This window comes from Mya arenaria, chromosome 11, assembly GCF_026914265.1.
Source record: "Mya arenaria isolate MELC-2E11 chromosome 11, ASM2691426v1".
Lineage (NCBI taxonomy): Eukaryota > Metazoa > Mollusca > Bivalvia > Myida > Myidae > Mya > Mya arenaria.
In genome coordinates this window covers 49,397,482-49,469,570 of record NC_069132.1, presented here as the reverse complement: position 1 = coordinate 49,469,570, position 72,089 = coordinate 49,397,482, and the positions used below count along the sequence as shown (strand labels likewise).

The following is a 72,089-nucleotide window of genomic DNA, read 5'->3' as shown; positions in this document are numbered from 1 at the left end:
ACACCTACACATGTTATGAGATACATGTCATATTGCATTTAAAAATGAAACGCGAAGGCACACATCAGAGTTTTGATTTGGACACTTCAGAAGAATGGGAGGAGGAGAAAGAGTAGACAACTTTGCAAGAAAGTACAAACATAACAGCTTCTGCACATTTTTTATATCGTTATAAGTACAAAGGGAGACAACTTTGCATTAAAGTGCCACAGAGTCAGAATCCGTGCGCTGTGTGCAACTGCTCGTGACCATTTGTTGAAGTCCTAAGTTCCATTCAATTCCCTCATATAGTTAAGAAAAGGTAGCATTACAGCAATATGACCAAGAGTCATAATTCTTATAATGTGCACATCATCATCTATAAAAACGTTCAAAGATTCAAGTAATTCCTTAAACTAGTTATCAAGAATGACCTGTACAAAGTTTGTTATTCAAGACAGTGACATAATACGAAATAGAAACCCTCTCTATATCTCGCCACTCTCTCCCCTTTCATTATCACCCCACTCTCATCACTCTCTATATCTCACCACTCTCTCCCCTATCAATATTACTTCAGTAACGTCCCTCTCTATATCTCGCCACTCTCTCCCCTTTCAATATCACCTCACTCTCATCACTCTCTATATCTCGCCACTCTCTCCCCTTTCAGTATCACCGCACTCTCATCCCTCTCTATATCACGCCACTCTTTTCCCTTTCAATATCAGCTCACTCTCATCCCTCTCTATATCTCGCCTCTCTCTCTCCCTCTCCTTTCAATATTACCTCACTGTCATCCCTGTCTATATCTCGCCACTCTCTCCACTTTCAATATCACCTCACTCTCATCCCTCTCTATATCTCGCCTCTCTCCTTCTCTCTCTCTCTATCTCTCTCTCTCTCTCTCCTTTTAATATTACCTCACTCTCATCCCTCTCTATACCTCGCCACTCTCTCCCCTTTCAATATCACTTCACTCTCTCCCCTTTCAATATTACCTCACTCTCATCCCTCTCTATATCTCGCTACTCTCTCTCTCTCTCCTTTCAATATTGCCTCACTCTCATCCCTCTCTATATATCACGTCCATCTCTCTCTCCTTTCAATATTTCATCACTCCCTATATCTCGCCACTCTCTCCCCTTTCAATATTACCTCACTCTCACCCCTGTCTATATCTCCCCACTCTCTCCCCTATCAATATCACCCCATTCTCATCCCTCTCTATATTTTGCCACTCTCTCCCCTTTCAATATCACCTCAGTCTCACCCCTCTCTATATCTCGCCACTCTCCCCCTATCAATATCACCTCAGTCTCACCACTCGCGATATCTCGCCACTGTCTCCCCTTTCAATATCACCTCACTCTCATCCCTCTCTATATCTCGCCACTCTCTCCCCTTTCAAAATCACCTCAGTCTCATCCCTCTCTATATCACGCCACTCTCTCCCCTATCAATATCACCTCAGTCTGACCACTCTCGATATCTCGCCACTCTCTCCCGTTTCAATATCACCTCAGTCTCACCCCTCTCTATATCTCGCCACTCTCTCCACTATCAATATCACCTCAGTCTGACCACTCTCGATATCTCGCCACTCTCTCTCCTTTCAATATCACCTCACTCTCACCCCTCTCTATATCTCGCCATTCTCTCCCCTTTCAATATCACCTCACTATCATCCCTCTCAATATCCCCCTTCTCTTCAATTGCCCATCTCTACATCTTTTCCTCGGTTCTATATGTTTTCCTCATCTCTATATCCTTTTATTATTGTCCTTTTTTTCTGACAACATTTGAATTGATAATTAATTATGTGACCGGTTTGGTTATTTAATGTTTAAACTTAATAAAATAATAAAGGGCATTCAGTATTTAATGCAACTGAAGCACGATTAGGGATTCTTTTGCATATTCATATATCATATTTTTCATGCACATATTGTTTTTAAAAGGTTGAAGAACAGAAGATTATCTCATATCATTTTTTTTCTTTTCTCCACAATAAGTTATTTCAAAACAAATTAGAATGGTATATAAACAAGCTTTTAAAAGAGTTGTTTAAAACGACTTAGTTTATATACATTTAATCCTTGACTTGAGTTTGCAAAATTGAAAAAGTTGCACTAATGTGTATATACATATACAAAGTAAACTTTAAACGAGAAAAACGCGGAAAAAATGGAATAGATTTATTTTATTTAAAATGATGCGTGTTTTTAAGAACGAATGCGTCTACAGCTGCGACACTAAACAGTACTTATTTTTACTAAGAAGTGGCATAATTGGTTCAAGAAGAAAAAAAGATGAATAATCACGAAAACCAAAAGGAAGAAGATGAAGAAATAGTGTTACTGTTTTTTTAGCGATCATAACAAAGGGAGGCTATCTGGCAGGAGTCCCAATTTATGTTTCATTCTTGATAATCTCCCTTTGTATTTGTTTCGTCAATACTACAATGAGACCATTTTGAATACTATATTTTACGAAGCAATGTCCCTCACTTAACTAAAACTTACAACAAGCGAATATTGCTACAGCACGAGATGTTCTTGTTGGCCAGAAAACCGAAGACAACTTAGGCTCTTTTTGCTTTTAACTGATTATTAGTTATTGCGAGCATTATATTGTCGTGACGTATAATATATCAGCTGTGTGAAATTAGCTGAACATACGACATTGGACATTGGACATTCAAAATCGAATGTTGTGCTGGCACGACATTGGACATTGGACATTCAAAAGTGAAAGTCGTGCTAGCACGACAGTGGACATTGGACATTCAAAATCGAATGTTGTGCTGGCACGACATTGGACATTGGACATTCAAAAGTGAAAGTCGTGCTAGCACGACATTGGACATTGGACATTCAAAATCGAATGTTGTGCTGGCACGACATTGGACATTCAAAATCGATTGTTGTGCTGGCACGACATTGGACATTGGACATTCAAAAGTGAAAGTCATGCTAGCACGACATTGGACATTGGACATTCAAAATCAAATGTTGTGCTGGCACGACATTGGACATTGGACATTCAAAAGTGAAAGTCGTGCTAGCACGACATTGGACATTGGACATTCAAAATCGAATGTTGTGCCAGCTCGACATTGGACATTGGACATTCAAAAGTGAAAGTCGTGCTAGCACGACATTGGACATTGGACATTCAAAATCGAATGTTGTGCTGGCACGACATTGGACATTGGACATTCAAAATCGAATGTTGTGCTGGCACGACATTGGACATTGGACATTCAAAAGTGAAAGTCGTGCTAGCACGACATTGGACATTGGACATTCAAAATCGAATGTTGTGCTGGCACGACATTGGACATTGGACATTCAAAATCGAATGTTGTGCTGGCACGACATTGGACATTGGACATTCAAAAGTGAAAGTCGTGCTAGCACGACATTGGACATTGGACATTCAAAATCGAATGTTGTGCTGGCACGACATTGGACACTGGGCATTCAAAAGTGAAAGTCGTGCTAGCACGACATTGGACATTGGACATTCAAAATCGAATGTTGTGCTAGCACGACATTGGACATTCAAAAGTTCCTGGTTGTCATAGATATTCGCGCAGTGATTCAGATTATGTTAATAGTCAAATCTTTCTTTAAATAGTTCTGGATGCAGCAAAGTCAAGGCAATAAAAAAGAGTTCCATACGGGTACTTGTTTATCTTTGCCCGTTGGGAAGATAAGAATTTCACGCATGGACAAATGTTTGAATCTACTTTACTGAGGTGGCAGAAATATATATATCCGAAATCTTGGACAGGTGATAAGGCTGCAATTCTAATTTGTCCATTCAAATTATTTTGTTAAATAACGACATTCAACTTGGCTTTTATTTTTTAAAATATGGTTCATAATAACGTATATCTGTCTATTCATAGTGACCAAATATTATTTAGGCATCCAATGGAAGTGGTAAATATTAAGAGAAAAAATATAATGAAACGACAACCAGTATACAAATAATGATTGTTGGACATAGGTCATTTTTACTCATCAATTATCTGTCAGGAGTACCCTTTAAAATAATACCAAAATTATATGGGATCCCCATGCATCAAAATGTAGCATTATCGCCAATGGTTTATGCATTGACAAGTTTAGCTGTGTGTGTATGTTGCCTTAAGTCACATCCATGTCCGACAATATTATACAGTTGACGCATATTTAACAAAGAAACTTGTATTTGAAAGTCCGCAACATTGTTATTGAGAGTTGTATTAAAACAATCCTTTCGATTGATATACATACATATTCCCATGTAAATGCAGACACATTCATTAATGTAATATAATTATTCTAAAGCTCTGTAGATAAACACATACTGAAGTGCACATTTGTTGGGTTTATATAATTATTTGCGCTTTGTTTCCTTTCAACCCTTTCAACCATTGTCAGTTCTGCCCAAGATGCCATTTCCAATGGCGCTGGTGTCACATTTTACATGTATAAATTGTATATTCTGTAAAACCTTTAAGAACTTATGTCGTATGTGATGAAGACGTCATTTTGAATTCTTTAATGTCGATGCGATTGATTATAAAACGCTTTGTGTAATTCTGTCGACTTATCAAAAAGGTTTATCGAACACAATTATTTCATATAAACTTTACCAAATGAAGACGACGTAGCATGTTCGACTAACTGAGTCGATAAAAAAACAAGTCGACAGGCAGGAATAGGTTACTTTATCGACTCATTGACAATATTTTTTTGTGTTTACGTAAAAACAGATAAAAAAAGATGTACGGACGATTACATTTATACTTGTAGGAATCATCAATGCATGTCTATATTTTCCATATGTCATTATATACTGTGGATATAATTATCTTCACTTCCTTTATAAATGGAACTATATGTGTAGCAGTGGTGTGTAAACAATTAAGCTTATTAAAAATATGCCATTTTGAAAGCATTATCACTGTTTGTCTACATATAATCCACGACCATTCATAAGTATATTCATTTGAATCTTTCTCTGCATATGTGACATCATATATATCTGAATCATGCTTAAGTTTCAAATATTGCGATGGAATCGTCATGACAATGCTCTCTTGGTGTTAAGAAATATTTTAATGGTTCATTGCTTTGTGATCTCTGACCCTTTTCAAATAATTTCAAGACAATATCTCAAACAAACAAAAAATCCGAATAATGCATGCAATCAAAACTAATTTAAAGTCGGTAAAAAAAACAACATTCATTCATAAAACATGTCATACATTGATTTAAATGTGCTAACTGCTAGCACGACTTTCACTTTTGAATGTCCAATGTCCAATGTCGTGCTGGCACAACATTCGATTTTGAATGTCCAATGTCCAATGTCGTGCTAGCACGACTTTCACTTTTGAATGTCCAATGTCTAATGTCGTGCTAGCACGACTTTCACTTTTGAATGTCCAATGTCCAATGTCGTGCTGGCACAACATTCGATTTTGAATGTCCAATGTCCAATAACGTGCTAGCACGACTTTCACTTTTGAATGTCCAATGTCCAATGTCGTGCCAGCACGACTTTCACTTTTGAATGTCCAATGTCCAATGTGGTGATGGCACAACATTCGATTTTGAATGTCCAATGTCCAATGTGGTGCTGGCACAACATTCGATTTTGAATGTCCAATGTCCAATGTCGTGCCAGCACAACATTCGATTTTGAATGTCCAATGTCCAATGTCGTGCTAGCACGACTTTCACTTTTGAATGTCCAATGTCCAATGTCGTGCTGGCACAACATTCGATTTTGAATGTCCAATGTCCAATGTCGTGCTAGCACGACTTTCACTTTTGAATGTCCAATGTCCAATGTCGTGCCAGCACGACTTTCACTTTTGAATGTCCAATGTCCAATGTCGTGCTGGCACAACATTCGATTTTGAATGTCCAATGTCCAATGTCGTGCCAGCACAACATTCGATTTTGAATGTCCAATGTCCAATGTCGTGCTAGCACGACTTTCACTTTTGAATGTCCAATGTCCAATGTCGTGCTGGCACAACATTCGATTTTGAATGTCCAATGTCCAATGTCGTGCTAGCACGACTTTCACTTTTGAATGTCCAATGTCCAATGTCGTGCCAGCACGACTTTCACTTTTGAATGTCCAATGTCCAATGTCGTGCTGGCACAACATTCGATTTTGAATGTCCAATGTCCAATGTCGTGCCAGCACAACATTCGATTCTGAATGTCCAATGTCGTGCTAGCACGACTTTTACGTTTGAATGTCCAATGTCCAATGTCGTGCCAGCACAACATTCGATTTTGAATGTCCAATGTCCAATGTCGTGCTAGCACGACTTTCACTTTTGAATGTCCAATGTCTAATGTCGTGCTAGCACGACTTTCACTTTTGAATGTCCAATGTCCAATGTCGTGCTGGCACAACATTCGATTTTGAATGTCCAATGTCCAATAACGTGCTAGCACGACTTTCACTTTTGAATGTCCAATGTCCAATGTGGTGCTGGCACAACATTCGATTTTGAAAGTCCAATGTCCAATGTCGTGCCAGCACAACATTCGATTTTGAATGTCCAATGTCGTGCTAGCACGACTTTCACTTTTGAATGTCCGATGTCCAATGTCGTGCTGGCACAACATTCGATTTTGAATGTCAAATGTCCAATGTCGTGCTAGCACGACTTTTACTTTTGAATGTCCAATGTCCAATGTCGTGCCAGCACGACTTTCACTTTTGAATGTCCAATGTCCAATGTGGTGCTGGCACAACATTCGATTTTGAATGTCCAATGTCCAATGTCGTGCCAGCACAACATTCGATTTTGAATGTCCAATATCCAATGTCGTGCTAGCACGACTTTCACTTTTGAATGTCCAATGTCCAATGTCGTGCTGGCACAACATTCGATTTTGAATGTCCAATGTCCAATGTCGTGCTAGCACGACTTTCACTTTTGAATGTCCAATGTCTAATGTCGTGCTAGCACGACTTTCACTTTTGAATGTCCAATGTCCAATGTCGTGCTGGCACAACATTCGATTTTGAATGTCCAATGTCCAATAACGTGCTAGCACGACTTTCACTTGTGAATGTCCAATGTCCAATGTCGTGCTGGCACAACATTCGATTTTGAATGTCAAATGTCCAATGTCGTGCTAGCACGACTTTCACTTTTGAATGTCCAATGTCCAATGTCGTGCCAGCACGACTTTCACTTTTGAATGTCCAATGTCCAATGTCGTGCTGGCACAACATTCGATTTTGAATGTCCAATGTCCAATGTCGTGCCAGCACAACATTCGATTTTGAATGTCCAATGTCCAATGTCGTGCTAGCACGACTTTCACTTTTGAATGTCCAATGTCCAATGTCGTGCTGGCACAACATTCGATTTTGAATGTCCAATGTCCAATGTCGTGCTAGCACGACTTTCACTTTTGAATGTCCAATGTCCAATGTCTAGCCAGCACGACTTTCACTTTTGAATGTCCAATGTCCAATGTCGTGCTGGCACAACATTCGATTTTGAATGTCCAATGTCCAATGTCGTGCCAGCACAACATTCGATTCTGAATGTCCAATGTCGTGCTAGCACGACTTTTACGTTTGAATGTCCAATGTCCAATGTCGTGCCAGCACAACATTCGATTTTGAATGTCCAATGTCCAATGTCGTGATAGCACGACAATCGTTTTTGAATGTCCAATGTCCAATGTCGTGCCAGCACAACATTCGATTTTGAATGTTCAATGTCCAATGTCGTGCCATCACAACATTCGATTATGAATGTTCAATGTCCAATGTCGTGCCAGCACAACATTCGATTTTGAATGTCCAATGTCCAATGTCGTGCTAGCACGACTTTCACTTTTGAATGTCCAATGTCCAATGTCGTGCCAGCACAACATTCGATTTTGAATGTCCAATGTCCAATGTTGTGCTAGCACGACAATCGTTTTTGAATGTCCAATGTCCAATGTCGTGCCAGCACAACATTCGATTTTGAATGTCCAATGTCCAATGTCGTGCTAGCACGACTTTCACTTTTGAATGTCCAATGTCGTGCCAGCACAACATTCGATTATGAATGTTCAATGTCCAATGTCGTGCCGGCACGACAATCGTTTTTGAATGTCCAATGTCCAATGTCGTGCTAGCACGACTTTCACTTTTGAATGTCCAATGTCCAATGTCGTGCCAGCACAACATTCGATTTTGAATGTCCAATGTCCAATGTCGTATGTTTAGCTAACTTCACACAGCTTAATATATCACACATCAAAAGAATGTAGGTCAAATTCGTACAATCCGAGCTAAAGCAACAGCTTCCACAGGATAATGCAACATGTCACTTAGACTTGGCAGGAAATTAAAATATGTTAGTGGACTGGAAGACAAATTTCTGACAGCTTATTTTGACAACAAGCGGCGACGCTTCACCATGAAGTTGTCTACTCAAGTGACCCGCAAGGATATATCTAGTAGCCCAATGTTATATTCATATTTAATGACACCGACATGTTAATAATAATAATATCTAATTAATATAAATTAATAATATTTTAGTTTATTTTTTCCGTCTGCAGTGATACATTCCGATTAGATCTGACACCATACTAATTGTAGGCGATGGAGTTGTTGCGAGTTGTGACCCAATATAGCCGCTAATTGTTGATGTCGTTCCCGGAAGAAGCGTTCTTCCCTGGATGTTAGCGGAATTGCGGCTGTCAGCTCAAGTAATCGGCAAAACTTTACCTGCATACATACCATACAGAGTAAACATTAAAACAAATATTAATATTAATGTACTTACTGGCTCAGATACCGAGACACACAACGTACAAACTACACAGACAGACTTGACATGCACCAAGCTATCTGTATCAATACATCAGCAGATCATACTCGGACGTAAATGCTCACCTCAGTAAAAAACGTGTGTGTGTGGGATTCGGGGGGGGGGGACAACTTAAACAAATATTGAAAACATTTCATGGTCGCTATCAATATAAATGTGTTTTGTCCGATTTTGAAGTGTACGTGTTATTGAAGTTGCAGTGTAGATATTCTTTCTGGTCCTTCGGAAAAACTAATACGTCTGAAATTATTCTTTAAAATAGTACATTGCTTCAGCCAGTGTTGGGCGCGAGTTGGGACTTGATTAACAATACTGTCAATGAACAGTTTGATTCAAATCATAACTGATGCATTCTTATGTGCTTACGAAATATCTCAATTTCTCCCTTGCTAAACTCACTGACTCGAAAACTCGTCTTCAATGTTCATCAAGGCAAGCTTATACATTGTAAACTGCTTCCATGCAACTCGCCCATTGACTTACTGTGTTTAACGAAATCCAAAGTTCTGTAATGTAGATGCCGTTTTCAAACATGAAGATGTGTCGTGCAATAATTCATAATATCATTGATACTGCAATTGAAACTTCATGAGGCAACTCCGGAGAACCCTATGAGCCATTTTGTTCCTAGTTTCTCAACGGTACTACTGCACTGTTTTAAAACCTTCCTAAGTAAAGATATGCTCTGGAAGTCTGTAAGACCCTGGTGACATCCAATGTATGTCTGACCCCTTTTGTCTAAGGAACATGCTCTGAGGGGCAGACTTGGCTAGCTTGTGTCTCTTTCTTATGTCCATACCATTTCTGACTCGTACAACTAGGGAGCGGAAATTTACTTAATAATGGGTGTGTTTAGTTCACCATAAGCTACTTGGAGGGTTGCAATAAATGTTGGCATTGGACAAGAGAACATAAAAAAGCATTGATGAATGGAATGTTTACTAACACGTTTAAATCTACTTTAATGACAACTTGGCATGTAACCAAGTATTATGACATGATTTCTGTTTTATTTATTTCTATGATCATGCCTGTTTACACAGTGACTTTGATAACGAGTTTCACATGTAATAAACGGTAAGGGGATGATTTGTAATATGTAGATAATACTAAGACCGACAAACAACTGATTTGAACAATAGGTTATAAACTGACTTGAACATTTAAGTGATTTTATTTATGTTTAAATTGTGTCATTTAAACTTTATTAAGAATGCACCATAAATTACGGGGGTAAATATTGTAAAAAAGCATTTGAAGTCAACTAGATATGTCTGCGACATTCGTTTTATTTCCTGTTTAAATGATACCACAACACTTGTGCTCAAAATCTTGACAGCAAAGTTGTTTTTAAAAGACATATGGATCAAAGCCTAATGACAATCATAGAGAGACCAACATCACCGAGAAACCCACATCACCGAGAAACCAACATCACCAAGAGACCCATATCACCGAGAGACCCATATCACCAAGAGACCCATATCACCGAGAGACCCATATCACCAAGAGACCCATATCACCAAGAGACCCATATCACCGAGAAACCCACATCACCGAGAAACCAACATCACCAAGAGATCCACATCACCAAGAGACCCACATCACCAAGAGACCCATATCACCAAGAGACCCACATCACCGAGAGACCCACATCACCGAGAGACCCACATCACCGAGAGACCCATATCACCAAGAGACCCACATCACCGAGAGACCCACATCACCGAGAGACCCACATCACCAAGAGACCCACATCACCGAGAGACCCACATCACCGAGAGACCCATATCACCGAGAGACCCACATCACCAAGAGACCCACATCACCGAGAGACCCACATCACCAAGAGACCCACATCACCGAGAGACCCACATCACCAAGAGACCCACATCACCGAGAGACCCACATCACCGAGAGACCCATATCACCAAGAGACCCACATCACCAAGAGACCCACATCACCGAGAGACCCACATCACCGAGAGACCCACATCACCGAGAGACCCACATCACCAAGAGACCCACATCACCGAGAGACCCACATCACCGAGAGACCCATATCACCGGGAGACCCACATCACCGAGAGACCCACATCACCAAGAGACCCATATCACCGGGAGACCCATATCACTGAGAGACCCACATCACTGCGAGCCCAAATCACCGAGAAACACATATCACCGGGAGACCCACATCACCGAGAGACCCACATCGCCGAGAGACCCACATCACCGAGAGACCCACATCACCAAGAGACCCATATCACCGGGAGACCCACCTCGCCGAGAGACCCACATCACCAAGAGACACATATCACCGAGAGACCAACCTCGCCGAGAGACCCACATCACCGAGAGACCCACATCACCGAGAAACCCACATCACCGAGAGACCCACATCACCAAGAGACCCATATCACCGGGAGACCCACATCGCCGAGAGACCCACATCACCAAGAGACACATATCACCGAGAGACCAACCTCGCCGAGAGACCCACATCACCAAGAGACCCATATCACCAAGAGACCCATATCACCAAGAGACCCATATCACCGGGAGACCCACATCGCCGAGAGACCCATATCACCGAGAGACCCACATCACCAAGAGACCCATATCACCGAGAGACCCAAATCACTGCGAGACCCAAATCACCGAGAAACACATATCACCGAGAGACCAACCTCACCAAGAGACCCATATCACCGAGAGACCCATATCACCGAGAGACCCACATCACCGAGAGACACACATCACCGAGAGACACACATCACCCAGAGACCCATATCACCGAGAGACCCACATCACCGAAAGACCCATATCACAGAGAGACCCAAATCACTGCGAGACCCACATCACCGAGAGACCAACATCACCAAGAGAACCACATCACCGAGAGACACACATCACCCAGAGACCCATATCACCGAGAGACCCACACCACCAAGAGACCCATAACACCGAGAGACCCACATCACCGAGAGACCAACATCACCGCGAGACCCACATCACCGAGAGACCCACATCACCGAGAGACACACATCACCGAGAGACCCACATCACCGAGAGACCCACATCACCGAGAGACCCACATCACCGAGAGACCCACATCACCGAGAGACCCACATCACCAAGAGACACATATCACCGAGAGACCAACCTCGCCGAGAGACCCATAACACCGAGAGACCCACATCACCAAGAGACCCATATCACCGGGAGACCCATATCACTGAGAGACCCACATCACTGCGAGCCCAAATCACCGAGAAACACATATCACCGGGAGACCCACATCACCGAGAGACCCACATCGCCGAGAGACCCACATCACCGAGAGACCCACATCACCAAGAGACCCATATCACCGGGAGACCCACCTCGCCGAGAGACCCACATCACCAAGAGACACATATCACCGAGAGACCAACCTCGCCGAGAGACCCACATCACCGAGAGACCCACATCACCGAGAGACCCACATCACCGAGAGACCCACATCACCAAGAGACCCATATCACCGAGAGACCCACATCGCCGAGAGACCCACATCACCAAGAGACACATATCACCGAGAGACCAACCTCGCCGAGAGACCCACATCACCAAGAGACCCATATCACCAAGAGACCCATATCACCAAGAGACCCATATCACCGGGAGACCCACATCGCCGAGAGACCCATATCACCGAGAGACCCACATCACCAAGAGACCCATATCACCGAGAGACCCAAATCACTGCGAGACCCAAATCACCGAGAAACACATATCACCGAGAGACCAACCTCACCAAGAGACCCATATCACCGAGAGACCCATATCACCGAGAGACCCACATCACCGAGAGACACACATCACAGAGAGACACACATCACCCAGAGACCCATATCACCGAGAGACCCACATCACCGAAAGACCCATATCACAGAGAGACCCAAATCACTGCGAGACCCACATCACCGAGAGACCAACATCACCAAGAGAACCACATCACCGAGAGACACACATCACCCAGAGACCCATATCACCGAGAGACCCACATCACCAAGAGACCCATAACACCGAGAGACCCACATCACCGAGAGACCAACATCACCGAGAGACCCACATCACCGAGAGACCCACATCACCGAGAGACACACATCACCGAGAGACCCACATCACCGAGAGACCCACATCACCGAGAGACCCACATCACCGAGAGACCCACATCACCGAGAGACCCACATCACCAAGAGACACATATCACCGAGAGACCAACCTCGCCGAGAGACCCATAACACCGAGAGACCCACATCACCAAGAGACCCATATCACCGGCAGACCCATATCACTGAGAGACCCACATCACTGCGAGCCCAAATCACCGAGAAACACATATCACCGGGAGACCCACATCACCGAGAGACCCACATCGCCGAGAGACCCACATCACCGAGAGACCCACATCACCAAGAGACCCATATCACCGAGAGACCCACCTCGCCGAGAGACCCACATCACCAAGAGACACATATCACCGAGAGACCAACCTCGCCGAGAGACCCACATCACCGAGAGACCCACATCACCGAGAGACCCACATCACCGAGAGACCCACATCACCAAGAGACCCATATCACCGGGAGACCCACATCGCCGAGAGACCCACATCACCAAGAGACACATATCACCGAGAGACCAACCTCGCCGAGAGACCCACATCACCAAGAGACCCATATCACCAAGAGACCCATATCACCAAGAGACCCATATCACCGAGAGACCCACATCGCCGAGAGACCCATATCACCGAGAGACCCACATCACCAAGAGACCCATATTACCGAGAGACCCAAATCACTGCGAGACCCAAATCACCGAGAAACACATATCACCGAGAGACCAACCTCACCAAGAGACCCATATCACCGAGAGACCCATATCACCGAGAGACCCACATCACCGAGAGACACACATCACCGAGAGACACACATCACCCAGAGACCCATATCACCGAGAGACCCACATCACCGAAAGACCCATATCACAGAGAGACCCAAATCACTGCGAGACCCACATCACCGAGAGACCAACATCACCAAGAGAACCACATCACCGAGAGACACACATCACCCAGAGACCCATATCACCGAGAGACCCACACCACCAAGAGACCCATAACACCGAGAGACCCAAATCACTGCGAGACCCACATCACCGAGAGACCAACATCACCAAGAGAACCACATCACCGAGAGACCCACATCACCGAGAGACACACATCACCGAGAGACACACATCACCGAGAGAACCACATCACCGAGAGACCCACATCACCGAGAGACCCACATCACCGAGAGACCCATATCACCGAGAGACCAACATCACCAAGAGAACCACATCACCGAGAGACCCACATCACCGAGAGACCAACATCACCAAGAGAACCACATCACCGAGAGACACACATCACCGAGAGACCCACATCACCGAGAGACCCACATCACCGAGAGACCCACATCACCGAGAGACCCACATCACCGAGAGACCCATATCACCGAGAGACCAACATCACCAAGAGAACCACATCACCGAGAGACCCACATCACCGAGAGACACACATCACCGAGAGACCCACATCACCGAGAGACCCACATCACCGAGAGACCCACATCACCGAGAGACCCACATCACCGAGAGAACCACATCACCGAGAGACCCACATCACCGAGAGACCCACATCACCGAGAGACACACATCACCGAGAGACACACATCACCGAGAGACACACATCACCGAGAGACCCACATCACCGAGAGACACACATCACCGAGAGACCCACATCACCGAGAGACCCACATCACCGAGAGACCCACATCACCGAGAGACCCACATCACCGAGAGACCCACATCACCGAGAGACACACATCACCGAGAGACACACATCACCGAGAGACACACATCACCGAGAGACCCACATCACCGAGAGACACACATCACCGAGAGACACACATCACCAAGAGACACACATCACCGAGAGACACACATCACCGATAGACCCACATCACCGAGAGACACACATCACCGAGAGACCAAGAGACCCAAATAACCGAGACACATAACATCACCCAGAGACCCACATCACCAAGAGACCCACTTCACTGAGAGACCCACATCACCAAGAGACCCACTTCACCAAGAGACCCACTTCACCGAGAGACCAACATCACTATCATTTCTCTGTAGATCTAACCTCATTGTTTCAAGTCAAACTTGAAAGGGAATTGATTTACGTTGTACAAAAAATGAGGCTTCTTAAGTCCCCTATAACAGGATTAAGCTGAGCTCACTTTTTTTGTTTTCCAAAAATTTGCATAATTTTTACTTCTCGAAGAGTTTTTTTACTTAAGATAAGAGTTATGTTTATGATAATCACAATTAACCATTTTTCATTTATAAACATTCAATTTCAGTATGTATTTTGACTTATTGAAATAAGCTACTTTAACCTGTTAAGTTAGGCTACTAGGACATGGACGTGGTGTCATAATACTAGACCTGGGTACTGCGACGTGGACGCGCTGTCAAAATACCAGACTTGGGTACTAGGACATGTACGAGGTGTCAATTTACTATACCTGGGTACTGCGACATTGACGTGGTGTCAAAATACTAGACCTGGGCACTAGGATATGGACGCGGTGTCATAATACTAGACCTGGGCACTAGGATATGGACGCGGTGTCAAAATACTAGACCTGGGCACTAGGATATGGACGTGGTGTCAAAATACTAGACCTGGGCACTAGGATATGGACGCGGTGTCATAATACTAGACCTGGGTACTGCGACATGGACGTGGTGTCGTAATAATAAACCTGGGTACTGAGATATGGACGTGAGGTCATAATACTAGACCTCGGTACTGCGACATGTACGTGGTGTTTTAATACTGTATCTGGGTACTTGGTGTCACATAATTCTAAAATTTAGTACTGCGACAGGTACGTTGTGTCATAATACTAGACCGGGATACTGCTTCATGGACGTGATGTCATAATATTAGACCTGAGCCCTACTACATGTACGTGGTGTCATAATACTAAACCTGGGTACTGCGTCACGGGCGCGGTGTCATAATGCTAGACCAGGGCACTCGGACAAGGACGCGGTGTGATAATAATAAACCTGAGTACTGCGACATGGACGCGGTGTCATAAAACTAGACCTGGGTACTGCAACATGTATGTGGTGTCAAAATACTGTACCTGGGTACTGCGACATGTACTTTGTGTCATAATACTAGTCCGTGGTACTGATATATGTACGTTTGTCATAATACTAGACATAGGACGTGGTGTCATAATACTAGACCTTGGTACAAGAACATGGACGCGGTGTCATTATACTGTACCTGGGTACTCGGACATGGACGCGCTTTCATTATACTAAACTTGAGTACTGCGACATGGACTTGGTGTCATAATTCTAAACTTAAGTACTGCGATAAGTACGAGCTATCATAATAGACCGGGATACTGCTACATGTACGTGGTGTCATAATACTAGACCTGGGTACAAGGAAATGGACGCGGTGTCATTATATTGTACCTGGGTACTCGGACATGGACGCGGTTTTATTATACTAAACTTGAGTACTGCGACATGGACTCGGTGTCATAATTCTAAACTTAAGTACTGCGATAAGTACGAGGTATCATAATAGACCGGGATACTGCTACATATACGTGGTATCATGATACTAGACCTGGGCCTTGCTACATGTACGTGGTGTCATAATATTAGACCTGGGTACTGTGACATGGTCTCGGTGTCATGATACTAGTCCTGGATATTGCGACATGTACGTGGTGTCATAATATTAGACCTGGGTACTGTGACATAGTCTCGGTGTCATGATACTAGTCCTGGATATTGCGACATGTACGTGGTGTCATAATATTAGACCTGGGTACTGTGACATGGTCTCGGTGTCATGATACTAGTCCTGGATATTGCGACATGTACGTGGTGTCATAATACCACACCGGAGTACTGCGACATGGACGTGGTGTCATAATACTAGACTTGGGTACTGTTATATGGATGTGGTGTCATAATACTAGACCTGGGCACTATGACAAGGACACCACACCTGGGTACTGCTATATGGACGTAGTGTCATAATACTAGACCTGGGTACTGCGCCATGTACGCAGTGTTAGACTACTAGACCTGGGTACTACGAAATGTACGTTGTGTCATAATACTAGACCTGTGTACTGCGACATGAACGTGGTGTCAAAATGCTAGACCCGGGTACTATGACATGGACGTGGAGTAAATTCCTAGGCCTGGGTTCTGCAATACAGATGCAGTTTCATACAACCTAGACCTTGGTACTGCTGTATGGACTACTGTAGTGCCATACTACTAGACCTAGGGTCTACGACATGTACGTGGTGTCATAATACTAGACCCGGGTACTGCGACATGGACGTGGTGTCAAAATGCTAGACCCGGGTACTATGACATGGACGTGGAGTAAAATTCCTAGACCTGGGTTCTGCAATACAGATGCAGTTTCATACAACCTAGACCTTGGTACTGCTGTATGGACTACTGTAGTGCCATACTACTAGACCTAGGGTCTACGACATGTACGTGGGGTCATAATACTAGACCCGGGTACTGCGACATGGACGTGGTGTCAAAATGCTAGACCCGGGTACTATGACATGGACGTGGAGTAAAATTCCTAGACCTGGGTTCTGCAATACAGATGCAGTTTCATACAACCTAGACCTTGGTACTGCTGTATGGACTACTGTAGTGCCATACTACTAGACCTAGGGTCTACAACATGTACGTGGGGTCATAATACTAGACCCGGGTACTGCGACATGGACGTGGTGCCATAATACTAGACCTGGGTACTTCCGATATGTACGTGGTGTCATAAAATTGTACCTTGCAACTGCGACATGGACGTGGTGTCATAATTCTAAATTTGAGTACTGCGACAAGTACGTGTTGTCATAATACTTGACCTGGGTACTGCGATATTGACGTGGTGTCATAATACTAGACCTGGGTACTGCGTCAAGGACATAGTGTCATAATACTAGACCTGGGTACTGCGATATTGACGTGGTGTCATAATACTAGACCTGGGTACTGCGTCATGGACGTAGTGTCATAATACTAGACCTGGGTACTGCGATATTGACGTGGTGTCATAATACTAGACCTGGGTACTGCGTTATGGACGTAGTGTCATAATACTAGACCTGGGCACTGCGACAAAAACATGGTGTCATAATATTTGACCTGGGTACCGCTCGGACATGAACATGTTGTCATTATACTAGACCTGGGTACTACGACAAGTACACGGAGTCATAATACTAGAATCGGGTAATGCGACATGTACTTGGTGTCATAATACTGTAGCTAGGTACTAGGACAATGGACGTCGTGTCATGATACTAAAACTGGGTAAATCGACATGGACGTGGTTTTATACTTCTAGACCTTTGAGTACAGCTATATGGACGTGGTGTCATAATACTAGACCTGGGTTCTGCGACATGTACGTGGCGTCATAATACTAGACCTCGGTTCTACGACACGTAGGAGGTGTTACAATACTAGAACTGGGTAATGCAACATGGACGCAGTGTCATAATACTGGACCTGGGTAATACGACATGTAGCTGGTGTCATAATACAACACCTGGGTACTACGACATGGACGTGGTGTCATAATACTAGACTTGGGTACTGTTATATGGATGTGGTGTCATAATACTAAACCTGGGACCTAGGACAAGGACACCACACCTGGGTACTGCTATATGGACGTAGTGTCATAATACTAGACCTGGGTACTGCGTCATGTACGCAGTGTCATACTACTAGACCTGGGTACTACGACATGTACGTTGTGTCATAATACTAGACCTGTGTACTGCGACATGAACGTGGTGTCAAAATGCTAGACCCGGGTACTATGACATGGACGTGGAGTAAAATTCCTAGGCCTGGGTTCTGCAATACAGATGCAGTTTCATACAACCTAGACCTTGGTACTGCTGTATGGACTACTGTAGTGCCATACTACTAGACCTAGGGTCTACGACATGTACGTGGGGTCATAATACTAGACCCGGGTACTGCGACATGGACGTGGTTCCATAATACTGGTCCTGGGTACTTCGATATGTACGTGGTGTCATAAAATTGTACCTTGGAACTGCGACATGGACGTGGTGTCATAATTCTAAATTTGAGTACTGCGACAAGTACGTGGTGTCATAATACTTGACCTGGGTACTGCGATATTGACGTGGTGTCATAATACTAGACCTGGGTACTGCGTCAAGGACATAGTGTCATAATACTAGACCTGGGCACTGCGACAAAAACATGGTGTCATAATACTTGACCATGGTACCGCTCGGACATGAACATGTTGTCATTATACTAGACCTGGGTACTACGACAAGTACACGGAGTCATAATACTAGAATCGGGTAATGCGACATGTACTTGGTGTCATAATACTGTAGCTAGGTACTAGGACATGGACGTCGTGTCATGATACTAAAACTGGGTAAATCGATATGGACGTGGTTTTTTACTTCTAGACCTTTGAGTACAGCTATATGGACGTGGTGTCATAATACTAGACCTGGGTTCTGCGACATGTACGTGGCGTCATAATATTAGACCTCGGTTCTACGACACGTAGGAGGTGTTACAATACTAGAACTGGGTAATGCAACATGGACGCAGTGTCATAATACTGGACCTGGGTAATACGACATGTAGCTGGTGTCATAATACAACACCTGGGTACTACGACATGGACGTGGTGTCATAATACTAGACTTGGGTACTGTTATATGGATGTGGTGTCATAATACTAAACCTGGGACCTAGGACAAGGACACCACACCTGGGTACTGCTATATGGACGTAGTGTCATAATACTAGACCTGGGTACTGCGTCATGTACGCAGTGTCATACTACTAGACCTGGGTACTACGACATGTACGTTGTGTCATAATACTAGACCTGTGTACTGCGACATGAACGTGGTGTCAAAATGCTAGACCCGGGTACTATGACATGGACGTGGAGTAAAATTCCTAGGCCTGGGTTCTGCAATACAGATGCAGTTTCATACAACCTAGACCTTGGTACTGCTGTATGGACTACTGTAGTGCCATACTACTAGACCTAGGGTCTACGACATGTACGTGGGGTCATAATACTAGACCCGGGTACTGCGACATGGACGTGGTTCCATAATACTGGTCCTGGGTACTTCGATATGTACGTGGTGTCATAAAATTGTACCTTGCAACTGCGACATGGACGTGGTGTCATAATTCTTAATTTGAGTACTGCGACAAGTACGTGGTGTCATAATACTTGACCTGGGTACTGCGATATTGACGTGGTGTCATAATACTAGACCTGGGTACTGCGTCACGGACATAGTGTCATAATACTAGACCTGGGCACTGCGACAAAAACATGGTGTCATAATACTTGACCATGGTACCGCTCGGACATGAACATGTTGTCATTATACTAGACCTGGGTACTACGACAAGTACACGGAGTCATAATACTAGAATCGGGTAATGTGACATGTACTTGGTGTCATAATACTGTAGCTAGGTACTAGGACATAGACGCGGTGTCATGATACAAAAACTGGGTAAATCGACATGGACGTGGTTTTATACTTCTAGACCTTTGAGTACAGCTATATGGACGTGGTGTCATAATACTAGACCTGGGTTCTGCGACATGTACGGGGCGTCATAATACTAGACATATGTACTGTTATATTGAAGTTGTGTCATAATATTAAACCGGGGTACTGCGACACGGGCGCGGTTTCATAATGCTAGACCTGGGCACTCAGAAAAGGACGCGGTGTCATAATAATAAACTTGAGTACAGAAACATGGACGCGGTGTCATAATACTAGATCTGGGTATTGCAACATGTACGTGGTGTCATAATACTGTACCTGGGTACTGCGACATGTACTTTGTGTCATAATACTAGTCCTGGGTACTGCTATATGTACGTTGTGTCATAATACTACATCTGGGCACTTGGACAAGGACGTGGTGTCATATAGTAGACCTGGGTACAAGGACATGAGCGGTGTCATAATACTAAACTTGAGTACTGCGACATGGACGCAGTGTCAGGATACTAGGCCTGGATACTGAGACATGTACGTGGTTTCTTAATATTAGACCTGGGTTCTACGACATGGTCTCGGTGTCATGATACTAGTCCTGGAGACTGCGACATGGACGTAGTGTCATAATACTAAACTTGTTTCCTGTGACATGTACGTGGTGTCATAATACTAGACCTCGGTTCTACGACACGTAGGAGGTGTTACAATACTAGAACTGGGTAATGCAACATGGACGCAGTGTCATAATACTGGACCTGGGTAATACGACATGTAGCTGGTGTCATAATACAACACCTGGGTACTACGACATGGACGTGGTGTCATAATACTAGACTTGGGTACTGTTATATGGATGTGGTGTCATAATACTAAACCTGGGACCTAGGACAAGGACACCACACCTGGGTACTGCTATATGGACGTAGTGTCATAATACTAGACCTGGGTACTGCGTCATGTACGCAGTGTCATACTACTAGACCTGGGTACTACGACATGTACTTTGTGTCATAATACTAGACCTGTGTACTGCGACATGAACGTGGTGTCAAAATGCTAGACCCGGGTACTATGACATGGACGTGGAGTAAAATTCCTAGGCCTGGGTTCTGCAATACAGATGCAGTTTCATACAACCTAAACCTTGGTACTGCTGTATGGACTACTGTAGTGCCATACTACTAGACCTAGGGTCTACGACATGTACGTGGGGTCATAATACTAGACCCGGGTACTGCGACATGGACGTGGTGCCATAATACTAGACCTGGGTACTTCGATATGTACGTGGTGTCATAAAATTGTACCTTGCAACTGCGACATGGACGTGGTGTCATAATTCTAAATTTGAGTACTGCGACAAGTACGTGGTGTCATAATACTTGACCTGGGTACTGCGATATTGACGTGGTGTCATAATACTGGACCTGGGTACTGCGTCACGGACATAGTGTCATAATACTAGACCTGGGCACTGCGACAAAAACATGGTGTCATAATACTTGACCATGGTACCGCTCGGACATGAACATGCTGTCATTATACTAGACCTGGGTACTACGACAAGTACACGGAGTCATAATACTAGAATCGGGTAATGTGACATGTACTTGGTGTCATAATACTGTAGCTAGGTACTAGGACATAGACGCGGTGTCATGATACAAAAACTGGGTAAATCGACATGGACGTGGTTTTATACTTCTAGACCTTTGAGTACAGCTATATGGACGTGGTGTCATAATACTAGACCTGGGTTCTGCGACATGTACGGGGCGTCATAATACTAGACATATGTACTGTTATATTGACGTTGTGTCATAATATTAAACCGGGGTACTGCGACACGGGCGCGGTTTCATAATGCTAGACCTGGGCACTCAGAAAATGACGCGGTGTCATAATAATAAACTTGAGTACAGGAACATGGACGCGGTGTCATAATACTAGATCTGGGTACTGCAACATGTACGTGGTGTCATAATACTGTACCTGGGTACTGCGACATGTACTTTGTGTCATAATACTAGTCCTGGGTACTGCTATATGTACGTTGTGTCATAATACTACATCTGGGCACTTTGACAAGGACGTGGTGTCATATAGTAGACTTTGGTACAAGGACATAGGCGGTGTCATAATACTAAACTTGAGTACTGCGACATGGACGAAGTGTCATGATACTAGACTTGGATACTGCGACATGTACGTGGTGTCATTATACTAGACCAGGGTACTGCGACATGTAGCTGGTGTCATAATACTAGACCTGGGTACTACGACAACTACGCAGTGTCATAATACTAGAACTGGGTACTGTGACACGTAGTCGGTGCAACAATACTAGAACTGGGTAATGCAACATGGACGTGGTGTCATAATACTAGGCCTCGACACTGCGACATGTACTTTGTGTCATAATACTATACCTGGGTACTGCGACATGTACGTGGTGTCATAAGACTGGACCTGTGTAATACGACATGGACGTGATGTCATAATTCAACACCTCGGTACTACGACATGTACGTGGTGTCATAATACCACACCGGAACTGTTACATGTACATAGTGTTTTAATACTGTCCCTGGGTACTGCGACATGAACGTGGTGTCATAATACTAGATTGGGTATAACGACATGTACGTGGTATCATAATACCAGACCTGGGTACTGTGACATGAACGTAGTGTCATAATACTGTACCTGGGTACTACGACATGTACGTGGTGTCATAATACTAGATTGGGTACTATGACATGTAAGTGGTGTCATAATACTAGACCTGAGTACTTCGACATGTACGTGGTGTCATAATACTAGACCTGAGTACTTCGACATTGACGTGGTGTCATAAAATTGTACCTGGGAACTGCGACAAGTACGTGGTTTCATAATACTTGACCTGGGTACTGCGATATTGACGTGGTGTCATAATACTAGACCTGGGTACTGTGTCATGGACGTAGTGTCATAATACTAGACCTGGGCACTGCGACAAAAACATTGTGTCATAATACTTGACCTGGGTACTGCTCGGACATGAACATGTTGTTATTATACTAGACATGGGTACTACGACAAGTACAAGGAATCACAATACTAGAATCGGGTAATGCGTTATGTACTTGGTATCATAATACTGTAGCTAGGTACTAGGGCATGGACGTCGTGTCATGATCCTAAAACTGGGTAAAACGACATGGACGTGGTTTCATACTTCTAGACCTTTGAGTACAGCTATATGGACGTGGTGTCATAATACTAGACCTGGGTACTGCGACATGTACGTGGCGTCATAATACTAGACATATGTACTGTTATATTGACGTTGTGTCATAGTACTAAACCGGGGTACTGCGACACGGGTGCGGTGTCATAATGCTAGACCTGGGCACTCAGAAAAGGACGCGGTGTCATAATAATAAACTTGAGTACAGAGACATGGACGCGGTGTCATAATACCAGATCTGGGTACTGCAACATGTACGTGGTGTAATAATACTGTACCTGGTTACTGCGACATGTACTTTGTGTCATAATACTAGTCCTGGGTACTGCTATATGTACGTTGTGTCATAATACGACATCTGGGCACTTGGACAAGGACGTGGTGTCATATAGTAGACCTGGGTACAAGGACATGGGCGGTGTCATAATACTAAACTTGAGTACTGCGACATGGACGCAGTGTCGTGATACTAGACCTGGATACAGCGAAATGTACGTGGTGTCATAATACTAGACCAGGGTACTTCGACATGTAGCTCGTGTCATAATACTAGACCTGGGTACTACGACAAGTACGCAGTGTCATAATACTAGAAATTGGTACTGTGACACGTAGGCGGTGTTACAATACTATAACTGGGTACTACTAGGCCTGGACACTGCGATATGTACTTGGTGTCATAATACTATACCTGGGTACTGCGACATGTACGTGGGGTCATAATACTAGATTGGGTACAACGACATGTACGTGGTGTTATAATACCAGACCTGGGTACTGTGACATGTACGTAGTGTCATAACACTGTACCTGGGTACTGCGACATGAACGTAGTGTCATAATACTAGACCTGGGTACTGCGACATGTACGCGGTGTCATAATACTATGCATGGGTACAGCGAACTGTACGTGGTGTTTTAATACTGTACCTGGCTACTGCGACGTGAACATTGTTTTTTTGATACTGTGCCTGGGTACTGCGACATGGACGTAGTGTCATAGTGCTGTACCTGGTTACTGCGACGTGTACGTGGTGTTTCAAGACTGTACCTGGGTACTGCGACTTGGACATAGTGTCATAATACTAGACCTGGGTACTGCGACATGTACGTTGTGTTTTAATACTGTACCTTGGTACTGCGACATGGACATGGTGTCATAATACTGTAGCTTGGTACTAGGACATGCATGCAGTGTCGAGATACTAAAACTGGGTAAAACGACATGGGCGTGGTTTCATACTTCTAGACCTTTGAGTACAGCTATATGGACGTGGTGTCATAATACTAGATCTGGATACTGTAACATGTACGTGGTGTCATAATACTGTACCTGGGTACTGCGACATGTACTTTGTGTCATAATACTAGTCCTGGGTACTGCTATATGTACGTTGTGTAATAATACTACACCTGGGCACTTGGACAAGGACGTGGTGTCATATTGTAGACCTGGGTACAAGGACATGGGCTGTGTCATAATACTAAACTTGAGTACTGCGACATGGACGCAGTGTCATGATACTAGGCCTGGATACTGAGACATGTACGTGGTGTCATTAAACTAGACCAGGGTACTGCGACATGTAGCTGGTGTCATAATACTAGACCTGGGTACTACGACAAGTACGCAGTGTCATAATACTATAACTGGGTACACTGATATGTACGTGGTGTCATAATACTATACCTTGGTACATCGATATGGACGAGGTGTCATAATACTAGACCTAGGTATTGCGATATGTACGTGGTGTCATAATACTGGACCTGGGTACTGCGACATAAACATGGTTCCATAATACTGGTCCTGGGTACTGCGGCATGGACGTGGGGGTCATAATACCACACCGGAGTACTGCGACATGGACATGGTGTCATAATACTAGACCTGGGCACTGCGACATGTACGTGGTGTCATAATACTAGACCTGCGTACTGCGACATGGACGTGGTGTCATAATACTGGACCTGGGTACTGCGACATGGACATGGTGTCCTAATACTAGACTTGCGTACTGCGACATGGACGTGGTGTCATAATACTAGATCTTGGTACTGCGACATGGACGTGGTGTCATAATACTAGGTCTGGGTACTGCGACATGTACTTGATGTCAAAATATCAGACCTGGGTGCTGCATCATGGACGTGATGTCATAATACTAGACCTGGGTACTACGACATGGACGTGATGTCGTTATACTACACCTGGGTACTACGACATGGACGTGATGTCATAATACTAAACTTGGGTACTGCGACATGGACGTGATGTCAAAATATCAGACCTGGGTACTGCATCATGGACGTGATGTCATAATACTAGACCTGGGTACTACGACATGGACGTGATGTCGTTATACTACACCTGGGTACTACGACATGGACGTGATAATATAATACTAGACCTGGGTACTGCGACATGGACGTGATGTCGTTATACTACACCTGGGTACTACGACATGGACGTGATGTCATAATACTAAACCTGGGTACTGCGACATGTACGCGGTGTCATAATACTAGAACTGGCTACTGCAACATGTACTTGCTATATTGACGTGGTGTCGGCAGCATGTTCGTGCAGTAATACTATACATTGTTATAGTAGCATGGACGTGCCATTATACAAGACATGGTAAAGGCCACATGTACGTGGAGTAATACTTTACATTGTTTTGGTATCATGTACGTGGTGGAGATGGTAATGACAGCACATATGTGTCATTATACTAGCTCTGGTTGTGGCAGCATGTCCGTGTCATTATACTTTACATGGTTATGTCAGCAAGTGTGTGCCATAATACTTAACATTGTTAAGGTAAGAGGTGATTGCCATAGTTCTAGACATAGTTGTGGAGGATGAACGGGAAATAAATTTAGTCATGGTTATGGCGGCATGTACGTGGTGTCATAGAATAAGACATGGGAACTGCGACATCAATGTGCAATAATACTAGATATGGTTTTGACAGCATGAACGTGTCCTAATATTGGACCTGGTTACGGTAGCATAGACGTTGCTTAGATCTAGACCTCGGTACGTTAGCATATACGTGCACTTATTTTATACCTTTGAACGGAAGCATTAACGTGCCATAAAACCAGACCTGGGTACAGTAACACGAACGTGCCATAAGAATAGACCTCGGTACGGTAGTATAGACGTTGCTTAGATCTAGACCTCGGTACGTTAGCATATACGTGTACTTATTTTATACCTTTGAACGGAAGCATTAACGTGCCATAAAACCAGATCTGGGTACTGTAGCACGAACGTGCCATAATAATAGACCTCGGTACGGTAGCATATAGACGTTGCTTAGATCTATCCTCGGTACGTTAGCATATACGTGCACTTATTTTATACCTTTAAACGGTAGCATTAACGTGCCATAAAACCAGACCTGGGTACAGTAGCATGGACGTACCATACTACTAGACCTGGGTAAAATAGCATGGACGTGCCATAACACCATAACTCGGTACGGTAGCATGTACGTGCCATAATAATAGACCTCGGAACTGTAGCATGTACGTGTCATTATACTAGACCTTGGTCCGGTAGCATATACTTGCCATAATACCAGACCTGTGGACGGTAGCATGTACGTGCCATAATACTAGACCTGGGTACGGTAGCATTAACGTGCCATAATACTAGACCTGGGTACGGTAGCATTAACGTGCCATAATACTAGACCTGGGTACGGTAGCATTAACGTGCCATAATACTAGACCTGGGAACTGTAGCATGTGCGTGTCATAAAACTAGACCTTGATACGGTAGCATATACTTGCCATAATACCAGACCTGTGGACGGTAGCATGTACGTGCCATAATACCAGACCTGTGGACGGTAGCATGTACGTGCCATAATACTAGACCTGGGTGCGGTAGCATGTACGTGCCATAATAATAGACCTCGGTACGGCAGCATGTACGTGCCATAATACCAGATCTGTTGACGGTAGCATGTACGTGCCATAATACTAGACCTGGGTGCGGTAGCATGTACTTGCCATAATACTAGATCCGGGTACGGTAGGATATGCGTGCCATAATACTAGACCTGTGTATGGGAGCATGTTCGTGCCATAATACTAGACCTGTGTACGGCACCATGTACGTGCCATAATACTAGACCTGTGTACGGCAGCATGTACGTGCCATAATACAAGACCTGTGTACGGTAGCATGTACTTGCCATAATACTAGACCTGTGTACGGAAGCATGTACGTGCCATAATACAAGACCTGTGTACGGTAGCATGTACTTGCCATAATACTAGACCTGTGTACGGTAGCATGTACATGTCATAATACAAGACCTGTGTACGGTAGCATGTACTTGCCATAATACTAGACCTGTGTACGGTAGCATGTACATGCCATAATACAAAACCTGTGTACGGTAGCATGTACTTGCCATAATACTAGACCTGTGTACGGTAGCATGAACGTGCCATAATACAAGACCTGTGTACGGTAGCATGTACTTGCCATAATACTAGACCTGTGTACGGTAGCATGTACGTGCCATAATACAAGACCTGTGTACGGTAGCATGTACTTGCCATAATACTAGACCTGTGTACGGTAGCATGTACATGCCATAATACAAGACCTGTGTACGGTAGCATGTACTTGCCATAGATCTGGGCCTCGGTACGGTAACATGCACGTGCAATTATTCTAGACCTGTGTGGAAGGCGTACATGTATGTCTTTTTTTGCCTGTTCGTGTTACGATCGCGGTAACAAACTACCATCTTGTTAATGGTTATCTCTGTCAAGAATATCTAAGGATGTACTATATTGCAAAACGAGTGTGGGTTTCTTTAATAATGTGCTTGCAAGTGGTTGTCAGGTAGATTAATGTCTGGAAGGAAGGGAGTCTAAATATCAATATAGAATGCAAACACAGCCATATTTTTATATCCGAGATAGTTGATAGATATGTAATATCATCCTTAATTAGTGTCTACTCAATTCATAGAAGCGTATTTCTAAAGGAAAGAAAACAGTTTTCAAGGCATGCATTCTAAACGGCACATACATATTGAATTCTTGTTTTGTTCCCATATCTGCAAGCAATTGTATTGTACTTCTTTGCTGGACTCAAAGCATACAATCAAATATTGAAAATGTTATTATTCATGTTAACTGTATATGGCATTTAAATTTCACAAACTCCAGACTACATTGAAAATTGGCAATCGAAGTAATGATTTATTGTGCTGCAAACCATATAATAAAAGCATTTAAACCCTTTAAATGCTGTTAAAAACTTAATCATAAATCAAGAGCTTAAGCTCGAGACAATTCCACATAATAAAAACATTGTTCAAGTACGGTCTCTTGATAGTTGTTACATCAAAGACTGCGTCGGAACATTACAAGTACCTGCTGAAATGAAATCGTTCGTTTTGTTTTTAATAAAAAAATGAAATTAAACGTTTAAATATTGAGAAGTCCCCGCTTGAGGTTCGTGTTGATTTCTGAGATATTTTAAAAACAACTAGAGATATTGAACGACAATCTGCAGCACCATGTAAATGCACCACCATTTTTGGTACAATACGATTGTTCCACCACCTTTGGCACCATTTGATTGTACGACCATCTTTTGCATCATATGATTGTACGACCACCTTTGGCACCATTTGATTGTATGACCACCTTAGGCACCATTTGACTGTACGTTCACCTTTGGCACCATTTGATTGTACAACCATCGTTGACACCATACGATTGTACGACCACCACTGGCACCATTTGATTGTACGACCACCCTTGGGACCATTTGATTGTACGACCATCTTTTGCATCATATGATTGTGCGACCACCTTTAGTACCATTTCATTTTACGGCCACCTTTGGTACCATGTGATTGTACGACCATCTTTGGCAGCATGTGATTGTGCGACCACCTTTGGTACCATATGATTTTACGGCCACCTTTGGTACCATGTGATTGTACGACCATCTTTGGCAAAATGTGATTGTGCGACCACCTTTGGTACTTTATGATTGTACGGCCACCGTTGGTACCATGTAATGTACGACCACCATTGGCAATATGTGATTTTTATCGACCACCTTTGGTACCATATGATTTTCGTCCATCATTGGCAACATGTGGTTGTACGACCACCTTTGGTACCATATGATTGTACGTTCACCGTTGGCAACATGTGGTTGTACGACCACCTTTGGCACCAAGTGATTGTACGGCCACCGTTGGTATCATTTGGTACCATATCATTGTTCGGCCATCTTTGGTAACATTTGATTGTACAACCACATTTGACAACATGTCATAGTTCGACCACCTTTGGCACCATATGATTGTTTGGCCACCTTTGGGATAATATGATTGTACGACTACCTTTGGCACCATAAGATTGTACGACCACATTTGGCACAATATGATTGTACGACCACCTTTGTTTCCATATGATTTTACGACCACCTTTGGCACCAAGTGATTGTACGGCCACCTTTGGTAGTATATGATTTTACGACAAACTTTGGACCATAGGATTGAAGGCCACCTATGGAACCACATGCTTGTACGACCATCCTTTGCAACATTTGATTGTACGACCACCTTTGGCATCATATGATTGTACGACTACCTTTGGCACCATAAGATTGTACGACCACATTTGGCACAATATGATTGTACGACCACCTTTGTTTCCCATTCGGAACTCCTCGGCCATTTTTCAAAAACAACCTCGGATGTATGCCGGTACATCTGTTGAAGTAGTCCGTATTTTTTTGAATAAAAGCATTCATTAAATGTAGTGTTTAAGAGTTGTATTCATTGCTCTCAGTTTAAATTGATTGCCAGTGAAGTGTATTATTGCAAACATAATTACGATTCCCAAGAGTTAAGTCATAAATTTTAACTACTAAATAAGATTACTACGCGATCTATTTGCAGCGGACTTAAACGTACCACTTTTTAAGTATGTAAACCGTCCAGATACATCCGAGGTTGTTTTTGAAAAAAATGGCCGAGGAGCTCCGAATGCTTTGTTTACATATGATTGTACGACCACCTTTGACACCATTTGATTGTACGACCACCTTTGTTTCCATGATTGTACGACCAACTTTGGCACCATATGATTGAACAACCATCACTGGCACCATTTGATTGTGCGATTTCACTTTGTATCATGTGATGGTAAAAACAGGACATCATCTAACACCATACATCGGTGCAATCATTCATCGGTTTGGTGTGCTGCCTTGTTAAGGGATGGGTTAAACTTGTCTTTGGGCGTTAACCTCCTGTCCACACTGTACCACCATGTATATGAACAACTTTATGAAACAATGACACCACAAAGACAAACACAGTAGCCTAACATGTAATCAATATCCTTTTAATGCACGAGACTAAGCCTACACAAACACTAAACAATAAACACAGCGCTTCAAGACAGACAATACCCAACTACTTGTATTGATATAACGTCATTGTTGTTCTTACACCCTTTGCACGGTCAGTGAACATTGACAGATCCAATATTATTGTTTATTAATAAAAAAAAATCATTACACGTTACGGTATCTTTACCTATATAGGTGTTGAGAGTTGTAAGCCGCCCGATAGTTAGGCGGTAGAGCACTCACCTGGTCATCGAAGGATTCCGGGCTCGGTATGACACGGTATCGTTATCTATATTGGTGTTGAGAATGTGTGAAAGCGACTTAGCCCCTGCCAGCGGTCTCGGAGCCTAGTTCCTAGGCTGCACATATTTCTCACCCTGTGACATACTCAACAATCATGGCGACAAAGGCAACGATGAAAGTAGTCACTCAAACAATTCAATCAAAGCATAAAGAGTACGCCTTACGTTTGTGGTAGGTGTGTCGTATTTGTCCAGTTTACATTTCGCGAATCGGAGCTGGTCAAAGTAATCCCTTGGATTAAACAACGATGTTCTATTTTTTAGACGGAATAGTATCCATTTTTTGTGAATTTTAATTTGGCTTTTGATCCTAGACTAAACAAGACTATATATTGTTGGTTACTTGGCTTGTCCCTGTAGTTTCCATTGTAATATTCTAGTTCATAATGCTTATGTCTCAGATAGCGTAGAGTTCATGTTTAACTAAGTTTTGAGAAACCTTTTTTCAGGAATAGAACAAATATCCTTCGCAACATATCGTCGGGTTTTAAAGTGCTGAGCAAATTTATGAACGAAGTTTTTTTCACATATTGGTTCAAAAATACCTGCGATCACCACAAAGCCGCAACATTTTGTTGAGGGGGAGTTTCTGAATATTTGGACACAAAATAATTTTGAATAAAGATATTTCCATAAAAATGTAAGTGCTTTTTGATTGAAAACATTATAAAATATTATTCCTGCACATGTTGCAAAGGATATAAGTATTATTTTTGCTAGATAGTGGACCTCAAAACTAATTATAAACTGATTTATTTTATGCTTTAGACCTTCAAACTAGTTTTTGCACTGTGGAAAGACCTTAATTGTTATGCCATCCCATGGTTTTGACTATGATGTCTCTCTCTGTCCGCTTATACACTAGCACTGCTGACTGGTTGTTTGTACGTTCCGTGAGTTTGTCAATCTGTTTCCATTAGTCGTTATCCAGTTGTAAATCTAAACAAGGCGGGCAAACGAATTATCGATATCCAAATGTATATTTAAACTACGTGATAAGTAAATATGACTTATTATGGGACGCGCGCCCAGGTGGGGAACCTATGTAAAAAATATCTGACAATTCCATTGTCGTCTGCTAAAGATTTTTCATATATATTTTAATTTCGATCTATCGAATTTTTAAAGGTCGCCTCGGGTCATTCACATATTGTCTGCAGAAAAATAATCTGTCAGATAAAGGTTTATGTGAATTACACGGCGCTATTGCCCGCAAGTGACGAGTTATCCGATTTCAACGTTTGTTAAGCTCTTGATGAAAGTGGCAAAATCTGCTTGTGGTATTATCTATTAAAACAACTTCTGATCGACTATAGCGATACAGATGGCAATAGTTTTTTGGACATTGGCACATAAAACACCCTAAATCAGGTAAGAGTATCTTTGTTCCATAAATTTGAACCTTCTTCTTCTTCTGATTGTTATTATTATTATTATAATAATAATAATTATTATTATTATTATTATTATTATTATTATTATTATTATTATTATTATTATTATTATTATTATTATTATTATTAAAATCCAACAAACCATGTAAAAATGATTAATCATACCTTCAAAACTCATTATGAATGCTGTACCAAATTTACTAAACTTTAGTCTATTTCATCCACCTTAGATATTGCTTGTGTGCATCCAAATCCGAGATTATGTTTCTTATATGCCCTTTTCCAACCATTTCTTTAATGTTGTCTATGCATTTAGTGCATGTCCTGTCAAAAAATATTTCTTCATTGACATTTGGAATACTTCTTAATGCATAGTTTGACATATGGGCACGTGTTTGGCACTTTGAGTTTAGTAAGAGGTTTTGCATCGCTATTGATAATATGCATTTAAAGATAATTTTAAGAAAATTTCAAAGTCACAGGTAGGAAAACAGTCTACAGCACTTTCATCCTCCTTACCAAATTAATTCATTCCAACAATGCCACACAACCGACCTCGGATCTACCAATGTCCAGTTTTACGACGTCAGTTTTATATTCACACAAGTGAAGGACATTCACGACATTAACAGAGTACAGGATAGGGCAAACAAGACATTAACAGAGTACAGTATAGGGCAAACAAGACATTAACAGAGTACAGGATAAACAAGACATTAACAGGGTACAGGATAGGACAAACAAGACATTAACAGAGTACAGTATAGGGCAAACAAGACATTAACAGAGTACAGGATAGGGCAAACAAGACATTAACAGAGTACAGGATAAACAAGACATTAACAGGGTACAGGATAGGACAAACAAGACATTAACAGAGTACAGTATAGGGCAAACAAGACATTAACAGAGTACAGGATAGGACAAACAAGACATTAACAGGGTACAGTATAGGGCAAACAAGACATTAACAGAGTACAGGATAGGGCAAACAAGACATTAACAGAGTACAGTATAGGGCAAACAAGACATTAACAGAGTACAGGATAGGGCAAACAAGACATTAACAGAGTACAGGATAAACAAGACATTAACAGGGTACAGGATAGGACAAACAAGACATTAACAGAGTACAGGATAAACAAGACATTAACAGGGTACAGGATAGGACAAACAAGACATTAACAGGGTACAGGATAGGACAAACAAGACATTAACAGGGTACAGGATAGGGCAAACAAGACATTAACAGGGTACAGTATAGGGCAAACAAGACATTAACAGGGTACAGTATAGGGCAAACAAGACATTTACAGGGTACAGGATAGGACAAACAAGACATTAACAGGGTACAGTAGAGGGCAAACAAGACATTAACAGAGTACAGTATAGGGCAAACAAGACATTAACAGAGTACAGTATAGGGCAAACAAGACATTAACAGGGTACAGGATAGGACAAACAAGACATTAACAGAGTACAGTATAGGGCAAACAAGACATTAACAGGGTACAGTATATGGCAAACAAGACATTAACAGAGTACAGTATAGGGCAAACAAGACATTAACAGAGTACAGTATAGGGCAAACAAGACATTAACAGGGTACAGGATGGGACAAACAAGACATTAACAGAGTACAGTATAGGGCAAACAAGACATTAACAGAGTACAGTATAGGGCAAACAAGACATTAACAGAGTACAGGATAGGACAAACAAGACATTAACAGAGTACAGGATAGGACAAACAAGACATTAACAGAGTACAGTATAGGGCAAACAAGACATTAACAGAGTACAGGATAGGACAAACAAGACATTAACAGAGTACAGTATAGGGCAAACAAGACATTAACAGAGTACAGGATAGGACAAACAAGACATTAACAGAGTACAGTATAGGGCAAACAAGACATTAACAGAGTACAGGATAGGACAAACAAGACATTAACAGAGTACAGGATAGGGCAAACAAGACATTAACAGAGTACAGGATAGGACAAACAAGACATTAACAGAGTACAGGATAGGACAAACAAGACATTAACAGAGTACAGGATAGGACAAACAAGACATTAACAGAGTACAGGATAGGACAAACAAGACATTAACAGAGTACAGGATAGGACAAACAAGACATTAACAGAGTACAGGATAGGACAAACAAGACATTAACAGAGTACAGGATAGGGCAAACAAGACATTAACAGAGTACAGGATAGGGCAAACAAGACATTAACAGAGTACAGGATATGACAAACAAGACATTAACAGAGTACAGGATAGGGCAAACAAGACATTAACAGGGTACAGGACAAACAATACATTAACAGAGGTCAGGATAGGACAAACAAGACATTAACAGGGTACAGGATAGGAAAAATAAGACATTAACAGAGTACAGTATAGGGCAAACAAGACATTAACAGAGTACAGGATAGGACAAACAATACATTAACAGAGTACAGTATAGGGCAAACAAGACATTAACAGGGTACAGGATAGGACAAACAAGACATTAACAGAGTACAGGATAGGGCAAACAAGACATTAACAGAGTACAGGATAGGACAAACAAGACATTAACAGAGTACAGGATAGGACAAACAAGACATTAACAGAGTACAGGATAGGGCAAACAAGACATTAACAGAGTACAGTATAGGGCAAACAAGACATTAACAGAGTACAGGATAGGACAAACAAGACATTAACAGAGTACAGGATAGGGCAAAGAAGACATTAACAGGGTACAGGACAAACAATACATTAACAGAGTACAGGATAGGACAAACAAGACATTAACAGGGTACAGGATAAACAAGACATTAACAGAGTACAGGATATGACAAACAAGACATTAACAGAGTACAGGATAGGACAAACAAGACATTAACAGGGTACAGGATAAACAAGACATTAACAGAGTACAGGATAGGGCAAACAAGACATTAACAGAGATCAGGATAGGGCAAACAATACATTAACAGAGTACAGGATAAACAAGACATTAACAGAGTACAGGATAGGAAAAACAGGACATTAACAGAGTACAGGATAGGACAAACAATACATTAACAGGGTACAGGATAAACAAGACATTAACAGCGTACAGGATAGGACAAACAAGACATTAACAGAGTACAGGATAGGACAAACAAAATATTAACAGAGTACAGGATAGAACAACCAAGACATTAACAGAGTACAGGATAGGACAAACAAGACCTTAACAGGTTACTGGACTGGACAAAAAGACCTTGACAGGGTACACGACAGGACTAACAAGACCTTAAAAGGGAATCTTAAAGTGTAAAAAAGAACTTAACAAGGTATCCCATAGGACAAAAAGACCTTAATAGGGTACTTGACAGAACAAACAAGACATTCAAAGGGTACAGGACAGGATAAACAATACCTTCACAGGGCACCAGAAAGGAAACAAGACATTAACAGGGCATCAGCTAGGAGAAATAAGACCTAAACAGGTCACCAGACGAGACAAACAAAACCAAAAACAAAACAGGGAACCAGACAGGAAAAACAATACTTGAACAGGGCACCAAACAGAACAAACAAGACCTTAACAGGTCACCAGACAGGAGAAATAAGACCTGAACAGGGCACCAGACAGGAAAAACAATACTTGAACAGGGCACCAAACAGAACAAACAAGACCTGATCAAGACATTAACAGGTCACCAGACAGGAAAAATAAGACCTGAACAGTGCACCAGACAGGAGAAACAAGACCAGGCCCAAATATCACGAAAAAACTTAAGTCAAATATAAAACTCAATTTACTATAATTTATTGAAAAAATATATGTTTTAAAACATTTTTTATCCCGCATTCTATCATTGAATATGTTGATTGAAACCTTTGGTCTAGATTCTAATGGAAAAATATTATACAGCCAAAAATGTACTTGAGTACGATTCATTGCCTTTTAACAATTACTCAAGTATAATTTTGCTCGAGAATAAGTTTTCTTTGAAATGTTGTAAAAATTCTTTCAATTGTACATTCTATGAGAAAATACGTTTTCAAAAAGTATAAAAACATGCAAGATTTTGAACAATACTATGCTTTTATGTGGTAAAATGAGGTGAGATTGAGATTTGACAATAGGAAAAACAAGACCTTAACAGGTCACCAGACAGGAGAAATAATCTGAACAGGGCACAGACAGGAGAAACAAGACTTTAAAAGGTCACCAGACAGGACAAATAAGACATTAACGGGGTACCGGACAGGAAAAAGAAGACCTTTACGGGGCCCAGACTTAATCGATGTGATCTGTTTATGCGCATTGTCTTGTTTCGTTTGTGAAGCTGTTTGAATTGTGGTGTTTGATCCTTTTGCTTTTAAACAAAACATTTGGACTGCTGACTGGCAATGCGAATTTCAATATACATGTGAAACGTCTAATGTAGCTCAACAAACATAAACAAGACATCACGGACACATTAAACACCAAGTGTTCATCTCAAGTGCTAGGATTATCTGAGAATTGCAGAAGCCTGTTACTGGAAATAGTTTCTACTCAATCCAAGCCCTTCTGATGTTTGCCTAGAACAGACGATATGGAAATACTTCAGGATTAACGTAACAATATCCCTTAAAGAAAATCGAACAAATAAAAACAAATTCAAAGACTGTATTGAAACTATTGTAGGTCCTCACAAACGTGTGTCAGCGTCAATTTTAATTAAATAATTATCTTTTAATAATTAATCAAATTGTGTTATATTTTTGAATACTATTTCTGTGTCCATTGCATTGATTTTCGAAGACATTTAGTCAATCAGTTGTTATAAATCATCACTAACGTGACAGTGTGAAATTGTTTTGATATACGAACTTCGCGGAGGTTCGCTCAAGAAGGCGTTTGAAATTTATCATCAATCAGAGATAACGCTATAATTGCATGCCTTACACTGTATCATGACAATAGCAGTGATATGTTGGATTAGACTATTCGTGTATACCCTTTCATTGAACGGCTTCATAAGACAGACAATTGAAGAGGATATCCACCCTTCTAAATACATAGACTAATGAAATAAAGACATTGAGCAAATATACCTTATTTACATGTAGATATTTTGAAAGTACAGCGTTGTCATGAACTGTGCTAAAATGTCCCTTTCATATTTATTATTAAGTAGTAACATTTTGCTTTGTAACAAAAATAGAAATCATTTTCGTATTGTGAAGCATTGTTCAACATTTCATTTAATCATTTGAAAAGTTTACAAACATATTTGTTTCGACCTTTTTGCAGTACAAGTTAGTCCTGATCATGGAAGCGTATATCGTTTACATTGATGATGTTATCATGTAGTATTTAAGTGTATATTGTTAATAATGATGGTGTGAGCAAGTCTTATGGAAGCGTATATCATTAATACTGATTGTGTGAGCAAGTAGTATGGAAGCGTATGTCGTATACGCTTATGGTCTGAGCAAGTAGTATGGACGCGTATGTCGTATTCACTGATGGTGTGAGCAAGTAGTATGCAAGCGTATATCGTATACATTGATGGTGTGAGCTAGTAGTATGGAAGCGTATGTCGTATACACTGATGGTGTGCGCTAGTAGTTTGGAAGCGTATATCGTATACACTGATGGTGTGCGCTAGTAGTTTGGAAGAGTATGTCGTATACACTGATGGTGTGCGCTAGTAGTTTGGAAGCGTATGTCGTATACACTGATGGTGTGAGCTAGTAGTATGGAAGCGAATGTCGTATACACTGATGGTGTGCGCTAGTAGTTTGGAAGAGTATGTCGTATACACTGATGGTGTGAGCTAGTAGTATGGAAGCGTATGTCGTATACACTGATGGTGTGAGCTAGCAGTGTAGAAGCGTATGTCGAATACACTGATGGTGTGATCATGAAGTCTGAGGGGCGTATATACTGATAGTGTGGTCAAGGAGTATTGAAGCGTATATCGTATACACTGATGGTGTGATCATGAAGTCTGGAGTTGAATGTCGTATATACTGATAGTGTGGTCATGTTATATGGAAGCGTGTATCGTATACACTGATGGTGTGATCATGAAGTTTGAAGTTGTATGTTGTATGTATTGATAGTGTAAGCAAGTAGTATGGAAGCGTATGTGGTGTACACTAGTGGTGTGATCATGAAGACTGGAGGTGTTTGTCGTATGTACTGATAGTGTGAGCAAGTAGTATGGAAGCGTATGTGGTATACACTGATGGTGTGATCATAAAGTCTGGAGTTTTATGTCGTATATACTTATAGTGTGGTCAAGTAGTATGGAAGCGTATGTCGTATACACTGATGGTGTGAGCTAGCAGTGTAGAAGCGTATGTCGAATACACTGATGGTGTGATCATGAAGTCTGTAAGTATATGTTGTATATACTGATGATGTGACTATGTCGTATGGAAGCGTATGTCGTATATACCAATTCGACAAGACTACATGACATTATCACATCGTCAGTATATTCTCTTCCATACCTGAAAGTGCAGTTATAACTCATAAAATCTGTCGACAAGCCTAAAAGATCACATCGTCAGTATATACGATATTCGCGTCCATTCCTGATAGTGCAATTATAACACCATTTAAACCAGGCGTAATGTGATATTCATAAAATCATCATGCTTTGATGCCGCTGATTTGAGTGAGGCATCATTCAATATACTGCCCATCTAGTTTACATACACTGATGATCGATACCCACTTGTCAATTATTCATTGGTAAAAAAGCGGAAAGATAATGGGATACTTTAAGATTACCGGTAAAATCATCTAATGCATTTCATTTAAAAGTGTGCCTCAACGAGTATCACCTCTATGAGAACTACTTGATATCAACTTACAAATTAATGTTCTTTAATTACAGTTTTAGGTGAGCTTCTTATTCATTGGCGAAGAAAATTGAATTTAATTGGTAAACAACACAGGGGTTATCGGAATCGACTCAATTATAGACGTGTTCTCTGTTTTAAAACACTGTTAATTGCCTTGCGTAGCTTTCACAGATACCCTTTGTTCTCCAGCTGTCCTTTTTTCAGAACAATTACCAGGTAGGTTTCAATTAATTTGCTGACATTTTATCACGATAAAAATTGATGCTTTAAGTTCCGTTCATTTCCATCCAAAAATACTAAAAATCAAGTTACTAGTATAACGAAAAGTAGATATTATTTCTACAACTGTTTTACAAGGGAGACAATGAAGCAACAATGGGCCACAGTGTCTTGTTATGAGCATGAGTCATACATGTATTGCCATTTTTTATCATTATTATTTTCTTAAGCATATGCGCATGTGAGCTTTATATGGGCTTACAAGGTATACTAAATCAAAATACAATAAATATTGAATATGGTCATTCGTCAGTCTGGATTGCTGAACTTACAAATAGACTTCAACTGTGTGTGTATACCACGTGATAATCAAGTCATATATGCTACGTCGGAAGGCAATATTATGCTTAAAATGAAGACTGATAGATAGATAGATAGATAGATAGATAGATGGATGGATGGATGGATGGATGGATGGATGGATGGATGGATGGATGGATTGGATGGATGGATGGATGGATGGATTGGATGGATGGATGGATGGATACATACATACATACACACACACACACACACACACACACACACATACATACATGCATACATGCATACATGCATACATACATACATAGATACATAGATTTATTCGTGTAATATATATGTCATAGTAACAAACCAAATATCTCATAAAGTTATAACACAGACTGATTAACAAAGTATTAGTGATGATATCTATACTAAAGCACAACATCATTAGAATGCTTTGGATACATACGTGCGTTAATAAAGATTTAATTCAATGTGACAAATATATAACACAGGATAACCCATTAAAGTTATTCAACTTATTTCCAATGGGATCCTTATGACAAATATAATTATTTGCCAAGATCTCAGTTGTAAGCTGTTTAAAGTAGGTTTTCTTATACAAAAATAACATGCATGTACTCTTGACCAGTTAAAGAATGATTAAATGTTTGAGATCGAACTTCTTTTACAGTTATAATGCAACCGACTGTTAAAACCATATGACACGTTAGCATAATATAACAAAAATCTTAGAACTAATATGCAAGATTAAATGAATAACAATTAATAAAATAGGAAATCTTCCATTTCTGCACATTTCATACCAACAATGAGATGTGATTTCACTTCCTTTTTAAAAGTATTCTTATTTTTCAATTCTTTTAACTTTATTGGAAGACTGTTCCAGTCCTGGATTGCTTGATAAAAGAAAGTATTTAATATAAAACTGTCAGCCTGTGGCACTTTAAAATTTCCAGCACTGTGTTAAGTAAATTGTTCATGTAAGTATGATGGACATTTGCTATTAAAGATTTTATGTACATGGTTTAGTCGTAGTTGCTTTATCCTATTTTCTATATTAACCCTTCCAATATCACTGAAAGCCGAGACTTTCAGGGAAGTTCTACAATCATAGCCATAAATAAATCTGACAACTTTGTTCTGCGTGACCTGTAATCTGTTCTTGAATTGTTTAGATATACCACTGTACCAAGATGTCGATGCATAGTCAAAATGACATTGTATTAAAGAGTTACATAACATTCTTCTTAGATTCATATCTAAAAAACGATTTTGTCTGTATAAAATTTTTAACCTAGAATTAACTTTACTGACAATATTGTTAACAAAAGATGCAGCACTGAGATATCTGAGACTTAAATCAAAGATATCTTTTCTTTTACTACATCATTTTAAATGAAAGAATGGCAGTCTAAGACGCTCAAAGAGCCACGCCTTCGTTTTATTACCGAAGTTTGATAAGGTGATTAGTTTCATCAAACACTTCGACAAACCAATTTCCAAAATAATGTTTTGACAGTGCTCCGTCACACGGCCGTAGCGTGAAAAGGCTTGTCGAAGTGTTTTAAGAAACTACACTCTCAATCGAACTGGTAAAAGACCGAAGGGGTGGGGGCTCTGTAAGCGGCGTAGACTGCGCTATGTTTCCTTGAAAATGGTGAAGAAATAGGAAAGTTATCTTTGTTTCAAGTTTTCATTCGAAGCAAAATATTTCCTTCCGACGTAGCATTTATGACGCAATTTATCAGGTGGTATACACACACCGTTCAAGAAGTAGTTACTACCCTCGATTACCGTGTTTGATTTCCATCACGAGGATTGTTGGTGTAAATACTGTACTGAATTGTTCCATATTGTCAACGGACATGTTCAATAGTTAGCGTGCATATAAGTGAATAACGTTGGAATTTATCCACATGCTTCTTATTGCACGGGAACGTCCTTGACAATATGATGTTGTTCGAGGAATACAACACAGTAACTACACACTCGAGGAGTGATATATGATATCAGACGATTAACAAATATTGACTTGACTCGACCATATAGATGTACGGTAATGGCAGTAACTATTACTTGTACCACCTGCAAATGGATCAATCCATTGCTCCTGTCACAGCTGTAAAACTGCGCCTATCTATTGATAGTGATTGATATATCACTTAATAAATGGAGAGGACACAAACACCACATACAATGTATTGTCGCATAGTGTTCACGATGATTCCCTTCGTTGTTGGGGGGAATAAAAACAAGAGCACCTGCGGAGTGGACGCAACCGCTCACTGTTGTAATTAAGTCGAAAACGGTGCACAACTCAAGTACAAGAGCCATAGCTGAAGGCCTGACTATGCATTTGTGTATTGTCCCTGGTATTTTAGTTTCATTTCATTATTTTGGTTTAGGTTTTTCATTTATGGCCAATGTTCGAGTATTTGTCTTTCAACGACGTCAACGCCAACGATACCAAAGGCTATGACAATTCCTCGATTTTCTTCTTTGAAATACAGTCGAGCTATACCGTATCTGCAGGCACTGCTATTAATTCTAAGTTTGTTTGGGTCATTGTAGACAAGACAATGCTGATGAATTGTTTCTATTAGAGCAATATATCTGATATAAATATTTAAATGTTTATTGCTGATATCTCCACACGTGTCACGAGTCCCGTGGGTGTGCTTATTCCATTCTTTCAGCGGCCATTGTGTAAATGGTCATCATCAATTATTCACTCTTTCACCGACCAGAACTGATTGTTTAAAGCGGTTCGCCCTTGATGGACACTTGCACAAACGCTGTATAATATAGATTTGCAATCTGCTTACCGTTGTTTACGAAGAATGATTTAACTTATTTACCTACCTATTCAAAGTTATTGATTAATTTACTTTCCTGGAAATTATTATGAATTTGCGTAAACGAAACGTTGCGAAATCATATCCAGTATTTGTTATTAAGTTTTGAAAGAATAACACTCATATTATATTTGTATTTATGTATACATATTAAACAGTAATTCGATTATCTAAAGCAAACTGTTGTACCTATATTTGAAGTAGTATAATTATTCACACAGTAAAAGATGTGTATTATTATTGACATACACTTGGAATTTAATAGAATTTCTTTAATTGAACGTAAAGTTTATCCATTTACAACAATTTATAGTATTTAGAGTATAACTTACAGCCAATAAAATCGCCAGTCGGCATATAATATTAAAGTACCACGCTTAATCTTTGCAGACAACTTAAACTTTGTGTAACATGTTACCAGACATGACGTCATAATTTGGTTCCCCACTTGCTCCCATTCCCTTCGCTCGATCCGCCTTCTAAATAAATCATTGCGATTTTACAGAATGCTTTCTATTTCTCTAATTAAGTTCTATGATACTCCATTCAAATTTTGACATGAGTTCATCTCCTCCCAATTTGGTTTTTAATATAAACTCTCATAATTAAATATTAACTCCTTAAAGAAATTTAATTTAGTCAATTGCTTACACTTGAAAAATATTCGTCCGCCACAATACGCAATTAAAAACATACACTGTATAAGGCATTGGCAAATAGTTTTTTCAAGAGTATCATGTCAAGTACAAATTGAAAAAAAATCAAATACCTTGATGATGACCATGTGTAAATGTTTGCTGAAATTCATTGATATGAAGTATAGGAATACAAACAGTCGCCAAAAAGAAAGGATCGAGTTTGAAGTGACACTCGTGTTTAAAATCATACACATGTTTAAAAAACATAAATTCTGAGTGATTAACCTTCAACTACTTACTAAATAATGCATCTGTGGAAAATATTAGTTACTGATTATAAGATTGTCACCCGTGTATTTAATAGATGAAAACACACAAATATTAAATGACTGGTTGGTCCTAAAAGAATAAAAGTAATCAACTATCGTCTCATAGGGTAGAAATACCGTGTTTTCTGATACTTTCTTTAAAAAGACACGTTAGAACCATTAGTCTCGATATTTATTCATCCTTTTCGGTAAATTAGAACAAGTGTATTAGTTGTGAAACCTCTTATTAAGTAAGAGTGCATCTTTAAATGGAAACACAGGTCAAAATACATACCACTGTACAACGTTTAAATTACAACATTCTTGTTGGTTTGGGGTTACCGCTGTGAAACGTTTTACATACAACATTGTTGTTGGTTTGGGGTTACCGCTGTGAAACGTTTAACATACATAATTGGTGTTGGATTGGGGTTACCACCGTGGAAGGTTTAACATACATATTGGTGTTGGTTTGGGGTAACCACTCTGTAAAGTTTAACATACAACATTGGTGTTGGTTTGGGGTTACCACTGTGGAAGGTTTAACATACATATTGCATACAACATTGTTGTTGGTTTTGGGAAACCACTGTGTAAAGTTTTACATACATCATTGGTGTTGGTTTGGGGTAACCACTGTGTAAAGTTTTACATACAACATTGGTGTTGGTTTGGGGTAACCACTGTGTGAAGTTTTACATACAACATTGTTGTTGGTTTGGGGTTACCACTGTGGAACGTTTAACATACAACACCTCGCATTATGACCCTTATTGAGTGGAGTTGTTGAGTCACCTCGTATTATAACCTTAATTGAGTAGAGTTGTGCAGTCATCTCGCGTTATGACATAAATTGAGTAGAGATGTGCAGTCATCTAGCATTATGACATAAATTGAGTAGAGTTGTGCAGTCACCTCTCATTATGACCCAAACTGAGTAGAGTTGTGCAGTCACCTCTCATTATGAACCAAATTGAGTAGAGTTGTGCAGTCACCTCTCATTATGAACCAAATTGAGTAGAGTTGTGCAGTCACCTCTCATTATGAACCAAATTGAGTAGAGTTGTGCAGTCACCTCTCATTATGACCCAAACTGAGTAGAGTTGTGCAGTCACCTCTCATTATGACCCAAACTGAGTAGAGCTGTTTAGTCACCTCACATTATGACCCAAACTGAGTAGAGTTTTGCAGTCACCTCTCATTATGAACCAAATTGAGTAGAGTTGTGCAGTCACCTCTCATTATGAACCAAATTGAGTAGAGCTGTTTAGTAACCTCACATTATGACCCAAACTGAGTAGAGTTGTGCAGTCACCTCTCATTATGAACCAAATTGAGTAGAGTTGTGCAGTCACCTCTCATTATGAACCAAATTGAGTAGAGTTGTGCAGTCACCTCTCATTATGAACCAAATTGAGTAGAGTTGTGCAGTCACCTCTCATTATGACCCAAATTGAGTAGAGTTGTGCAGTCACCTCTCATTATGAACCAAACTGAGTAGAGTTGTGCAGTCACCTCTCATTATGACCCAAACTGAGTAGAGCTGTTTAGTCACCTCACATTATGACCCAAACTGAGTAGAGTTGTGCAGTCACCTCTCATTATGAACCAAATTGAGTAGAGTTGTGCAGTCACCTCTCATTATGAACCAAATTGAGTAGAGTTGTGCAGTCACCTCTCATTATGACCCAAATTAAGTAGAGCTGTTTAGTCACCTCACGTTATGACCCAAATTGAGTAGAGCTGTGCAGTAACCTCACAGTATGACCCAAATTGAGTATAGATGTATGCTGTCTCGAGGTATAATGACCCAAACTGAGTAGAGTTGTTGAGTCAATTCTCATTTTGGCCCAGCATAAATAGAGGTCTGGAATCACCTCGTATAATGACCAAGTATAATTGTGCAGCTGCCACAGTGTCCAAATATATGTTATAAGGCAATTACTATGTACAATTAATGAAGCTTACTGTTCGTTTATTGAACATAGTTCTAGCCTCGCATGTTTCATCGTTTGCTCAGCTGTACCGATGATTGCATATCTGCTTGAAGTGTAAAATAACTGACGTGCATGCTCCTTAAACAATACTAAACTTATCAATACTATCATTACATTAAATTGGATTATTTGAAGGTCAATGATGTTTTCGATAAAGTTATAATCCTTTGTATCAAATATGTTCCCGTAATACAAACAATGGATGGCGCTGAAACATTGATGGCATTGTATGGGGCATCCCCCGGCTCGCCCAGTCTGTTTAAATATTGTATGAGCTCACAAGATTCATGGTCAACACCGTGGGTAGCATTTTCCAGTCTTGGTCAAAAGTTTACCCATGCCAGTACATGGTTAGTGCGGATTAGTGGAGATATTCCAATCCAGCGTGCATAATTGCCAAAATTAAATGAAATGTAAAATTGATCTGTCGGATTGACTGTGCTCGTATTTGGGCTAGTTAGTGCCGGGTATCTGCCAAATGTAATACTTAATATAGTGCTTCATATGTCAAGTAGGCATTTATGGCTATATATATATACATGTTAGTTCAGCAATAATCATCTGGCACAAAACCTACACATCTCAAAATATTAATAGTTCAAAAAGAGGTAAATGTTACAATTAAGAACTGGTTAAGATCAGTTGTAGCAAGTACCTGCATACTTCCTGGCCGTAGTAATTTATTGAATAAAACTAAAAACAGAAATGTCAAAATACCACAGCTATTATACAGAGCATATTGGACAAAACGCGTACTTTTGATTTACCTCAATATTGATTCGAGTTTGATTTATTAAACCCCGATTATTCATCCGTCCTATTCGAACTGGGTTTTTTTATTCACAATACCTTCCTTAAATGTGATAAACTTCTTTCTTGCATGTCAGAAATGAGATTAATTATTTTTACAGCAAAAGAAATCGACAGTTATTCGATATCAAGAGAACATTAAGTCTGCACTTCGACTTATCTGATATGTCATTAAACATTGTTCTTTTTGTCTGAAAATAATTAATCAGCCTTGCTTCCCAGTGGAAGGTGATTTCATGTTCAGTTTGCTTTCATCGTCCGACAGCCCTTTACGGCTAACAATTCAAGAATTCGTGCCAAGTTTGTTGACAATCACTGCTAGATTGACATTGTTGTCCTCGTCCGCTTTTATTTCGGCTTTTGTACTTCTTCTTCTCTAATTCGTTCTTTGTAACGTTTTGGACGAAATAAGTTTTAAAATTCTCACCCATATTTATCTCAGAAATGCAAAATGTGTGTACAATAAATGTGTATAATGTTCTGATTTGAAAAATGTGTAGAATGTTCTGATTTTATAAGTGTGTACAATGTTCTGATTTGGTAAATGTGTAGAATGTTCTGATTTGGTTACTGTGTACAATGTTCTGATTTTATAAATGTGTAGAATGTTCTGATTTGGTAAATGTGTAGAATGTTCTGATTTGGTAACTGTGTTCGATCTTATCTAAGTATGACGAGTGATTGTCTGTCTTCTTTAAACATTATCATGTTATCGCGAGTAGTTTGCATGTAGATGCATTTGACACGGTCTTGAATCCTCTTTCGAACCGTTTTTTGAACGTTTCATTGTTTAAGTGCATCCAGACAAGCACTTGATCGGGGCAAGTATACATTTGCCTTGATGCACTCTCCCCTCGACACACGTGCACTCATGGGGTAATGTCATACTTACGCGAGAAGTTTTTGGAACAATGTAAACACATAGACCATTGTCATTCACAAAACAATAACAAAAACGAAAATGTTGTCTTCCTGTGTTTTTTTAGTAACATTAATATTATTTTATTAGTTTTCATTATTCGTCTAGTAATAATTGTTCTTGGATTGTTTCTTCTATGGTGGTTTGTTTGCAGTTGGGATCAGAGTTTTAAGTAGCTCGTGTTTGTCTTCCATTTGTTCAAAGTTTTTCATAGGATGAAATGTTCTGGCTTTGCTTTGGCTTTTGTGACCCTAAGCCATGTACTCGTGTTTGAACGCCCACCTGCCGTCGGTATAGAATGAACTATGAAGTGGCTTCGACGCCAAAATGAGACTTTTAAATTGCTCTTTAAATGTCGTCCTACACTAAAAACTTAAATAATTTAAATAAATTTGCTCAAGTAGAAAGCATTACATCATTTTGATTAGGAATACATGCATTTATAAGGATTGAAGTGAATAAATAAAACGCCCTAGATATTGACTCGCTCCGTTCTAAATAGTGAAAAGTAAATTAAATGTATAGGAAAGTAAAACAGTCATTGTACATTGTAAATTACTAATTGTATTTCTGCCTATGCTCAATTCAAAGTTAATCCAACAAATCGAATTATGACAGGCAACTTGAAATATGAAACATATCAATCGGCAATCATGTATTCATGACATTATATTCAAGTATTGTGACGGATTCGTTCATTATTAGAGAGATGTAATGTGATGTACGAGTTAAGGTAACGAAGTTGGGACGAATCGGGTCATTTACTGCATGTAGTGAAATTGGACATGATCGAAACGATTACATACACTTAGAGTACTTGAACGATTAAAACCTATTAAATGCTCTGCAGGAGGTCAGCTCGTTCCACAACAATCACATTAAAAGGCAGTAACAATTAAATGTTCCTTCTCATTTGCATGTCACATATCGTGTGTTGGGGAGGGTGGCATGTTATGCCATGACATGTTCTCTTGGTACTTACAAGTGTTAATTATGTACTGCAAAAAAATATGCTTTGTTAGTCAATGAAAGATGTCTTAATGAACCTTTTGGAAATGCGCCAAAGTGAATAAAGGATAGCTGATGGGTCAACAAAGCGTCTGGGACAAAGTGAATTAAAAACTCAAAGGAAGCCCGTTGTGCCAGTTACAGTCAGTAAAAATGAAGGAAACCCCTTATGGTTACAGTCAGTTGAACACACAAAGGAAGCCCCTTATGACGGTTACAGTCAGTTGAACACAAAGGAAGCCCTTTATGACGGTTACAGTCAGTTGAACACAAAGGAAGCCCCTTATACCGGTTACAGTTAGTTGAACACAAATAAAGCCATTGTGCCGGTTACAGTCAGTAAAACACAAAAGAAGCCCTTTGTGCCGCTAACAGTCAGTAAAACACACACGAAGCCCCTTGTATTGGTTGCAGTCAGTGAACACTAAGGAAGCCCCTTGTGACGGTTACTGTCAGTCAAACACACACGAAGCCCCTTGTATCGGTTGTAGTCAGTGAACACTAAGGAAGCCCCTTGTGCCGGTTACAGTCGGTAAAACACACACGAAGCCCCTTGTGCTGGTTACAGTCAGTCAAACACAAAGGAAGCACCTTGTGCCGGTTACTGTCAGTCAAACACAAAGGAAGCACCTTGTGCCGGTTACAGTCAGTAAAACACACACGAAGCCCCTTGTGCCGGTTACAGTTAGTTGAACACAAAGGAATCCCCTTGTGCCTGTTACAGTCAGTAAAACACACACGAAGCCCCTTGTGCTGGTTACAGTCAGTCAAACACAAAGGAAGCACCTTGTGCCGGTTACCGTCAGTAAAACACACACGAAGCCCCTTGTGCCGGTTACAGTTAGTTGAACACAAAGGTATCCCCTTGTGCCTGTTACAGTCAGTAAAACACAAAGGAAGCCCCCATGTACTGGTTATAGTCAGTAAAACACAAAGGAAGCCTCTTGTACCGGTTACAGTCAGTAAAACACAAAGGAAGCCCCTTATGCCGGTTACAGTCAGTAAAACACAAATGAAGCCTCTTGTGCCGGTTACAGTCAGTAAAACACAAACGAAGATCCTTGTACCTGTTACAGTCAGTAAAACACAAAGGATGCCCCTTGTGTTGGTAACAATCAGTCAAACACAAAGGAAGCACCTTGTGCCGGTTACAGTCAGTTGAACACAAAAAAGCCCTTGTGCCGGCAACAGTCAGTAAAACACAAACGAAGCCCTTGTGCCGGTAACAGTCAGTTAAAGACAAATGAAGCCCCTTGTATCGGTTACAGTCGGTAAAACATAAAGGAAGCCCCTTGTGCCGGTTACAGTCGGTAAAACACAAAGGAATCCCCTTGTGTCGGTTAGTCAGTAAAACACAAAGGAAGCCCCTTGTGCCGGTTACAGTCAGGTAAACACAAAGGAGCAAGCCCCTTGTGCTGGTTTTCAAGACCATATCACACACCACTATCAATCATTACATAGCCAAAACTATTTTTTTAAAGACTAAGTTATGCCTTTCAAGTTGTTTACTTGTCATGTAACTGCTGACATCGGAAACGATGCGATGCATACTCTATATGTTTCGGTTACGACGCGATGTATACTCTGCATGTTTCGGTAACATCGCGATGTATACTCTGCATGTTTCGGTAACGACGCGATGTATACTCTATATGTTTCGGTTACGACGCGATGTATACTCTACATGTTTCGGTAACGACGCGATGTATACTCTGCATGTTTCGGTAACGACGCGATGTATACTCTGCATGTTTCGGTTACGACACGATGTATACTCTACATGTTTCGGTAACGACACGATGTATAGTCTGCATGTTTCGGTAACGACGCGATGTATAGTCTACATGTTTCGGTTACGACGCGATGTATACTCTACATGTTTCGGTTACGACGCGATGTATACTCTACATGTTTCGGTAACGACGCGATGTATACTCTGCATGTTTCGGTTACGACGCGATGTATACTCTGCATGTTTCGGTTACGACGCGATGTATACTCTACATGTTTCGGTAACGACGCGATGTATACTCTACATGTTTCGGTTACGACGCGATGTATACTCTACATGTTTCGGTAACGACGCGATGTATAGTCTACATGTTTCGGTAACGACGCGATGTATAGTCTACATGTTTCGGTAACGACGCGATGTATACTCTGCATGTTTCGGTTACGACGCGATGTATACTCTACATGTTTCGGTAACGACGCGATGTATACTCTACATGTTTCGGTAACGACGCGATGTATACTCTACATGTTTCGGTAACGACGCGATGTATACTCTGCATGTTTCGGTAACGACGCGATGTATACTCTACATGTTTCGGTTACGACGCGATGTATACTCTACATGTTTCGGTAACGACGCGATGTATACTCTACATGTTTCGGTAACGACGCGATGTATACTCTACATGTTTCGGTAACGACGCGATGTATACTCTACATGTTTCGGTTACGACGCGATGTATACTCTACATGTTTCGGTTACGACGCGATGTATACTCTACATGTTTCGGTAACGACGCGATGTATACTCTATATGTTTCGGTAACGACGCGATGTATACTCTATATGTTTCTGTTACGACGCGATGTATACTCTACATGTTTCGGTAACGATGCTATGTATACTCTGCATGTTTCGGTAACGACGCGATGTATACTCTGCATGTTTCGGTAACGACGCGATGTATACTCTACATGTTTCGGTTACGACGCGATGTATAGTCTACATGTTTCGGTAACGACGCGATGTATAGTCTACATGTTTCGGTAACGACGCGATGTATACTCTACATGTTTCGGTAACGACGCGATGTATACTCTGCATGTTTCGGTAACGACGCGATGTATACTCTACATGTTTCGGTTACGACGCGATGTATACTCTGCATGTTTCGGTAACGACGCGATGTATACTCTACGTGTTTCGGTAACGACGCTATGTATACTCTACGTGTTTCGGTTACGACGCGATGTATACTCTACATGTTTCGGTTACGACGCGATGTATACTCTACATGTTTCGGTAACGACGCGATGTATACTCTACATGTTTCGGTAACGACGCGATGTATACTCTACATGTTTCGGTAACGACGCGATGTATACTCTACATGTTTCGGTAACGACGCGATGTATACTCTACATGTTTCGGTAACGACGCGATGTATACTCTACATGTTTCGGTAACGACGCGATGTATACTCTACATGTTTCGGTAACGACGCGATGTATACTCTACATGTTTCGGTAACGACGCGATGTATACTCTGCATGTTTCGATTACGACGCGATGTATACTCTATATGTTTCGGTTACGACGCGATGTATACTCTACATGTTTCGGTAACGACGCGATGTATACTCTACATGTTTCGATTACGACGCGATGTATACTCTACATGTTTCGGTAACGACGCGATGTATACTCTACATGTTTCGGTTACGACGCGATGTATACAATATGTTTTGTATAATATGCTTCAAACTGACATCGTGCTAAGTAAATAGTGTGGGGGTTTTTGTGCTCTCTTAATGATAGTGTTATTTATAACTGCGTAATTTTGTGTTTACACTTTCCAAGTCTTTTTAAGATTGACGCAGGTCAATTTGTATGAGTAAGAGGTATTTTAGTATAACTCGGTTAATGTACAATTATCCCGGACGCCGATCTGCCAGGCTGGTTCGGGTTACACTTGCACTTCCGGGGTTGTATTGACCTGCGGCTCAGCAGACTGGAAAAGAAATTGTAAACAATTACTGAGAAACTATTGTTTTGATCCAAAGACTTCCCAAAGCAAGCATTCCATAGTAGCTAAAATGTTGGAAATAAATGTTATATTTGACAATACATGTGTTGTGCAAAGTCAGTATTCATCATTCAATCCATAAATTGGTCATTAATAATGCTATATAACAATGTGTACCTGTTGTGTTTTGAAACAAGCCATTCTAAGACCTATACGAAGCATCTTGTTCGAGTACAACATACCGGTGTATACTAATCAAGAAATTATATTTTTGGCTCTCACTGTGGTACTTGATTCAGAGTGTTCGTCCCCATTGTGGTACTTGATTCAGAGTGTTCGTCCCCATTGTGGTACTTGATTCAGAGTGTTCGTCCCCCATTGTGGTACTTGATTCAGAGTGTTCGTCCCCATTGTGGTACTTGATTCAGAGTGTTCGTTCCCATTGTGGTACTTTATTCAGAGTGTTCGTTCCCCATTGTGGAACTTGATTCAGAGTGTTCGTCCCCCATTATGGTACTTGATTCAGAGTGTTCGGCCCCATTGTGGTACTTGATTCAGAGTGTACGTCCCCATTGTGGTACTTGATTCAGTGTGTACGACACCCAATGTGGTACTTGATTCAGAGTGATTGGCCTTCACTGCGGGTCTGGATACAGAGTGTACGGCCACCATTGTGGTATTTGATTTAGAGAGATAGACCTTCATTTCGGCTCTTGATTCAGACTTTGAGGCTTTCATTACGGTTCTTGGGTCAGACTTTGAGGCTTTCATTGCGACTCTCGATTCAGAGTTTTAGACCTTCATTCCTACTCTCGATTCAGACTTTGAGGCTTTCATTGCGACTCTCGATTCAGACTTTGAGGCTTTCTTGCGACTCTCGATTCAGACTTTGAGGCTTTTATTGCGACTCTTGATTCAGAGTTTTAGACCTTCATTGCGACTTTTATTTCAGAGTTTTAGGCCTTCATTTCGACTCTTGATTCAGAGTTTTAGACCTTCATTGCGACTTTTATTTCAGAGTTTTAGGCCTTCATTTCGACTCTTGATTCAGACTTTGAGGCTTTCATTACGGTTCTTGATTCAGAGTTTTAGGCCTTCATTGTGACTGTTGATTCAGAGTTTTAGACCTTCATTGCGACTCTTGATTCAGACTTTGAGGCTTTCATTACCGTTCTTGATTCAGACTTTGAGGCTTTCATTACCGTTCTTGATTCAGACTTTGAGGCTTTCATTGCGACTCTTGATTCAGTGTTTTAGACCTTCATTACGACTCTTGATTCAAAGTTTTAGACCTTCATTGCGACTCTTGATTCAGACTTTGAGGCTTTCATTACGGTTCTTGATTCAGACTTTGAGGCTTTCATTACGGTTCTTGATTCAGACTTTGAGGCTTTCATTACGGTTCTTGATTCAGACTTTGAGGCTTTCATTACGGTTCTTGATTCAGACTTTGAGGTTTTCATTGCGACTCTTGATTTAGAGTTTCAGACCCTCATTGCGACTCTTGATTCAGAGTTTTAGACCTTCATTGCGACTCTTGATTCAGAGTTTTAGACCTTCATTGCGACTCTTGATTCAGAGTGATAATCCTTGATCAGGACCAGCCATGGTCACATGGTCAGTCTGGTAAATAGACTTACGTAAGATGCTGTTCATCTTATTGCAGAAGAGATTTGTTTCTTTAACTGATCATTTCTAACAGAATTGAAATTATTTTAGATTAAATGACATGTATTACTACTTAACAACTAAATCGAATATAAAAGTGCATAATTGTGTTTGTTTGTCTATCGACAATGTAGCTTATCATTTTCTTTAATGATATTTTTTTCCGTTTTTCTACTCAATTTGAAATATCATAATTAAACTTAATTAGTCTGTAATTTTGCAATCTTCAATTGATATCGGTAGTAATAATTCTAATTTCCATTATATTTAGACCGGTTTTGAAATATTGCATATCAATGTTAAAGATTTGAAATGTCGATATACACCATTAATGGCTCGAAGAATTGCAGGCAATTTATATAAATGACAGGCGGTATTATCAAGCATTCTCTGGTGATATAAGTTATGAATCATTAGGCACTAATCACTTGCAAATATTTTATCATACTTAATACCATGTTGTGAACCGAAATTTTGGCAAGCGTCACATTGTACATGCTTAAGACTTTTATATGATAGATTGTTGAATGTTTGTAAATGAGTGAAATGGGCAAATTTCGTGAACTCCTGTAACAGTGCTTCCACGAGTCACATCCATTATTAATGGCTTCAATCTTTGCGGGGGAACTTTGTACTATTCGTTAACCATATTAGCGAATAAGTATCCAGTTAGTAATTTAGTGAATTATTATCGTACAACACGACGGCATTTTCTCTGAACGGATCCCAAGAACTGCTAAACTATTGCTGTTACCAGTGCATATAGGGTAGATGGTTGAAGTTGAAACTGGTCCAAGCGTGTTCGCTGCCCTCAAGTTCAGTTTTTCCTTGAAAAAGTAATTGTTCGTTAATACAGATTACTAGTATAAACATTAGAATGGCAAGTGATGTAAACACTATGGAATATTACTTTTATACCTTGTAGTGTCCTTATGGGTCGAATAACCAGTTCCAGACTAACTTAAAATTTCGTTTTGAAAGTCGTTAGACAGACTTACGAAATAATAGCAAAATTGTATTTCCAATTCTGTAAGATGTCATTATTTTGTCAAACTACATGAGAATATTGAAATACATCTTATTATCAAAAATGTAAAACATGAATGTTATTAATTCGCTAATCTCGAATCGAAGCTACCATTATAGTTGTGCATGTCTACATATTATTTGATGCGCATGGGCAATTTTGTCTAAATGTATTTGGAAATAAACTGTAAACTGTAGAACTGTATGATTCAGCATACGCAAAACGAAGATGGACAACCCCGGAAATGTCCACCCTCTACCGGCGATCCTATCAAATGTATGACTTACTATCTATCGCCTATGGACATTTTTTGGTTAAGATTGGCTTAATCTTACACCATATTTCATTCTCTACGACATGTCTTACATGACCCGTGGGAACAGCCGCGGTGAAGGTTACTTCAATAAACGTCATTTCGTTTCATATTTCTTGTGTAGAAGTTCATTTTACATAAAACATTAAATTTTATTTCATGTAAAAAACACACACTTTTATTCTTTCGGGGTGTGAGTGTTCACTTTCCTTGATAAAAATATCAATTTAGTCTGATTGGTAACGATTTGTAACGTCATCGGTTTTTGACCATAGCAGAACCAATCCAGTAGTTTAATGAATGAAGCCGGCTTGACGAGCTCGGCTTTCATTGAATGGAAATCGAGCTATCCACCAGACGTATTATTGACGAGTTCATTTGGGATTCAGTTTGCACTGTGAATAGTTCTGTTTTAAACGGCAGGATTAATTGTATTATGTTGACTTAGTGTAGTGTTTTGTGTATGTTATAGAGTCTTATAAAGTGCCCTGATGTGGGAGTGATATACCTGTACCGGACGGAAAGTAAGTTCATAAATACAGTGTCCATATTAATATGATAAGCCTAAGCCTGGTGTGTTTACTTGTATGGAGCCGACAGTTTTGACAGTGTACGTGACGATGTTTGTTATTGAAAATACAATTATAGAGATTTCAGGCAGTATAAAAACACTTTGAATTGATCTACATTATCAAGACGGATAATTCCCACCCACTTGAGATATTAAATGTATTATATTGAAATTGACCGTTGATCGCTCCATGTACTTTTACTTACATAAGATTTTCAACGCTGTAGTGGCGTGCCCTGATTACTGTTAAAGTAATCCCGTAATCTGATTAAAATGTTGAAATTCTTTATAATAACATTATAGGGATTAACATTGTATTGTAACCCAACCCCCGGTCCGATCAGTTGTACACTTCGTCTGATCCCAGTCTGTTGCTAGATGTTCAGCTGGGGTGTTTCTTCTGCCGGGCGTAATGTTTACAATAATAGTTGAATAATATTGCTCAATGTGGACATCTATGTCGAGGGGTGAATGCGAAAAGGTTCTAAGTGACATTAAATAAAGAAGCAGATAGAACCTTTTCGCTTTCACCCCTCGATGTGACCATACTTCAACTCACAGTAAGCAGTTTTAACGAATAAATATCAAAAACGATTAAAATATTATATGATATTCTGAGTTTTTATTGTTGGTAAACAGAAAGGTTAGGGTTAGCTCTAACACTAACAAAATTTTTACGTAAGACTTTATATAAAATATATATAAATCAGTACTTGAGTTTAACTACGACCCTAAACTTTGGTATGAGGTCTTGCTAATCCGCTTATGGGTTCATTACTGGTCTTTGAACACGAACGCGTCACATGGGACAATGTACGATGTCTGCCCTCCATATATGGGCACCATTCAAGGGCGTCCGTAGTTTTCCCAGGCTTTAAAGGGTATCGTCGGCCAAAGTTTGCCCCCTCTTGCACTCTTGTTCGGAACATTGACAGCATGTCTGACGTCACCTCTGACATACCTACCACTGGCATTTAATATTTTATAACTCACGCCATGATGTATTATTATACAAAATATGTCGTTTTTTTGTCTTCTGTTTTCAAAAGAGATCATTAATGCTCAATTAAATCTAAATCTGCGTGAGAAAAATCGCTTAAAGGTTCTCAGAACTTGCCCTTTAGATAATTTATGTTCGTTTCTTATCGCGGAAAATCCCTCGTTTTTACGAGCAATAACGTTTGATAGGTAATACTCGTATAGCCTGACATACATCCAGGGCTGTAGAATGTATTGGGTCAGTCGAATTGATCCTGATACATTCTTTATTTGGTACACCAATGAAACTGTCGGCTTTATTACCAATCAGTAGATAATAATTGCTTTATTTTATTGCAGCCTCACGTGTCATACGGTATGGAATAGAGACTAATTCTTGGCAATGGTAGTTGTGGGATTTGGAAGTTTTGTTTCAGACGAGAAATTAATGGTCAAGGCCATTATGATAATGCACTGGTGTTATGAAAGTGGGCTATAACGATACACATCTTCCAATGTACAACAGCCTACAGTTATAATAAGTATAACATGAGAGTAATCACAGTAATATTCATATCAGAGGATTTATTTATTGCGTTTACAATGCATCTAACAAGATTCAGGTACTTCCGGGTAAGACTTTAGCTATATATATATATAACTGTTAGAGAGTGTTAAATGTATTTTGATATACAGATATTGGATGCTTTCTATAACAAAGAAAACTGTTTTATATTTTCAGGAAAAAACTCTGTTGAATAGCACCTCTCCACGACAAGAGACTCATTAGTGCTGAAAGGCACCTCTCTCCACGACAAGAGACTCGTTAGTACTGAAAGACACCTCTCCACGACAAGAGACTCGTGACTGCTGAAAAGCACCTCTCTCCACGACAAGAGACTCGTTAGTACTGAAAGACACCTCTCCACGACAAGAGACTCGTGACTGCTGAATAGCACCTCTCCACGACAAGAGACTCATTAGTGCTGAAAGGAAGGCACCTCTCCTCGTAAGTGCTGAAAGGCACCTCTCTCCACGACAAGAGACTCGTTAGTGCTGAAAGGCACCTCTCCACGACAAGAGACTCCTTAGTGCTAAAGGCACCTCTCCACGACAAGAGACTCGTTAGTGCTGAAAGGCACCTCTCTCCACGACAAGAGACTCGTTAGTGCTAAAAGGCACCTCTCCACGACAAGAGACTCGTTAGTGCTGAAAGGCACCTCTCCACGACAAGAGATTCGTTAGTGCTAAAAGGCACCTCTCCACGACAAGACACTCGTTAGTGCTAAAAGGCACCTCTCCACGACAAGAGACTCGTTAGTACTGAAAGGCACCTCTCCACGACAAGAGACTCGTTAGTACTGAAAGGCACCTCTCCACGACAAGAGACTCGTTAGTACTAAAAGGCACCCCTCCACGACAAGAGACTCGTTAGTGCTAAAAGGCACCTCTCCACGACAAGAGACTCGTTAGTACTGAAAGGCACCTCTCCACGACAAGAGACTCGTTAGTGCTAAAAGGCACCTCTCCACGACAAGAGACTCGTTAGTACTGAAAGGCACCTCTCCACGACAAGAGACTCGTTAGTGCTGAAAGGCACCTCTCCACGACAAGGAACGCCAGTCCCCCACGTGGTGTTCCGTAAGATGGAAAACGTTAAATACACTAAATAGTAAACGGACGGATCTAGAGCTTAAACATCGGACTGATTTCAAACTGTTTGACATGTTTCATAGGGGCATTGCAACATGCCCCCGGTGTACATAGGCGCTGACCTCGCGGGGGCGACCTTGACCCACCACCAGACCATGGAAGAGTCGTTGTTTCCGCCAATATCGCGAAAGAGTGCCATTTCAATCGGAAGTGAAACGGACCCTAGTGATTTTTGTAACTCTTCTCCACATGAACGGAAGGTACTGACAACACGAGGAAGCGTTCCCGCACTATCGTTGTCCAGTAGCCCCGTGAAGTTTCCGACCATCGACCGCGCCAATTCAACGAGTATTGCGAGTCTTCCTGGCTCTCGTGCCATGCGGCACCGGAACATGACACGCGAGCTGCGGTCCTCCTACTGCCGCTCGCCTAGCTGTCCCTCTCATCTGGACATGAACCGCACTAATGTTGAGTTTAACAGCTACAACAAGCGTCACTCGAATACAGACCAGGAGAGCTCAGATGTCGGATCTACGGATGTCGAGGAAAAGGTCTCCAAACTCCCAAGTATATTCTCGTCCAAGAACCCATCAGATAGGTATGAAAGAGATGAAAGCCCGCGGCGGGACAAGAATAGAGACAAATTGAACGCACTGTCACTGCGTCGTAGTGAATCTCTTTTACACGCATTTCACAGTAATTCGGACAGTAAGGCACAGCTGTCTAGCAGAGACGCAGATCAAAGACAGTCGCAAACGGCCGCCCTTCTCTTACCGTTAAGGACAAATCCTACGGTGAATAACAAAAAGAAAAAGAAACGGCGAACAAGAAGAACGTCAGATTCAGAGAGTGAGCCTCGGGAAAATACACCACGGAATCACCCGGAAACTTCTCGGAAGGATCCGGACACCTCATTGAATATTCCGGACTCTTCACGGAATTTGCCGGATACTTCACGGAAATACGCGGATGTGCACAAACAATCTTCAAAACAAAGCTGTGATACTGATGACGCATTAAATGCAATTGCTCGTGAAAATGACTTGTATGATGAAGAAATGGACGCGACACCGAGAGCAATTGAGATAAGCCCATCTCGGAAAGTTAAGCAGTGGATTAATAACAATCAAAAGGAGGGCCATATTAAGGCGTAAATGTATTTAACAATGAATTCCGATGTTTTGTCAACTTCCTGTAACTCTTTTAGGAAATTGAAGACAGATTAATTTATTTTGCAATATTTGTCCAAGCGGACCTAGTCACAACGGACACAACTGGAAACATACCAGATGTTCATTTAGTAGCTAGCAATATACTTGGTGTCAATTATGTGTGCCAAGATGTACACAAACTTGAACCTCTTCGTAATTCATCTCAAGTGTCTTAGAAAAGAGAAACTGACTTGCTAAAAGACGGTACGGGTGCATTTACCAATTCAATGGACACTGGAACTATCTGGGAAACTTGTTGTGTGTGGTAAGGACCGTTGAAAAGAGAAACAGGCGATCTTTGTCAGCAGACGTCTACATGAAACTACAAGTGAATAGTTTATAAAACTATCCGTTTGAGGAAGGTCTTTACGGGCGATATTTGGTGCTAAAGAGGATCAACATCATGTCGATGATACAAGCTAAGCTCGAACTGTCTAGCAGATCATTGGTTTAGTTGTAAATGTTGACATTGTTATCCTTTATTGTTTACATATGGATATGAACATGTTTACAGTTTTCCGTCCATATAACAAAATTATATGCGGTGGTTAGGTTCTGCAGTTTTGATCATTTCATTAATATGTTCTTATCTCCACTTAATTACATTCAGTTTCGGGTATTACGTCAGAAGTGTTTTAGTGGGGAGATATTTGTGAAATCCATATCTTAACAAATTAATTACGCTGATATCAGATTTCAGAGAACTGAAGATAATATAGCTGTCTTCGATTGCCGTATTGATTTACAAATTAAACGTTACATTGCTAGATTGGTGTAAGGATCTAGAGTGTATTACTGTAAGACAACTCTCACGGTGATTAAAGACCGTTTCTATATTAAAAAATGCAGAAAACTTCGCATAAAAGTATATGCACATTTTGTGTGCCATATGTAACATTTGACAACAGTTTAGCGAATAACAGTACATGTAAGTGAATGAAAACTAGGTATGTACTCTCTATATTCGATGCATTTAAAACTCCAACCCTTTATCTCATCATACTTGATGTCTATATATTATTGAAGGTAAAACCACGACCAATAACAAAAAAATACTGTAGCTAGATATCAAGATTGAGACGTTTTCATTGAGTTTGAAATATTAAAGTGAGTTCAAGAGAGTGAAATGCATAATAGAGCCCGCCCGTAAATCCTGCATTAAGAAGAGACATGACGAGCATGTTCTCTTCCAAACTTGATCAAAATAACGAAAGTTAAAAGGAGAACGCGCATTTGAAAATGCCCAAAATCGGTTTGGACCAACGAGTAAAAAAATCCACTTTAAGAACTAAGAAAAAACAACAATCGTAATGCTTTACAACTAAAATCTATCACAGAACAGTTTGTGAAATTCAGAAAATAATAACTTTCCTTTAACGACAAGTTTGAGTTCGATTTACGATGAAATTTTGCCGAAGTTATATCATTGTTCGGCAAAAGATTTACTTAGCTTGTAATGTTTTGCCTCCTCGGAATCCAGCTTATCTGATCTTCTCGTTAATGGTAAGGTGCCAGGATATCATTTAAAACGATCTTTACAAAGAATTTTGTATTTCATCTTTTAAATCTGTATATTGCACAATGTTTGCGTTCTGAAAGTAAACCACTAGGATGTATATCTTGTTCAACAAGTCTCTGTGTGGAAGGAATTGTATTTAAAAATGCTATATTTTTTCCGAAACAAAAACCTTGAATAGTATTGCAAGTTGATAAAAGTAAGATGGTATTGAGTGACGATACTCTGTTTTAACTTTACCGATCGGCGTTTAGTTCTAGTGCATTTAATTTAAAGTTTTAAATTATATTAAACTTTAAAGAACCATTTTGTTCATGTTCTCGTATATTTTACTTACTATTATAACGATACCTCATGTACGCACTTATGTCGGGTTTCCAACGATATCAAAAGTTTGTATTTCTATTATATAATCAAATGTACTTGAATTTCTATAGGTCAGCCTGTGATACCACTACTGACCTACTTGTGAGTTTAAGTTTGCACCTTTCGATTGTTTTAGGCAGTGTGTTTTTGGAACGAGTCCATAGAGAATACGATTATATTCTCCTACTTACAACAGTATTAGAAGTTGTTAATTTGTGTTCCATTATGCTTGTTTCAAAACCCATTCTGTCTTATGAAGGGTTGTATATAAACATATATCTGTCATGGTACTATTTCTTAAATATATGTATATGTTTATATATATATATATATATATATATATATAAATATATATATATATATATATATATATGTATAGATGCATGCTAGTTGATATTCACAAAATGCACTTGAACAATCATTTCCAGTTATACTTTTTGAAGTATTAATTGTTAGGTTATTAATCTTTATATATAATCTGTTATACATTTTCAGGGTCCAACGTCAAACGTCTTTATTTATATGGAGTTACGATTGCTTTACGCTGTGCACTCGAATTAATTTGTCTTATTTGATAAGTGTACATGTATTTGTTTATTTCGTTCACTGTATTTGAAAGCAGAACAGGACATCAACCAAAAACAGTGGCTGATTATTTTAGCCAAATTTTCTACAACTATAAATTAACCTCTGCGTATAAAAATTGTTCAATATTATACATACCCATTTTATATGTTCTTGTTTTCGGCACACTGTTCAAAGGTAAAATGGAAATGAATGTTTGATGTCTACAGTAACTGTCTGCAATATTTCTTCCGACCTGTGATATGCATGTTCGTGTATTGTTCAAATAAAGAAAATAAATAAAATGTAAATTGTTATAATTTCACATCTGTAGCATTTGGTTGTCTAATTAATCTTATAATAACCTTTTAGTTTCACCTATAACAGTGATGTAGGTATATAACAAGAAAGGCCGGGAAATACCAGACCTGGCACAGAGTCACGGTTGAACATTCAATGGGTTATTCAAAATAACAAATTACATGTATATTTATCAGCCGCCTTCCTGTTTCAGACACGTAGTTCTCTAAAGTCGTTGATGTAAAAATGATGCCGTACTCACAGGGTCAAATGTTTAAACAAAACTAAGAAGATGCATAAAAAATAAACATTCTGAGCAAATCGTTTTAGACCACGTATAATCCCCCCCCCCCAAAAAAGGGACATGCTCACTTAGCCCAAGGGGAATAATCCACTGTTAATTCCTGGCCTGTAACGCTAAAATTATCTATCCCAGTGGTAATCTTAAAGATACATTCTAGTCACGTAAGATTTTGCCTTTTATGGCTGTTTAAAAAAATACAAACTACATGGATAAGCCCTGTAGGTTGCGTCACAAGTTATGGTAAACGGAAAAGGCTGCGACCCAACACACACTGAACAAACAATCATCACAGACACACCATACATGCATAACAATAGTGGTATCGCTAAAGCTTGGGGTTACCGCTCTGAAACGATGTGAAACACAAGTTAAATGGGGCGGGGGTTTAAACGGCTCGCAACCAGTGATCCAGGGGGAGTTATTCGAACGATATAACGCTACAAACGCCACGCATTGTTACTTCCCTTACAGTACACTAATCAATGCCACCATGAAAACCACGTAGCATGTATAAATAGATATACGTATATTTGTTTTAAATCCTCTTATGCAAAGTTCCATCATACATTTAGAACACTAAATATTTTTTTAAAAAGTTAACAATATCAAATTGGAAAAATAATCTTATTAATATGTAGCGTGGGTGTGCCAAGACAAAACCACTCAACTTCGGAGTTCGAATATTTATTTATACGTTGTCGAATGAAACCTAAAACATATAATAAAACATATAAAAGTATATGCTAACATAATCATATTATTAATAACACCAAATACAAAGACAATGGACAGTGATCGGTAAATATATCGAGGGAGACTTCGCGGTTAAATACATAAAACATTCTAAGAACTATGAGCAATAAACTTACCAGGCACGTCTAAATAATAATTAAATATGAATGAATATTTCAGCTCAAAGATAAGAGCGAATAGTAAATAAGTTATAATATAGTAACAACTGTTACAATTGAAATCTTGACTTGCGTCGACGATGATTCAGAACGGAATGATTTATGTGTATATATAAATAAGGGCGTGTGCAATGAAGCGGGAAAAAGGGGAAAAGCCATTATGAACCAATCAATCACTCTATAAATTTAGACAAACTCGCATAACCAGTATTCACGCTCTGACGCACTCGGACATAGACGGACATTGACGGACATAGACGGACAGTAACGCACAGAGGACAATAACCACTTAGCACAACACTAAACACGACGATACACAAACAATACAAAACAATATACGATATAGAACCATACCAAACACACAAACTGATAAAATACTGAAATATGCACCTTGCTACATACTCCCCCTCCTGGTTGGAATGTACCCTACATTCAGGAAACATACCTTCCGGGTTAAGAGAGTAAATAACTTTATCTCAAGGAAATGAATTATGATAGATATCAATATTAAATGTCAACGATAGTGTATTCAAATAATATTACGAGAAGAATAAAATCTCATAATGTATAGCAAAGGCTTAAGTACTGTATATAAAACATGAGACAAAGGATGTGGCAAATACAATAGAGTATATCTCAAACAGATACAACTGTTAATACATATATGTCACAAAGGGCAGCAGTCGCTTCGCAATGAAAATGCCTGTAACGCAATATGAATATTATAATGGGTAAAACCATAGTACACTGCGCTATAATAATAAAACTACTAATATTGTTGTGAAAACTACCTGAAATGCTATAATGAGAGCAATACAACTCATACATAAGCCTACTCAATCTACTTAGTCTCAAACAAAGAATTCAGCTGTTTGCTGATAAGCCCACTCGCCATACCTATCAGGTGGACGTTTAGTACGTCGCGGCCTGGGTACGGGTATGGGAGTAACAGGACTCGGACTAAGTCTAGAAATAACTGGATCAGGAGTACGTAAGGACGGGACAGGACTGGGCGTAGGTAGAGCGTCAATATGAGGGGTTTGGACAGGAGTGGACGGGGCTAAAGAATTGACGCGTGTGGGCGGTTGAGAAGAACTGAAACGACGGAGACCTCGACGCTGAAGGATGATATAGACAGCGGAGGAACTTGACTCATCCGAGCTAGTGTCGCCATCATACTCATTGTCAAAAGGGGCTGCTCTGGTCCTCGGTCTGGCTTTTGGGACAGGTTGAGGTGCAGGTGACTCCTCGTCAGTGGGAATTGACTGAAAAGGGAGAAGCATGTTCCGGTGTAATGTTCTTACAGGTCCGTTGCCGGACTCCAGGCGAACCTTGTACACCGGCTGACCATCGTACGGAACGTCTACGATAACGTAGGGGCTACGTTCCCATCGGATGGCGAGCTTCTGCCTTCCCTGGAGGTTGACATTCCTGACCAAAACGATATCACCAACGACAAGCTTATTCTCGTGAACACGACGGTCATAGTGGGCCTTGTTCTGGCTGGCTCGCTTTTGTGCGGCCTCTCTGGCAACCTTGTATGCATAGTGCATACGTTTCTGTAACCTTGCGGCGTAGCTGGAATAATTAGAGTCAGCAAGGTTACCCGGGCTGGTGCCCATAAAAGCGTCAACAGACAAACGGGGGTGCCAGCCGAACATCAGGAAATGTGGGGAGAAACCTGTAGAAGAACTTTTAGTTGCGTTGTAAGCTTGAACAAGGGCTGGAAGGTAATCTTTCCAGTTGGCTTTAAGATCATCGTTAAGCGTGCCAAGCATACGTAAAAGAGTGCGGTTGAAACGTTCCGCAGAAGGATTACCCATAGGGTGAAAAGGTGTAGTGCGCGTTTTGCGGACATTCGCAATAGTACATAACTCCTTAATAACCTTGGACTCAAAATTACGCCCTTGATCAGAATGCAATTGCTCGGGAAAACTGTAATGCACAATAAAGTGCTCATATAGGGCCTTGGCGGTGGTTGTCGCCTTTTGGTTGCGACACGGAATCGCCTTAGCATAACGAGTGAAGTGGTCCGTTATGACAAGGACATCCTCGTACCCACCCTTGGACCTCTCGAGCTTCAAGAAATCCATGCATACAAGCTGCATCGGTCGTGTGGTGTTGATGGGTACGAGTTCTGCGCGCGGTACCACAGGCGTCTTCCTACAGACACAAGATAGACAGGAAGAAACATGATCCTTAATAAAGGATTCCATACCAGGCCAAAAGAAGCGTTGGCGGGCGAGCCATAGAGTCTTGTCGCCGCCAGGATGACCGACATCATGGTGGATACCACGAAAAGCAACAGATCTGTAAGCAGCAGGAACAACTAACTGACGGACCTGCTCACCATCCACGGTAGCGGTTCTGTAAAGTATACCATTATCAAGAGAAAGAGATGAAAGATCACGGAGTAGACAACGGACTTCTCGAGACAACTCCTCCCCCCTCGGCCGAGAACCGGACCGCAGGATGGAAACAACTCTGGAAACATCAGCATCCTTGGCCTGCTCCTGCACCCAATCGACAGGATTAACTGGGACAGTATCTGAAAAAATATCATCTCCAAGGACTGCGTCACTATCGCAAGAAAGACACTCAACAGCAGCAAAAGAAGTAGTAGCTGCCAGACAAATAGCTTTGACAGCTTCAGAAAACATCTGTGGCTTACGACTCAAACCATCACAGTCATTATTAGATTTGCCGGACCTGTAAACAATATCGAAGTTGTACGCAGACAAGGCCGCCACCCAGCGGTGACCTGTCGCGTCAAGCTTAGCAGACGCCAAAACATAGGTCAATGGATTGTTGTCCGTGAAAACAGTGAAGGTGTTACCGAACAAGTAGTCGTGGAACTTGTCGGTGACAGCCCATTTGAGCGCGAGGAATTCTAGCTTATGAGCGGGGTAATTCCGCTCACCTGCCCGAAGACCTCGGCTCGCATAAGCGATCACCTTCTCCTCGCCATCCTGCTCCTGTAAAAGAACTGCGCCTAAACCGGTCCCACACGCATCTGTATGGACGATGAAGGGTTTACTGAAGTCAGCGAAAGCTAGGACGGGACAGGTAAGTTTAGTCTTTAAAAGATCAAAAGAATGTTGCTGGGCGTCGGACCAGGACCACGGGGCTGGGGAATTTCTTTTAGATTTCCTAGACTTCTTAGAGGACTTGGTGGAACCGTGCCCTTCGAGGAGTTGGTTAAGGGGATGGGCTATCTTAGAGTAACCCTGTATAAACCTACGGTAGAAACCAGCAGTCCCTAAAAAACTACGCAACTCCTGGACATTCTTAGGGACGGGCCAATCAGAAATTGCAGATGTCTTGTCCGGGTCAGTGGAAATACCATTGGCCGAGATAACATGGCCAAGGTAGGTAACTGACGACTTAAAGAACTCGCATTTTGAGCCTTTTAGTTTAAGACCATGAGAATGGAGACGTTGAAAAACAGATTCGAGACGGGACAAATGTTCTTCAAAAGAGTCAGAGAAAATAAGGATATCGTCAATGAAAACAAGACATTCTCTGAGGTTTAAATCGCCCATACATTTCTCCATAAGACGCTGAAATGTAGCGCCACTATTCGTCAGACCGAAAGGCATTCGGTTGCACTCAAAGAAGCCAAGATTGCCTACAGAAAATGCGGTCTTGTGCTTGTCTTCTTCTTCCATTTCGACTTGCCAGTAACCTGAGCGTAAGTCTAGTTTGGAGAAGAACTTGGAACCTACCAAAGTGTCGACGGTATCATCGAACCTTGGCAGCATATAGGCGTCCTTACGTGTCCTGGAATTCAACATACGGCAATCCAGACAAAAACGCAATGAGCCGTCTTTCTTTCGCACAAGAACTACATTAGAGGAGTACGGGCTATCACTTTCGCGAATCGCACCGCAGTCAAGCATATCTTTAAGATGCTGTCGTACCTCCTCATACATTCCTGGTGGAATCTTGCGGTATGGTTGCTTAAAGGGCGTGTCATTGGTAAGAACTATCTTATGTTTGACGATATTGGAACAGCCAAGATCAGTAGGGCCGGTAGAAAAGATATGACGCCAATTACCAAGTATTTGGCGAACCCGCAGAATCTGATCTGGTGACAAGTTATCAATGTCGATTTTGACACCAAGATCGTCAACTGGGTCAAGACTAGAAGAAGAGGAAGAAGGAAGTGAAGAAGCAAGATTATCAACGACCTTGACCTCGTCTACAACACATATGTCTGACTTTGGCCGGATAAAGACGGGTTTGGCAGTCATGTTGCACAACCTAACAGGGACCTTGACATAATTACCATGGTGAGGGGCCTTCAAAACATGGGGTCTAACAAGGTATGGGCTATCAGGAGAAATGTTCTCAGTAACAATCTTCTGAACATCATGGTTAAGACCTCTGGCAATTCCGTTAAGGGTAACAGACTCATAAGGACCAAGTTCTACGGTATGCTCATTAGTAGACTTTACTGTAATAGGTTCACAGACTAGGGCATCAAAGGCTGATTGCCAAGAATCAGGCAATGGACGGGCGGGTGCAGCAGACGCTGACTTACAACGTCTAATGATATTGGTGCCCACAATCACCGGATGACTGCCAGTGTCGGGAACTACAAGTACTGGAACATCAAGTTCAAAATTCAAATCAGGAACAGCCAGAGTGATTTCAATATACCCAAAAATGGCAAGTTTGTTACCATTGGCAACAGTAACATTTATGTCGATATTCAAATTAGACAATTCCTTCAAAGGAGGCTTACTAGGCAAAGACCTAAAGAACGTATCACTAATAGTAGTGACCATGGAACCACTGTCTATCAGACCTATAGTAGGAACTGAATCAACGACAACATTGGATGTATTGGACGCACCAACAATATCAGAAACACTAACAGACTGGCCGAAAACGGCGCCAACCCCTGGGTGGCCACTGGCAGGGGCGGCTAAAAGTTTGGGTGACTAGGGGACTGACCAAAAGAAGAATGGCGACCACCACCTCTACCACGGCGAGAACCACGGTTACCACCAGAGTATACATTGGGTGTCGGAGGGCCGTAACCATGCCGTCTGGGAGGTGCCGCCTGGGAAGGGGAAAACAAAGGAGGAATGTATTGGGGTGGGGGTACACTAACATCAGGCGAAAGTGTGAGAGTGTCTAGGCGCTGTAAAATAGTGGAAAACTTTTTATCAACACCAGACTGGACAGAAGATATCCGGGAATTGAGCCGTTGCTCTAAGTCAGAAAGCTTCTTATCAAAGTTGGGGTGCTGAGAACTGGGGGGCATAGATTGCTGTTGGCTAGAAGCATGGGGGGATTTGGACTTTGGTAAAGAAAGGGACAGCTCTTTATCAACCTGCCGGACATCCCGGAGAAACGCGTCATAATCTGCTGCTGCGTCTAACTTGTGGCGTGTTTTAAATCCTCTTATGCAAAGTTCCATCATACATTTAGAACACTAAATATTTTTTTAAAAAGTTAACAATATCAAATTGGAAAAATAATCTTATTAATATTTATGCAAAAAGCTACAGAAACAAGCTCAGTAGCAAAACGTTTAAACATAAACCCGGTTTAGTGGCACTGTGTAAACGCCATAGACAAGTTATACTTGTGAGTTATGATGTTTCGCCATGGTACACGATTATTCCGCATAAAGACGGTATTGAAGCGTGTTCATATTTTCTTGAGAAAAAATACTGGAATCAAATATTAGTGCAAACAATAATAGCAAATTGTTAAAAGTTGTAGTTGAAAACTATTGTTTTTACTTTAACAATGAAAGCTATTGCAAACTATGGGTACCGCTATGGGCAGTCACTAGAGGAACTTAACTGCTAAATAAATGCTTTAAACAATGTTCATCCACATATAAAGTTTACACATTTTATATCAAAACAATCTGTATTATTTTAGATGTAAAGATATCTAAAGGTGAATCTGGTGATATTATAACATTTATGTTTCGTAAGCCAACTACATGTAATATGCATTTATACTTAGATTTTCCTCTTCTCACCGTAAACATGGCATTCCTTATAGCCAGGCTAAACGTTACAGACGTATTATCTCAAATGGTAATGTGTTCAGTAGGTCTTTAACTAGTTTACAAAGTTATTTCGAAGAAAGAAATTACCCTCATTATGTCATGTAGCGGATGGATTGACGCTAGTTAGAAATATGACACAGGATGATGCGTTATGCTGTACACAAACAATTGCTGAATCAGTCATACCAGTTCTAATATGTTTTAATACATCATTACCAAATATAGTGAGAGTATACATAAGTCTGATTGGGACTTTTTGAAACTGTCTGATAAAGAAAGTGTAAATAGTACTCTCAATACTAAAACGCGTTCGTCCGATAAATGTTTAAGACGTAGATGTACACTTTGTGACACTATCAATGTTAGTTCACAATTTCATAGTAGCGTCACAGGTTTAAGCTATGATTTACACTTTGATTCTAATTGTACTTCTAGCGATGTTATATATCTTTAAACATGTAAAAAAAGGAATATTCAATATGTTTGACAAACTTATTAATTTGTGACTTGCAGAATGAACTCACATAGATTTGATATCAAATATTGTTTAATCAACCCTATATCAAATGTTGCAATCCATTTTGGATCACAAGATAACGACTGCTCATTGTCAGATTTTACTTTTTTCCCATGATGTTGTTCATAATAATCAAGACCACTTAGGCCTATGTTAGGAAACATTCTGGATCCATAAACTCTTTCCCAACGGTCTATATATATAATCAGCTTTTATATCATATTTAACAAAACTAAATAGTTGTCATAATGTATTATGTTTGTCTACTATTACGATTTTTACTGCACTACTTGTAATCGGCTATTGTATCACTTAATAAACCATAACAGTATTGTGTTTTAGTATGTTTCTTTATATTAATATATATTAAATATCTTTAGGAACGTGACTTATGTTGCCGCTAAACGACGTGCCGCAGTTACGAGTATATGACGTTGACGTAACTTCCTTTTTATTTTGTTTGTTTATATCTACTGACGAAGGCGTTACGCCGAAACGTTTAATATAATAAACTTGACGTGTTTGTGTGGTTTATTTTATTCATATAGATATACTTATGTAAGTTATTTTTACTTTAAATATGTTTAATATGTAAACCTTAATTCACTTTCAATAATTAAAACTGATTAAAATTATTCTAAGACTGAAGAAAATAGTTCAAAAACAGTTTATAATACGCATCCAACATAAGTGACGCAACGCCATTGGTCGAGGACTGGTCACGCGGTGACCCTATTTTTTCATATTGGGTCACCAAATTTATATCGTACCAAAATGGCATCTATTTTCCGATTCCGACGAATATTCCGATGAATAAATGAAACATTTAAACATGTAAACAGGTTGTCGACGTCATGTATACGTTACCTGGTACGGGGTTAGTAGGTGACCCGATTTAGGATATACGGGTTCGAGCTAATTGAACTGAAGCCAGCGTTTATGAGGTTGGAGTATTGAAAGTTGAAAAATCCAAGGAATTACAATACATACCAAGTTGTAGCAATTGGTGATTATGAAAATAGCTAGGGTATTGCACCCGGATTTCCGTGCAACGCATTCTTTTTCTTGAACTTTAATCATATTTATTTAGATTTGACTGGAAATTGCGGTCACTTCTAACACATGTCACTTACGGCATAACGCCATGGTGGCTCACGGCAGGCTCAAGACATATTGTAGCTAATGGGCGCGAGCAGACCTTGATAAAGTCTAAACAATTAATATATTGGAACAGATATTTGTCACTTTTTAGAAATAATTGGGACAGTGTGGAATTTTCCAGATCTATGACAAAGGTAGTTCATAATAGCTATGTTTTCACTTGACGTGGGTACCCGCGGAGGCAGAAATACGTGCATAAATATGGAACCATGTCCGAGATTTTTTTTGCACCTGTATTTCAATAAAACATGATTCCCCAAATGAGTTTTCGTTTGTAAAACCATAGGAATACTACCACTTTGTTCATTTACTGTTGTTGTTGTTGTTGTTGTTAATGCTTCCAAACCTCGTTTCATGTCAGTAATTCACATATCAAACATTTTACATGTC

The 72,089-nt window shown here is 40.5% G+C and overlaps 1 protein-coding gene across 2 annotated transcripts; it reads left to right on the top strand.

Moving 5' to 3' along the window:
* Positions 1-32,729: 32,729 nt before the first annotated feature.
* Positions 32,730-62,193, top strand: LOC128207634 (uncharacterized). Of its 2 annotated transcripts, none has more exons than XM_052910671.1 (2): positions 32,730-32,884; positions 57,905-62,193. In XM_052910671.1, the coding sequence occupies exon 2, from the start codon at positions 58,911-58,913 to the stop codon at positions 59,967-59,969; it is 1,059 nt and encodes a 352-aa protein (XP_052766631.1). In that variant the 5' UTR covers positions 32,730-32,884; positions 57,905-58,910; the 3' UTR covers positions 59,970-62,193. The 2 variants fall into 2 exon arrangements, with proteins under 2 accessions (XP_052766631.1, XP_052766630.1); XM_052910670.1 differs by lacking the exon at positions 32,730-32,884 and adding an exon at positions 55,980-56,137.
* Positions 62,194-72,089: the final 9,896 nt, after the last annotated feature.

What these genes read in the sequence shown, in the direction of transcription:
- LOC128207634 (XM_052910671.1), top strand. Translation starts at nt 58,911, where the DNA reads ATGCCCCCGGTGTACATAGGCGCTGACCTCGCGGGGGCGACCTTGACC.